The sequence below is a fragment of the Triticum dicoccoides genome, chromosome 7A, assembly GCF_002162155.2.
Source record: "Triticum dicoccoides isolate Atlit2015 ecotype Zavitan chromosome 7A, WEW_v2.0, whole genome shotgun sequence".
NCBI classification, from domain to species: domain Eukaryota; kingdom Viridiplantae; phylum Streptophyta; class Magnoliopsida; order Poales; family Poaceae; genus Triticum; species Triticum dicoccoides.
The window spans coordinates 238,222,798-238,294,886 of record NC_041392.1 but is presented as its reverse complement, the minus strand read 5'-3'; positions in this window follow the sequence as shown (position 1 = coordinate 238,294,886).

The following is a 72,089-nucleotide window of genomic DNA, read 5'->3' as shown; positions in this document are numbered from 1 at the left end:
TTTTGCATGTGCATTCCTATCCTATTCCTGTCTATTTCCCATCCCTGCATTGTTGGAATCCTCCAATTCAAAGGAGCCCTTACAGAATTACTTCTCTTATAGATAGTTGTCAAAGAAAACCTTGTGTGGTTTGTCCCGCTCCTGCTGCGCCATCGTCCACCCCAGCTCAGCTGCTCCAATGACAGAAGGGTCTAGCATAGCAGGGATCCGGCCTCTAGACTGTCTTTCACCACCTCAGATCTTTTTCCCTGCCACTGGCAGCCATGGAAACTGCATTACCATCATGAACCGAGCAGATGACCTCGAGGACTACATGGGTCCGCAAGAGAGGTCGCACTCTTTCGTCTCTGCTTACGTTATGCATCGCTTAATATTACATGCTAGTTTATCGTCCTATTCACCGATTAGACTCTGAGTCAGCTCCAAACCAATGGTCAAACTTGAGTTTTTAAATGGTTGTGGGGTACATATCGGGGTCGCTATCAATAGCATCTATCTACTATCTGGTTAATCTCTGGTGTCTACTATGAGTTTCATGTTGGGTGGGAAACAAACAGTAAAGAAGCCATTATCTGTATTTTTAACTGAAGCCATTATATGCCTGCTATTATTGGTTTTGGGTCTATCCACAGGTTGCTACCATCACTCTGGATTTCTGCATGCACTCCTTACATAATCTCACTATGTTTTATTCCTATGCATGACAGTTATTGTAAACAATGGAACTGAACATGTAGAGCAAAAGAGACGAGCCTTGCGTGGCAATAAAATTTCATGCAGACGTCGCTCCATGGTAGGCGCAAAGGCAGCCCCCTCCACGCATTTCGGATTGTAATCGAGAGGAAGATATCTGTTCCGAGGGGGATTCAGAAGGAGAAGACAACTCCTATTTACCCCTTGAGGTCTTCGCTCTAACTTGGCATGTTGATGTTGGTTATATCATGCATATGGTGTCTTGCATTGCTTACTTTATACATCAAATATGTCATCTGCTTAGTTTAGACATCCTTTGTGCGAATTCCATCTGTTTAGTTTATTCATCGTTTATGTGAATTATGCAACGCCATCTTGTTTAGCCAGGCATCATATATGTGAATTTTGCAATGCCATCCTGCTTAGCCAATCATCTTATATGCAAATTATATCAGGCCATCCTTTTTTTTGTTACATATTACATTTGTCAACAATGAGTGCATTCAACTGCTCTTCGTGTGCATCAGCCATTTGACATGGTGATGGCAAATTCTGGAGTGAAAACAAGGTCTTCGGAGCAGACTATGCTATCTGACGAAGTGTATATCTCGCTGGTTATGGATAGCTCCCCAGAGGAGGATTCAGAGACAGATGACCAGTCCTATTCCCCCCCCCCCCCGAGGTGTATGCTCTAACTTGGCAGGGTTATGTTGCTCATATTGTGCGTATGGTGTCTCGCATTGCTATGTCATTTGATTAGTTTAGACATGCTTTGTGTGAATGCCACCTGTTCAGTGTCTAATTACCATATATGTGAATTATGCATTGCCATCTTGTTGCAAGACATTATATATGTGAATTATACAGTGCTATCTTGTTGCAAAGGCATTATATATGTGAATTATGCAATGCCATGCTGTTTAGCCAATCATCATGTATGTGAATTATATCATGCTATCATTTTTTTGTATTACATGTTCCATTTATCGACAATGTTTGTATATTCAACTACTCTTCCTATGCATCAGCCTTTTGAAGTGGTGATGGAAGTATCTGGAGTGAAAACAAGGTATTCAGAGCAGACAATGCTACCTGCTGAAGCAGACATCTTGCTGGTTACAAAGAGCTCCTCAGAGGAGGATTCAGAGACTGATGACCAGTCCTATTTCCCCCTGAGGTCTATGCTCAAACTTGGCAGGGTTATATTACCCATGTCATGCATGTTGTCTTGCATTGCTTAGTTTTTACATCATATATGGATTGCCATCTGCTTACTTACTTACTATATAAATCATATATTTGAATTATATCATGTCATCATGTTTACATAGTACATACACATCATCTATCTGAATTATGGCATGGAAACCCATTTAATAAAGACATCATATAGTTATATCATCTCATCCTGTTTAGTGTTTACAGTCATCATATTTTGAATTATGGCATTCTATCCGTGAATGTATGTGAATTATGGCATGCCAACCTATTTAATAAACACATTATATAGTTATGTCATGTCATCCTATTTACATAGTCTTACTATGTCTTTCCATCTTTTTTAGTTAGCCATCATAATGTGAAATTGTGTCATGCTATCCTGTTTAGTTAGCCATCATATATGTGAAATTGTGTCATGCTATCCTATTTGGTTAGACAACATAAATATGAATTATTTCATGCCCTCTTTTATTCCCCACTATCCATTGCACCTGTCTATCATACAATGCCTATACTTTCAATTACTTTTCTTGTTTATCAGCCATTTGAATTGGAGAGCGTGATGGCAGTATCTAAGGGAGTAACAACACGGTCTTTGGAAAAGATAGTGCTACCAGTTGATGCAGATAGAACCACGGTTGTACTTACCCAAGGACCAGATCCACCACACATAACCCAAACTCTCGCAGATTGTACCCCTACCCAGTTGGACAGAGAACCAGCCACACCCCTTCTAACCCCAACCCCGGCAGATAGTAACCCAGTTCCAGTTGACACAGCACCGTCTCCACCACAGAGCACCCAAACACGAGCAGTTAGTAAGGGAACTGCAGTGCCCAAAGCACGAGGACCACCACTCCAAATCCCAACTCAACGCTTAAAGGAGAAGAAGATTTGTTCTCAGGTCAGGTTCTATAGCTATGGTTCATACTCCTTTGCTCTTGCATTACTGTATTTACTCATACCAACTATTTTCAAATTTGAAGGATGGAATTGAAACTCCAATGGTGCAACAGGTATGTTTTAAACCTGTTTCTTTAAATGGTTTGCTGTTGTAACCTACTCTATGTTGATTTCAGTTTCAATTGAATAAACAGTTATGTTCTCATGTCATGCACATGACAAGTGTTGTTATTCCTCTATAGTTACCCACACTTATATTCTGTCTATTCTGCTTTGTCTTGAACAAATATTATTTGAACTGTGTCTCTATCTTGATTTGGAAACAAAAACTAGAATGGTATAGACCATAAAGTGACCATGGTACATAGATATATGTTTGTTTCATGCTGTTATGCTGTCCACTTTACTACTGAACTCATTTACCAAAATGTGTTTCATATACAACATGGTAAACATGTGATGTGTCTGCTTGTTTCTCTTTTAGAATGCGGACAAAATATTGGAGAACAGTACCGCGTTATCCAATGGTAAAGGAAGTAATGCAGATAAGGTTCAAGATAGTGAGACATCCCTGTTGGTCTCCAAGAAAGCTGATAAAAACTATCTTGACGACAGTGAGGGAACCCAAAAGTCCTGTCTTGATGTAGTGTTCGAGTTACTGGCCACTACTGCTGGCATAAGCTCTTCGAACTCGCTGCCCGAATCAGTTCGTCTTCTTGAGTCTCAACTTCAAGTTGAAAGACATCGATCAGATGTGCTGCGATAGGAAGCTGAAGGACTGAGGAAGTCCCTGCAGAATTCAGATGCATATTTTCTGGTGCAACAGAAAGCGCTCGAGGATTTAAGCGGCAAACAAGAGAAAGTTAATAAGCTTGCTAAGCATCTTGCCAGCATTATGGGTACCCAGGATATTGTTTCCTGAGATCTTCTGAAGTGGTTTCAGTTCTGGATTTGTTTTGCTGCGGCATTTATTTGCGCTGGTTGCCAACTTTGACAACCAGTGTATATGATATGTTGCTTTGTTCCCTATATTTGCACTGATGGCGAACTTTGACGCCCAGTGGATGTAATATGTGTAATAGCCATGATAGCCTAGCGTTAGTTGCTTGCTTATTTATTTCCTTGTTGTCTTGTTTATTTGTTTGCTTGTAGTCATTGTAGTTCTTTTTCCGCAGTTAGCTAGTGGCTGCAATAACCTATTTTTAAAAACTAGGCCACAATAACCATGGGCTAATATTTACTGTAGTGACACTGGGCCTCCTACTGGCCGTAGAAAAAGTGGGCCTTCTACGGGCCGTAGAAACAATGGGCCTTCTACGGGCCGTAGAAACAATGGGCCTTCTGCGGGTCGTATCATCAATGGGCCTTATATGGGCCGTATGATCGATTGGCCAAACATGGGCCAAACAGACCACATTATGGCCGTAAACGGGCTAGAGTTGGAATTGTCCATTCATGGGCTGACCATAACGGGCCATCGTTAATAGGCCATATTTGATGACGCTATGAAAATGGCCCAACGTATTAACGAACCACAAATGGGCCGACTGTAACCACGGGCTGAATTTGGCCCACAACCAGAAAATGACAGTAACGGGCTGTAGTAAATGAATGCTGGAAATGGGCCCAAGAATAAATGGGCTCTGAGAAGGCCGAAAGATAACATGGGCTGGAAACAGTCCAACGGAATAACGGGCCGTTAATGGGTATAAAGTGATACACTGTTCATTACGGGCCAGTTTCACCACGGGCCGTTAATGGGTGTAAAGTGATACACTGTTCATTACGGGCCAGTTTCACCACGGGCCGTTAATAGGCCAAGAGTTACATAAGGCCTCATATGGGCCGAAAGACGTCATGGGCCATACATGGGCCAGAAGTGAAAATGGGCTGGAATCATATTGGGTGGCCCAGATGACGCTACTGGGCCTAATTCGGATAGGGTGTGACGGGCCTTGGGTTAGCGGGCTGTAAATGGGCTATATGCGAACAGGCCGTTAACAGGCTTTACATGGGCCGGCCCGCCACCTTTTGACCAAGTCAAACGGGCCGGCCTTATCACAGGAATGGGCCTCTGTTGGGCCGTGGCACGTGTCGACGTATCATAGGCGCCTTCTGTCCATTGATTGGATGACATCTGTCCCAACGATGAGCCGACACGTGTTTTCTCCAGCCAATGATGATTTTACACGTGGAAAATCCCCATTGGTCGGGGCTGTTAACGGGTTATCGGATCCAAAACCCGACCCGATAGCTTAATGGCGTTCTGTTACAGTGGATGCCACGTGTCGGTCACCCTTGACGAAAGCACTTCTGTGAGGCGCGATTTATCGTCATGGAAATGGACACTTCCGTGATGATAATTTTGGTAATGTCATGGAACACTTCTACGACAGCACAGGTATGACTATCTTGATTCTGTCATAAATTTGTCATGGATGTACATGCATGACAAAAAACGCGACCTACTGTGACAAACATGTATCATCACGGAAGTGTATTTTTTTTCTAGTGTACCTGCACAAATAATCAAACAACTTTCACCCAACGCAATAAAGGGGTTGTCAATCCCTTCACCATTACATGCAAAAGTGAGATCTGATGGAGATAAATAAACGGTAAAGTAAATATTTTTGGTATTTTTTATTTATAGATCAAAAAGTAAAAGATTGCAAAAATAGTAGAACGGAAACTTGTATGATGGAAAATAGACTCGAGGGCCATATGTTTCACTAGAGGCTTCTCTCATGATAGCAAATAATACGGTGGGTGAACAAATTACGGCCGAGCAATTGATAGAAAAGAGCAATTGATACGGCCTAGCAATAATAGTAGGCACCGTCCATTTTGTATCATGTTTTACTACTATTATTTATAATGCTTTTGGTCATCATTTCACTTTATAATACAATTCTAATGCTTTCTCTCTCTTAATTTGCAAGATCTACATGGAGAGAAAATTTACCGGCAGTTGGAAAAAAAATTGGACCTAAAAGAGCTATAGCAGAGATAGCTATTATATAGAGCTCCAAATGACCTGAAACTTCATGGAGATTTTTATTGAATATATAAAAAATACTAGAGCAGAGAAATACCAGAGGGTGGCTAACTACTACCCACAAGGAAACGGGGTGCGCCATACCCCGCTAGGCGCACCCTGATGCCTTGTGGGGCCCACATCTGGCCTCTGGACCCCTACTTCTGCTATATGAAGCCATTTTCCCTAAAAAATTAGGAGGAAGACATTCGGGACGAAGTGACTCTGTCTTGAGGCAGAACCTCGGCAGGAGCACTTTTGCTCTCCGGCTGAGCTATTCCGCCAAGGATACTTCCCTTAGGAGGGGGAAATCGAAGTCATCGACATCACCAACGTTGCTCTCATCATGGGAGGACTAATATTCATCAACATCTTCACCAACACCATATCATCTCAAACCCTAGTTCATCTCTTGTATTCAACCTTTGTCCCAAAACCTCATATTGGTACGTGTGGGTTGCTAGTAGTGTTGATTACATCTTGTAGTTAATGCTAGTTAGTTTATTTGGTGGAAGATTATATGTTCAGATCCTTAAGCATATTCAATAAAACTCTGATCTTGAACATGAATATGATTTGTGCATAGTTACTTTTGTTCTTGAGGACATGGGAGAAGCCTTGTGATAAGTAATCATGTGAAGTTGGTATTCGTTTGATATTTTGATGATATGTATGTTGTTCTTCCTTTAGTGGTGTCATGTGAATGTCGACTACATGACACTTCACCATACTTGGGCCTAAGGGAAGGCATTGGGGAGTAATAAGTAGATGATGCATTTTGAGAGTAGAAGAATCATAAACCCTAATTTATGTGTTATTCGTAAAGGGCTAATTTGGATCCATATGTTTCATGCTATGGTTAGATTAATCTCAATTCTTTCGTAGTTGCGGATGCTTGTGAGAGGGGGTAATCATAAGAGGGTTGCATGTTCAAGTAAGAACAGCACCCTAGCACCTATCCACCCACATATCAAATTATCAAAGTAGCAAACACGAATCAACTAAATATGATGGTCGTGACTAGACCAGAATTCCCATGTGTCATCGAGAATGCTTTGCTTGCTATAATGGAACTTTCTGGCTTGTGCTTTGCTATAAAAGGGATTGGGCCACCTTGTTGCACCTTTGTTACTATTGCTACTTGTTACTTCTTATGAATTATCTTGTTACAAAACTAATTGTTACCGCTACTTTCAGCACCTGCAGAGAATACCTTGCTAAAAGCCGCTTATCATTTTCTTCTGCTCCTCGTTGGGTTCGACACTCTTACTTATCAAAAGGACTATGATTGATCCCCTATACTTTGGGTCATCAAGACTCTTTTTGGCGCCCTTGTTAGGAGTGAAGTGCCTTTGGTAAGGAAACATTTTTATTACGTACTGAAATTTACTGTCACTTGTTACTATGGAAAATAACACTTTGAGGGGCTTGTTTGGGGTAATTTCACCTCGATTGGAAATAATAAGAGTTTCCCCTCAACCTAATTAACCTACTGAAATTATTTACTATGAAATTCCCTCGGGTATGTTAGAGAAACTGCTAGCTAATCCTTATGCAGGAGATGAAACAATACATCCTGATATGCACTTGATCTATATAGATGAAATTTGTGGATTGTTTAAGATTGCAGGTTTATTCGAGGATGGAGTTAAGAAGAAAGTATTACCTTTATCTTTCGGGGGAATTCATTGACATGGTATGGGCTATTGGACGGTACAGGTACATGGGACTAGAACTAGTTAAAGCTGGAATTTCACTAGAAGTTTTATCCTATGCATTTGGTTCATCGTGATCAAAATTATATACATAATTTCTAGCCTCATGAAGAAGAAAGTATCAATCAAGCTTGGGGAAGGCTTGAATATATTATGCATGCATGCCCCAATCATGAGCTCTCAAGAGAGATAATTATACAGAACTTTTATGCTTGGCTTTCTCATAATGATGCTCAACACTTCTTCTACTGGTTCTTTTATGAAGAAAACTATTGAATTCAAATTAGATCTTCTAGAAATAATTAAACACAACTCTGAAGATTGGAAAGTCAAGAAAGGTAATGAGTCGGGTATAAATCTTGAGTTTGATTGTGTTAAATCTTTTATGGAAACATATACTTTTCATACGTTTAGAGCAAAATATGGACTTGACTATGAGATAGTAGCCACTTTTCGTGAATCATTTGTTGCTCATGTTGAACTCCCTAAGGAGAAATGGTTTAAGTTTCATCCACCTATTGGATAAAATTGTGAGGAACCTGCTATAGCTAAAGAAGAAACACTCATTTATTATGTTGATCTAGTTGTGCCTCCTGCTTATATTGAGAAACCTACTTTCCCTGTTATGATTAAGGAACAAGCTAAAGCTACAATTGTGGTCCATCAGAGTCATATTAGAACACCTAAACCCTCTGAACAAATTAAGATGGAACCTAATATTGCAATGGTCAAAGATCTCCTAGTCGATAATATTGACGGGCATGTTATTTATTTCTCTTGTGAGGCTGCTAGAATTGCTAAACCTGGTAGAAATGAACAAGATATGTTAGACAAGAATAAACTTGTAGAAGGCATGCATGTTGTTTTTGTTAAAATTGGAGATCATTCTAACCATGGTTTATGTGATATGGGTGCTAGTGTGAGTGCTATTTTGTTTTCTCTTTATCAAGAAGTTATGAATGACATTGCACCTATTTGAGATTGAGGATATTGATGTTACTATTAATCTTGCAAATAGAGATACCATTTCACCACTTGTGATTGTTAGAGATGTTGAAGTGTTGTGTGGTAAGATCGAATACCCTACTGATTTCTTAGTACTTGGTTCACAACCAGATAATTTTTGTCCCATTATATCCGCTAGACCTTTCTTGAATACTATTAATGTTGACATTGATTGTGTTAAAGCAAATGTTAGAGTCAAGTTTGGTGATGTATCTCATGAGTTTAATTTCTCCAAGTTTAGTAAACAACCACATGATAAATAATTATCTATTAAATATGAAATTATTGGTCTTGCTTCTATTGTTGCACCTCCTACTGATCCATTAGAACAGTGTTTGCTAGACCATGAAAATGATATTTATATGAATGAATGAAATGAAATAGATGAGATATTCTTTAAACAAACACCTATCCTTAAGAATAATTTGCCCGTTGAAACTCTTGGAGATCCTCTCCCACCTAAGAGTGACCCTATGTTTGAATTAAAGAAATTGCATGATACACTGAAATATACTTATCTTGATGAAAAGAAGACATATCATGTTATTATAAATGCTAAACTTTTAGAGCATGAAGAAAAGAGATTACTTTAAACTCCGAGGAAGCACCGTTCTGCAATTGGATATACTCTTGATGATCTTAAGGGCATTAGTCCCACTTTATGTCAACATAAGATTAATATGGAGCATGATGCTTGATACGTCTCCGTCGTATCTACTTTTCCTAATGCTTTTGCTCTTGTTTTGGACTCTAAGTTGCATGATTTGAATGAAACTAACTCGGACTGATGTTGTTTTTAGCAGAACTACCATGGCGTTCTTTTTGTGCAAAAATAAAAGTTCTCGGAATGGAACGAAACTTTTTGGAGAATTATTTTATAATAAAAGAAAAATACAGGAGCCAAGAACCACCGGAGGGGGGGCCCTGGTTGGGCACAAGACACCAGGGCGCCCCCCTGGCACGCCCTGGTGGGTTGTGACCACATAGTGGCCCCCGCAGACCCTAATTCTGACGCTACAAAATCATATTTTTGGAGAAAAACCAGGGAGGAAGTTTCATCGTGTTTCACGATATGGAGCCGCCATCACCTCATGTTCTTAATCGGGAGGCCAGATCTGAAGTCCATTTGGGCTCGGAGAGGAGGATCTTCGATCTTCGTCAGCATCAACCCTCCTTCATCACCAATTCCATCATGCTCCCCACCGGGAGTGAGTAATTTCTTCGTAGGCTTGCTGGTCGGTGACGAGTTGGATGAGATTCATCATGTAATCGAGTTAGTTTTGTTAAGGCTTGATCCCTAGTATCCACTATGTTCTGAGACTGATGTTGTTATGACCTTGCCATGCTTAATGCTTGTCACTTTGGGCCCGGGTGCCATGATTCCAAATATGAATTGTTTGTGTTTTCACCATTATATCTATGTTCTAGATTCAATCTTGCAAGTCATATTCACCTATTACTTGTTATGATCCATAAACCCCTAGTGTGATAGTAATTGGGATACTTTCTGGTGATGACCGTCGTTTGAGGAGTTCATGTATTCACTATGTGTTAATGCTTTGGTCCGCTTCTCTATTAAAAGGAGGCCTTAATATCCCTCCTTATGGACCCCGCTGCTACGGAAGGGTAGGACAAATGATGTCATACAAGTTCTTTCCATAAGCACGTATGACTATTTACAGAATACATGATTACATTATATTTATGAACTAGAGCTAGTTTTGTATCGCCCTAGGTTATGACTGTTATATGATGAATATCATCAAACGAATCTACCGATCCAATTCCTATGAATTTTCCACATATTGTTCTTGCTAAGTTACTACTACTACTGTTATTGTTACACTTGCTACAAAACTATTGCTATCATTGTTACCATTAGTACTGTTGTTACCACTGCTACCAAAACTATCATATTACTGTGCTACTGATCACTTTGCTACAGATATTTAAATCTCCAGGTGTGGTTGAACTGAAAACTCAGCTGCTAATACTTACAAATATTCTTTGGCCCCCCTTGTGTCGAATCTATAAATTTGGGTTGAATACTCTACCCTTGAAAGTTGTTGCGATCCCCTATACTTGTGGGTTATCACGACCTTTTTCTGGCACCGTTGATGGGGACCATAGCTATATTTGTTGAGTCACTTGGGATTTATCTTTATCACTATGAAGAATCTGAAGGATACCAAGACTAAGATTTTTCCCTCTAAGACGAGAGGAGGTATGGAACTGCCATCTAGCTCTACACTTGATTCATCTTCTATTTTGAGTAAACTTGCAACACCACCACATCTTATATTTACTAATCGGAGGCACCATACGAGTCTTTACGTTAATCCACATCAGCAAGATTAATATAGCCTTTGGATTAAAAATTTAATGCTCAAGATATTTTAGAAGACCCTGTAAAAAATTTAATAGAAAAAGTAGAACGTACATCAGAAGGATGAAACCATCACGTACATATTAGAGTCCTAAATAATCACGTTAAGCTTCCCACATGCCTTCCTTTGTGATGGAAAAAAACCTACATCAATGAGTCCTGAACGCCTATGTTTCCAACAAAAAAACAGTTTCAACCTATACATATTCCATGTACTCACGATTCAGTTTCAACCTGTCACTACTAGGGAAAAGCTTATACATAGATGCTTACTAGTGCTATTAATCCTGATATGTCGCAATTTATTGATGATGCTACTTCTGATATGGATAATGCTTATGATGATGCTAGTACCTTGCTTGACGATAATGTGCCACTAGGTGAATTCTTGATGAACAACTTGCTAGAGCTAAAGATATTGAGAATGTTGAAACTGATGAAATTATTGAAACTGATGAAGTACTTGTGTCACGGGATATCCGCAGCCACCTATGGGACCGGGAGGCCCCTTGCTGGTTCGGCAGGGGGACATCGCATTGCACAAAGAGCAGACCAGCGTATGGCAGCACGACAGAGAGCACACAAGCAATATTCCCAGGTTCGGGCCGCCGCGAGGCATAAAACTCTACTCCTGCTTTGGTGGATTGATGGTGGAACGGAGGTGGCAGCATAGTACACTTGCCCGGCAGGGGTTGCCTTAAGGCAGTAGAGACTATGCACGTATGGGGGTGTGGGTTCATCAACTTTCCAACCCTTTCTACGGTTGCCATTGTCGGCGTTCTGGGAACGGGGGTCCCCAGACTTGCCTGCCTGCGGCCTGCGGCGTGGCTCAAAGGGGGGCCCAACACGGCCCATCTTTATCGACACAGACCCAAGACCCTCGCGAGGGGCCAAGCCTCGCGGGGCGGACGACATGGAGCTTCCTCAGGCACGGCCTCACCAGGCTGGCTCGCGAGGAGGCGGAGAGATCAAGGCGGGGCACCTCATGAGGTGCCCGTGACGCAAGCCATGACGACCAAGGGCGCTAGGCGGGCGCCAGCCCGCTCAGTGTCCTCCTTTCCCCTTTGGTGCAAAGGGGGCAAGCGCAGCCGCGGAGTACCAAGGCATCAGGCAAAGGTTGCCGTTTCGGTGCAACAAGACCAAGACTAGGAGGACCGCAAGACAGAGGTCATCATGGCGCCCAAGACGGCATCACCACCAGAGCTTTGTGTAGGCGAGGACCAACTTTAGTCAGGATAAGTGTACTAGATGTTCCCCTTCAAAATGGCCAATTGTTGGCGCCCTTCCCGCTCAATATTTGGGAAGAGGCCCAAGGCCATTGCCTATAAATAGGACCAGCCACCCACAAGGATCGGGGTTCGGGTTCGAGGTAAAAGGAAGGTTAGAGACAGAGATCGAGGATGAAGGATCGGATCGAAATTAGAGAGAGAGAAGGGTGACTGAACTCCTCCTAGTGGTTCGTCCCCCCCCCCAGAAAAGAGCAGACCCTCGCGAGGCTGTTCTTCCTTGTATTGTTCATCATCATCAGCCCAAGAGGCAATCCACCACACCACCCACTGGAGTAGGGTATTACACCACAACGGTGGCCCGAACCAGTATAAACCCTGTGTCTCTTGTGTTGCTCTTTCCTTAGCTTAGATCTTAGCGAGGCGGAGGAGTGCAGGTAGGTAGGACGCGAAATCTCCGCGCGCACCCTAGTGTTCGAACCTCAAGGGTTTGTCAGAACCCGAAATCTGACATTCGGCACGCCAGGTAGGGGTGCGCCAGAATTCGTCTTCCACCACCCCGTTCTCCTCCGACCATCGCGCCCATGTCTGACGCTCGTCGGGCCTGTGCCGACCGCCGGGCCGCTCTCGCTTCCCGCGTCGCCTAGACGGCTCCTGTCGGCGGGTGTCCTCGCCGTTCCCCTTCACCTGCCATCAACGCCGCCACCGGCCCGGCGGGGGACGAGCAGCAAGCATCGTCTTAGCATCCGTCAGTGCGGCAAGACGGCCGCACCGCTACTCCCTCGCTCACCCCAGCTGGTTCTTCGCCCCACGCGCTCCGCGCACCCATGGAGGCTCGAGCTGCACTCATCGCGGCAAACGAGCTCCTGCGCTATCGTCCCATCGACGTCTACGAAGAATGGCTTGACCGCGTCGCCGAGCTCGTCCACGCCGCAGGGGGCTCTCCTGCGCCGTCTGTTCCGCTGCACCGCACCCCGCCCCGCGCGGGCGACGAGGCTTCGGTGGCGCCCCGGCCGCCTCCTCCTCAAGAAGGCACCATGGCTCCAAGGCGCGTGGCCCCTGGGCGGAACCCGCTCCACCAGGTGCCAGCGCGGCAAGAGCAGAACTGCCAAGAAGTCCCTCGCCCGCAAGAAGCTGCCCGGGCGCTCCCTGCTCCAGCACGTTGCGACCATGCTCCTGCTCCCGCACGCCAAGACCCCGCGGTGCTCCCAGCTGCAGCGCGTGGGGACATGCAAGACCAAGCTCTCCGTCACCCAAGGCCTCCCATGGCCACGGCAGGCTGCCGTGCCTTCACCATCGAGCTATGCAGCGTCGCGTGGCCCGGCAAGTTCAAGCCATACCTGCCTCTTCGTTACGACGGCACGGCTGACGCCGCGGAGTTCCTCCAGCTCTATGAGCTGGGCATCGAAGCTGCCAACGGAGACAAGAAGGTCATGGCGAACTGGTTCCCCATGGCGCTCAAGGACGGGGCCCGCACCTGGCTCCTGAACCTGGACCCAGGCATGATCTCCTCCTGGGACGAGATGCGCACCCGCTTCATCGCCAACTTCCAAGGTACTCGCGACCGGCCACCCGCCGTGAGCGATATGCGCCGCATCAAGCAACAACCCGGGGAGACCCTGCAGAAGTACATCCAGCGCTTCAACAACGCACGCCTCAAGATTCCCAAGGTGACTGAGGAGGCCATCATCTCAGCCTTCTTCGACGGCGTGCACGATGTCAAGATGAAGGAGGAGCTGGCGATGCATGAAGACCTATGCACTTCCTTGGAGCTGTTCAACTTGGCAACCAAGTGCGCCAGGGCTGAGGAAGGGCGTCTCTCCCTCCTCGAGCTGCCTGCCGCAGACCCAGAAGAGAAGAAGCCCAAGGCCAAGGATGTGAAGCACAAGGGGGCTGCCGTGCTCGCGGCAGAACCAGACACCAAGCGGGGCAGAGATCTGCCCGAACCCCCACGGGCATTCGATACTGTGTGTACCACGACCTCCACACCCACAACACCAACGAATGTCAAGAGCTCCGAGCCATGCGAGAAGGAAGGATCGGCCGTCGCCCCGACCGCGGTGACCGGGGCTACGGCCGAGGAGGAGGAAGAAACGCAAGACGCTGGGAAGACTGTGGCCCGCGCCAAGGGTGGCGCGATCAACCTCGCGAGGATCACTGGCAAGATCCGCCTCGCGAGGGAGACTGGAGGGATCAGCCTCGCGAGGATCACCCACAAGGCAACGCAGGCCTCCCTCCGCTGCCGCCGCAGCCAAGGAGGAACGAGGACCGCCACCAGGACGAGGGGGCTGGGGGCTTCCAGGAGCCGCACGCGATCGCCTGCATCCTGGGCGGGGCTCAAGCCCCAGCCTCTCAACGCATCTTCAAGCAGTTCACCCGTGAAGTGAATGCAGTCCTCCCCAAGCTTGAAGCCACGCGCCCTCTCAGGTGGTCGGCGTGCGCCATCACATTCAGCTCAGCGGATCAGCTCAAGTGTGCGGCTACAGCCGGAGTCCTCCCGATGCTTTGTTCCCCAATCATCAGCAACGTGGTGGTCACCAGGACCCTCATCGATGGCGGGGCAGGGCTCAACGTCCTGTCCGTGGAAACATTCAACAATCTCCAAGTGCCCTACAGGCAGCTTCAGCCAACCAAGCCTTTCTCCGGAGTCACCGACGGCTCCACGGTCCCGATTGGGCAGGTCCGCCTCCCTGTCACCTTCGGGGCACGCAACAACTACCGCACTGAGCTCATCGACTTCAACGTCGCTCACATTCGCCTGCCGTACAACGCCATCCTTGGGTACCCAGCGCTGGCCAAGTTCATGGCCGTAACTCACCACGGCTACAACGTCCTCAAGATGCCAGGAAGTGGCGGAGTCATCACGGTGCCCTGTGAAGAGAAGGACGCGGTGTGTTCCCTGGAGCGAGCCTTTCAGGCCGCGTCACTGGAAGACCCGGATCGCGGAAGCAGGAGGCTTCCCGAGACCGCCTCCAAGAAGAAGAAGACATCGTCCGGCCCGGCCCCTCAGGAGGCAGGCCCCTCTAGGCCCGCGCCTGCCCAGGGGGAACCTCCTTCCATCGCATAGGAAAGCGCGCCTGGTGCCCTCCTCAGGCAGGACTCGGGGGCTCTCTTCTGGAGGGCCACCGACCTGGCTAGGGTCACAAGGGAGGCGCTTGGGCACCACATGGAGGCGTGTTTCGAAGCACGTTTCCCTCAAGAAGGAGTAAGGCAAGGAGAACCAGACCCTCAGGAGTTCGTCAGCAAGGCCATTCAGGAGCTACAGGAGTCAAGAGTCATGAAAGGCGGCCGCTGCCTACCAGCAGTGGCTCCCCATTCAGGCGAGGATGGTGGGATGTGCGTCTGCATCGACATACCAGGGCTCAACTGAGTCACCTCTCTGGAGCGCCTCTGGCCCTCGTGAGTGGGCCGCTGTGGAGGTCCACCCCACAGCTACGTTTGCATGCCTTATGTACCAGCGCCTCATGAGGGGCATCATGGAGGCACAAGAGGCCAGGTGTTCCGCAGCCCTGGCGGAGATGGAGATGGTCCGCGAGGAGCCACCAGCGCCTCCGGAGCCTCCCGAGGCCCCTAGGCCTGGGGGCTCGTGAGGATCAGCTTCCGCAGCCCATCGAGTTTGCTACACCAACAGTCCTTCATCCTCAACATCATCAGGTGACATCTTACAAGTTTCATTTCCAGCTGGGAGCGCCCCCCCAGGGCTGCATTATTCACAGGCCGCGTGGTTCGTCCCTGCGTCATGTATCCCTTTTATTTCATGTTGTTAGCTTACCTTGTTGGGGGCGCCCCTCGGGCTGCATCATCCCCAAGTCGCTTGGGCCTGACCCAGTGATGTCCGCCTTCCCAGCATCTATTTGAATGAATCCACTCCTTCGCGGCTAATGTGTTTGACCTAGTTGCCCGCTCAACTGACGCCAACTGATGGAACTTCTCCCAAACGGCACAACGCTTGTGCATGGGTCCGTCCCTGCAACGCCGACAAACCTGAATGGCTGAGCTCTGGCCGTGGTAACCCCGCATGGCGCCACCTCGTCAAGCCTTCAGTGCCTCATCGCCCCTCGGAAGCAACCAATGGCTGACTGTTAATTGTCATGGCAACCCCTCGTTCTTTCTATGATGGGTTTACAGGATCTCCTAAAGGAGCCGCGTTAGGCGAGGCCCTTGCGGTGTCTCCTTCACTCTCATCCGCGCGAACCGCTTGCATGTTAAAGGGGGGGTGCCTGAGCATCGCGACTCAGGTCTCCTACTGGCTCTCCAGCCCTCACCCTCTGGCCTTGTCCACGGCATCGCGACCTGGCATACCAGCAATGGATGAGACTCGCTCGAGGGCCGGGACCCGAGGACGTAGAGCAGAAAGGGGAGCAAATGCGAGAGGGGAGGGACACGCGAGGACCTCGCCGAGCAGCCTCACGCCTGCCGATGCACGGACCCGGCGACACACCAGAGAGCGACCCCTGATTCTCGAGATAAGTCACCACACGGCAGCGCCAGCTACCCTGGCACCATCCCCGCACCTAATGCAATCCCGTGTTAGCGACCCTGCTCTCCTTTCTCACCGAACGACGGCTGCTTGAGCGCCAAAGGGGACCTCCTGAGCATCGCGACTCAGGGGCTCTTACCGGACTCCGGGTCACTCACCTCCTGGCCTTGACCACGGCATCGCGACCTGGCATACCAGCGATGGCTGAAGCCGCCTTGGGACTGGGACCTGTCGGCGCAGAGCACCAAGCCCTCGTGAGGTTCAAAAGGGAGAACTGAGCTAAGACGGAATGAGCAACTCGCACAATTCTATGACAAGGGTTATATTAACAAAACAGGATCACAGGCACCTTACAAGCCCCCACGGGACGCGTCTTTGATTCCTCGCAGGGAACAGATCCTAAAAGGATGCTAACTACGTGTGCCCCTGCAAAAGACGCCATCATCAATAGTGGGCCGTCAAGCACCGGCGCCAACCCCATCCAGATCAGAGGCGGCGACGGCCTGACGAGCCCGCCCTGCTCTAGGAGCGGCGCTGGCTCGGGGGCTCGTAGCTGTCGTCGCTCATCTCCGGAGTCGCGAAGAGCTCGCCGGAGTCGCTGGATCCTCCGCCGCCTCTGCCGCCCGAGGAGCCGCCAAGGGAGTGGTCGGCGGGCCCAGTCCTCACCGCAGCAGGGTCCTGGCCACCTCTCCCGGGGCTGCACTCCAGCCGACGCCCGTTCGCGTCGAAGACCTTGAAGAACATCACCGAAGCACCGTCGTACTCCAAGCGGATCGTGAAGGTGCCGCTTGTCCTGCAAACCCGGGAGACTTCGATCCAGCCTCGAGTCATGAAGACCTTGCCCGGGGCGACGACCGCGACCTCTGCCTCGGTCGCGAGGGTGCTGCAACCGACGTGCTCCAGCCAAAGCTCCAGGAGTTCTCCCTGTGGGATGATAGAGGCGAAGAAGGGAGGAAGGCGAATCCAAGGCTGAGGAGGCATGGCGGTGTGGAGCACGAACTCTCAAGAGGAGCCCTCGGTGTGGACCTCAGGGGGGACGACCCACACCTTCGTGACCTGTCGGCGCCGACGGCGGCGCCGCCCATGGCGATAAGCATCAACTCCTTCAGGGCCCTCGATGTGGGCGTACAAGGGAAGCGGGAACCCCGGCGGTGCCCGCTCGCACCAGGGCCTCGACACCACCTGATGGGCCCTCTCGTCCGGGCCGCGGAGGGCGAGCCATTTCTTCGGCGGGAGCTGGTCTGGTTCCTCTCGGGGAGCCTTTCCCTTCTCTGCCGTCGAGAACCGGCGGATCGGAGACATCGCAGCAAGACGGAGCAAGGACTGGGAAGAAGGAGAAGCAAGAAGGGATGGACTGGAAGGGCACGCGCCGTTCTGTACTTATGGCCGGCGAAGGCCAACCGCCGACTTCCACAATCGCAGGTAATCATGACCCGCTTTGCATGCAAGGGCTTGTCCAATCCGTGCAGTCACCAAGGCGCCATGGGGAAGTGGAGACGCCCACGTCCAATCAACCGCCACGTGGCGCGCAAGACCGCAGGCTGTTAGGGCCCGCGGCGCTTCGCTCTTGCCCTTTCGCCTCCCTGCACGGCCAAGTCTGGGCGCGCCTTGGGCCCGGGGGCTACTGTCGGCGTTCTGGGAATGGGGGTCCCCAGACTTGCCTGCCTGCGGCCTGCGGCGTGGCTCAAAGGGGGGCCCAACACGGCCCATCTTCGTCGACACAGACCCAAGACCCTCGCGAGGGGCCAAGCCTCGCGGGGCAGACGACATGGAGCTTCCTCAGGCACGGCCTCACCAGGCTGGCTCGCGAGGAGGCGGAGAGATCAAGGCAGGGCACCTCACGAGGTGCTCGTGACACAAGCCATGATGACCAAGGGCACCAGGCGGGCGCCAGCCCACGCAGTGTCCTCCTTTCCCCTTTGGTGCAAAGGGGGCAAGCGCAGCCGCGGAGTACCGAGGCATCAGGCAAAGGTTGCCGTTTCGGTGCAACAAGACCAAGACCAGGAGGACCGCAAGACGGAGGTCATCGTGGAGCCCAAGACGGCATCACCACCAGAGCTTTATGCAGGCGAGGACCAACTTTAGTCAGGATAAGTGTACTAGATGTTCCCCTTCAAAATGGCCAATTGTTGGCGCCCTTCCCGCTCAATATTTGGGAAGAGGCCCAGGGCCATTTCCTATAAATAGGACCAGCCACCCACAAGGATCGGGGTTCGGGTTCGAGGTAAAAGGAAGGTTAGAGATAGAGATCGAGGATGAAGGATCGGATCGAAATTAGAGAGAGAGAAGGGTGACTGAACTCCTCCTAGCGGTTCGTCCCCCCCAGAAAAGAGCAGACCCTCGCGAGGCTATTCTTCCTTGTATTGTTCATCATCATCAGCCCAAGAGGCAATCCACCACACGACACACTGGAGTAGGGTATTACACCAGAACGGTGGCCCGAACCAGTATAAACCCTGTGTCTCTTGTGTTGCTCTTTCCTTAGCTTAGATCTTAGCGAGGCGGAGGAGTGCAGGTAGGTAGGAGGCGAAATCTCCGCGCGCACCCCAGTGTTCGAACCTCAAGGGTCTGCCGGAACCCAAAATCCGACAGCCATGGGCCTCCTTTTATAGATCAAGGGGTCACCACAATGGCAAAGTAGTCATTATGCACTGATATGATAGCAAACAATTCTATCATACATACTTCTGCGGGCTGACAGGGCGCATTAAATGCGCTGCTTAGTGTCACACCACTGGTTGCCCGGCAAGGCTTGTCGTGCTATCTTGCCAGCTCTGCACCTGTTCTCTTGACACGTCGCAGGACGGGTGTCATCTGTGGGTTTTTCTGTAGGAAATGGCTGCCATGTGGTGAATGGATGCCACTTAATCATCTTGCGGCTTGACACCGCATTGATCGACGACGTGGGTCATGCTGGAGTGGTTGGTGAGGTGGTTTTGCCTCCGTGAGCCCCGGCAGTCCCTGCCGGGGCGCCTGCTTCTAGAGGTGGCCTTGCCCCTTGCCAGGCTCGCCTGTCCGGCAAGGGAGGCCCTTCTATTGGCTATATCTTGCTTCTCTGGCTTGGCCTTTGTCACTCTGAGCTGCATGCTGGTTCTTTGAATATCTTGGTTTTTTGTACTCTGGCCTGGTCTTGGCTTGCCCGTGCACGAGTCAGGGGAAAATGCGTACCCCTGTATATTTTCCCCTACATAAGCCCCAGGGCCTGAGCCATACATGTCGTGTGGCACGTTGGGTTAGGCCCCAAATAGTGTGCGGACACGTGGCAAGAGAGGGCTATGTGCGCCGTTTTGCCATGGCGACCAGTCAATCCAACGTCCACTTTGCGCAATTACTACGCGTCATGGGGTCGTGGCACTATTGCAGTTATGGTAAAACGGTAACTTTCCGAAGCTTCGTGCCTCTGCCCCGCTTTCCCCCCTTAAGAGTAGGGAAAAACAAAGCACCATGATTCACGTATCTCTCGCTCCGCTCCTCCATCTCCTTCTCTGCAAGCCAAGCGACAGTTCCTCATCTCGCTCTTCCCTCCGCCGCCACCCTCCCCAACGAACCCCCCCCTCCCCGCATTGCCGCAAGAATGGGGAAGAAACCCACGGAGAAGAGAAAGCCGACGGCCGCGGCGAAGGAGGCCACCGCCGAGGGGAGCAAGAGGTCGGCGGAACTAAACAAGAAGCGGAGCAAGGACGTTGTCTTCGTCCCGTCCACCTTGAGTGGCCCCATTCTTCAGGCGAAGTATGGGTATCTATGGAGGCGGCCCGTTGAGAAAGGGCATCGGGCGCTCATAGTTTACAAGGCGGGTGAGGTGGATCCCCTGATTCTTATCGGTTCTTTACCGCTTACTTCTCTGCGGCCTCTGTCCCCCCTTTTCCGAGTTCTTTGAGGCGATTATGAACCTCTATGGGTTCCATCTCCTCGATTTCACGCTCAATGTAACGGTGACTATAGCCATCTTCGTGCATTTGTGCATGAATTTCGTCAGAGCGATGCCCAATGTGGATCTGTTCCGGCATTACTTCGTCCCGAGGGCCGAGAGCAAAGTCAACTGCTCCGAAATCATCAGCTGGATGCTGCAATCACCAAGGAAGACATGGGATTACCTCCCTGGGCACCAGCACGAGAGGTGGATGAATGGAGAGGAGATTGGTGCTGGATCCAGGACAAGGAAGCCCCCGAGTTTTGTGAAGCACAGTAGGAGTGCGTCGAGCGCGGCAAGGATTAGAGCTTGAGAGGGCTTACTGTGTTGGGGAACGTAGCAGAAATTCAAAATTTTCCTACGTGTCACCAAGATCTATCTATGGAGAAACCAGCAACGAGGGGAAGGAGAGTGCATCTACATACCCTTGTAGATTGCTATGCGGAAGCGTTCAAGAGAACGGGGTTGAAGGAGCCGTACTCGTCGTGATCCAAATCACCGGAGATCCTAGTGCCGAACGGATGGCACCTCCGCGTTCAACACACGTACAGCCCGGTGACGTCTCCCATGCCTTGATCCAGCAAGGAGAGAGGGAGAGGTTGAGGAAGACTCCATCCAGCAGTAGCACAATGGCATGGTGGTGAAGGAGGAGCATGGCAATCCTGCAGGGCTTTGCCAAGCACCACGGGAGAAGAGGAGGACTTGGGAGAGGGGAAGGGCTGCGCTAGGGAGAGATCAAATCGTCTTGTCTTGGGCAGCCCCAAACCTCAACTATTTATAGGAGGAGGGGAGGAGGGTGCGCCCCCTCTAGGGTTCCCACCCCTAGAGGGGCGGCAGCCCTAGATGGGTTGGAGGGGGGCGGCCAAGAGGGGGAGAGAGGGAGGCGCACCACTAGGTGGGCCTTAGGCCCATCTGAGCCTAGGGTTTGCCCCCTTCCACTCTCCCTTGCGCCTTGGGCCTTGGTGGGGGGCGCACCAGCCCACCTGGGGCTGGTCCCCTCCCACTCTTGGCCCATGCAAGCCTCCGGGGCTGGTGTTCCCACTTGGTGGACCCCCGGGACCCTCCCGGTGGTCCCGGTACGTTACCGATAAAACCCGAAACTTTTTCAGTGACCAAAATAGGACTTCCCATATATAAATCTTTACCTCCGAACCATTCCGGAACTCCTCGTGACGTCCGGGATCTCATACGGGACTCCGAACAACATTCGGTAACCACGTATATCTATTCCTTATAACCCTAGCATCATCGAACCTTAAGTGTGTAGACCCTACGGGTTCGGGAACCATGCAGACATGACCGAGATGTTCTCCGGTCAATAACCAACAGAGGGATCTGGATACCCATGTTGGTTCCCACATGTTCCACGATGATCTCATCGGATGAACCACGATGTCGAGGATTCGATCAATCCCGTATACAATTCCCTTTGTCTAGCGGTATTGTACTTGCCCGAGATTCGATCATCGGTATCCCGATACCTTGTTCAATCTCGTTACCGGCAAGTCTCTTTTACTCGTTCCGTAACACATCATCCCGTGATCAACTCCTTGGTCACATTGTGCACATTATGATGATGTCCTACCGAGTGGGCCCAGAGATACCTCTCCATTTACACGGAGTGACAAATCCTAGTCTCGATTCGTGCCAACCCAACAGACACTTTCGGAGATACCTGTATTGTACCTTTATAGTCACCCAGTTATGTTGTGACGTTTGGCACACCCAAAGTATTCCTACGGTATCCGGGAGTTGCACAATCTCATGGTTTAAGGAAATGATACTTGACATTTAGAAAAGCTTTAGCATACGAACTACACGATCTTTGTGCTAGGCTTAGGATTGGGTCTTGTCCACATCATTCTCCCAATGATGTGACCCCGTTATCAACGACATCCAATGTCCATGGTCAGGAAACCGTAACCATCTATTGATCAACGAGCTAGTCAACTAGAGGCTTACTAGGGACATGGTGTTGTCTATGTATCCACACATGTATCCGAGTTTCCTATCAATACAATTCTAGCATGGATAATAAATGATTATCATGAACAAGGAAATATAATAATAACTAATTTATTATTGCCTCTAGGGCATATTTCCAACATACTGAGGATAGCCTGCACCCGACAATCAACAGGATCACCCGTCTCGCGGCTATCGGGTTAACCATTGAGCATGTGGGGGCAAATTTTCTTCTCCGACGTATCTCACCGCTGCAGGAAAGGGGCAGACCTGTGTGGTTGTATGGAGACGCGACAGATAGGATGAGGTTGTTGCGGCCAACAACTTGTCTGTTTATGGCTACGGCTGGTTGTGCGACCAACTGTTTGGCCGCTTTGAGTTGTTCAAGCTTCCGGCAACCGTTATCCCCCTGAACATCAATGATACGTGTCAATGTATCTATAATTTATGAAGTATTCATGCCCTTATATTATCATTCATGGATGTTTTACAATCATTTTATAGCAAATTTATATCATTTTTTGGGACTAACCTATTGACCTAGTGCCCAGTGCCAGTTGCTATTATTTGCTTGTTATTTACATCATAGAAAATCAATATCAAATGGAGTCCAAACACCGTGAAACTTTTTGGAGAATTTTTATGGACCAGAACACCCAGGATAGGCCAGAGCAGCACCTGGGGGTACCCCAAAGGGGGCACAACCCACTAGGGCGCGCTTGGGGGGTTGTGCCCACCCCCCTTTACCCTATAAATTCACAAATATTCCAAAACCCTTCGGGGTTAACCTAGATCAGAAGTTCCGCCGCCGCAAGGCTCTATAGCCACCGAAAACCAATCTAGACCCTTTTCGGCACCCTGCCGGAGGGGGGGAATCATCTCCGATGGCCATCTTCATCTTCCCGGCGGCCACCATGATGAGGAGGGAGTAGTCCACCCTCGGGGCTGAGGGTTTGTACCAGTAGTTGTGTGTTTAATCTCTCTCTCTCTCTATCGTGTTCTTGAGATGTCACGATCTTGATGTATCGCGGGCTTTATTAATATAGTCAGACCATATGGTGTTTTCCCTCTCTATCTTGTTGTGATGAATTGAGTTTTTCCCTTTGAGATTTCGTTGTTATCGGGTTGAATACTTTTATGGATTTGAGAACACTTGATATATGTCTTGCAATTGAATACTCGTGGTGACAATGGGGTATCGTATTGATTCACTTGATATATGTTTTGGCGCTCAACTCGCGGATTCCCGAGGTGAGATTGGGGTAATCTATGCATAGGGGTTGATGCACGTTCTTTTCTTTGTTTCTCCGGTAGAAATCTTGGGGCACTCTTTGAAGTTCTTTGTGTTGGACTGAATATTATGAATCTAAATTTCCTTTGGTGTTATTTTAGTACGAACTCTTTGTTAGATCAATCGAAAAGAATAGCTTCGTGTTATTTTAGTACGAACTCTAGGATAGATTGATCGGAAAGAATAGCTTTGAGGAGGTTTTGTACCCTACAAACAATTCCGTCTTATGTTCTCGCTAGATAGGAACTTTGGAGTGATTCTTCGTTGCACGTTGAGGGACAGTTATATGATCCAATTATATTAGCATTGTTAAGAGGTTGCACTAGTAAAAGTACAGACCCCAGGCCTTGTTTTTAAGCATTGCAATACCGTTTTTGTACCCCTTTACTATTTTCTACCTTGCTGTTTTTATTTATTCATATTATAGAAATATACTTCTACCATCAATATTACACTTTTATCACCATGTCTTCGCCGAACTAGTGCACCTATACAATTTTCCATTGTATTGGTTGTGTTGGGGACACAAGAGATTTCTTGTATTTGGTTGTAGGGTCGTTTGATAGAGACCATCTTCATCCTACACCTCTCACAGATTGATAAACCTTAGGTCATCCACTTGAGGGAAAATTGCTACTGTCCTACGAAACTCTGCGCTTGGAGGCCCAATGCGTGTCTACAAGAATAAAGTTGTGTAGTAGACATCAGGCTCTTTTCTAGCGTCGTTGCCGGGGAGGTGAGTGCTTGAAGGTATATCTTTAGATCTTGCAATTGAATCTTTTAGTTTCTTGTTTTATCACTAGTTTGGTTTATAAAAACAAAACTAAAAAATGGAATTGAGGTTGCATCATATTGTTCATCTTTATAATGTCTTTCGTGAAAATGATGGGAAGGAAAATTGCGCTCAATTGATAGAGGAAGAATTCTATAAAATGTTTGAGAAAAAAATCTTTCAATGATGAGCATGATGGCAATGTTATTAGTATGAATTATTTGAATATCCATGATGCTAATGATATGCAAAGCCATAAGCTTGGGGATGCTATGTTTGATGAAGATGGTATTTTTAGTCCCCCAGGATTTGATGTGCAAATTTGTTATAATGATTGCATGCCTCATATTTATGATGATTATAATGATGAAAGTGGATTTGGAGAGGTCATGACTTTATTTAATGATGAATCCACCATTTTGGATGAGGCTTCAATTGACTATGATAACAAAGTTGCTATCTATGATGATTATGGTGATGACATGTATGATATAAAGAATAATGATAACCATGGAACTTGTCATCATGATTTTAATTTTCACTCCCATGATAGTTATTTTGTTGAGTTTGCTCCCACTACTATTGATGAGAATAAATTTGCTTATGTGGGGAGTAATAATTTTTTATGCATGTGGATCATGAAAATAATGTTTATGTGATAGTTATATTGTTGAGTTCATTCATTACGCTACTGAAAATTATTATGAGGGAGGAACATATGCTTGTTGGTATTGCGACAATATCAAGTTTCTTCTCTATGTGTTGAAAGTTTTGAAGTTATGCTTGTTTTGCCTTCCTATGCTAGTTGATTCTTGTTCCCATAAGTTGTATGCTCACAAAATCCCTATGCATAGGAAGTGGGTTAGGCTTAAATTTTCTAGTCATGTGATTCATGATGCTCTCTTTGTGTTTCAATTCTTATCTTTTATGTGAGCATCATTGAAATCATCATGCCTAGCTTAAAAGGCATTAAAGAAAAACGCTTGTTGGGAGACAACCCAACAATTTTACCTACTGTTTTTATGTGTTAACATGATCAAGCTACTGTAGTAATCATGTTTTATTGCTTTCATTTCAATAAAGTGCCAAGTAAGACCTTTGGGATGGCTTACGGTGATAGTTGATTTGATCTTGTTGTAAAACAACAACTTTTGCGCTGAGGAAAACAATTCTTATTTTTAACAGAAGCCTGATAAAATTTTGATTCCGTTTGCAGAAGATTAATACACAAATTGCCCAGGTTTTCCTATTTTTTCAGAATTTTTGGAGTAGCATAAGTATGGTTGGAGTACAGATTACTACACTATTTTGTTTTTGACAGATTTCTGTTTTCAATGCATAGTTTGCTTGTTTTCTACTTTCTATGGCTTATATTGCTCAATATAAATTGTGGAAATGATATGATACAGTATGCATTGTGTGAGAACAATTATGCATCTTGTCTTTGACATTACCAAAAGTGAAATGGTTTGCTCTTTATCATACTAACCTATCTCACAAAGTTCCGTTAAGTTTTGTGTGATTGAAGTTTTCAAATTTTGGGTGAGATGTCAATATGAGGAGAATAAAGAGTGACAAGACCCTAAGCTTGGGGATGACCATGGCACCCCAAGGTAATATTCAAGCAATATCCAAGCAACTAAGCTTGGGGATGCCCCGGAAGGCATCCCCTCTTTCGTCTTCAACATTATTGGTAACCTCACTCGGAGCTATGTCTTCACTCATCACATGACATGAGTTTTACTTGGAGCATCAGTTTTTTTGTTAAGATTTGATTGATGTTATTTAGAATAATGTTTTTCTTCTTTTATTTCAATACAAGTGGCAATGATAGCCTTTGCCATGCTTATTTTAAAAGTATACATGTTGCTATTTGAAAACAGAAAGTTTACCGTTGTTGCAAAAAAACCATAGAAAAGTCAGAATGTGATAAAATGTTGAAACTTTTTGCAAAATGAGCTCTGATAAATTTTCTACAGTGTGGTAAATTTTCATAATGTTTGGAGTTAAATATGTATTGATACTCTTGCATTCTTTATAGACTGTACTATTTTGGCAGATTGCTGTTATGTTTGCATATGTTTGCTTGTTTAATGATTCTATTTGAGGATAGGAGTATTAAATATGCAGAGTCATTTAGTATGCAATGTTGAATAATAATTTTAGTGATTTTCTACAGTAGAGAATGATAAGGTTTTGCATTGGTTTATACTAACTTATCTCATGAGTTCTTGTTGAGTTTTGTGTGGATGACGTTTTTAAGATTTAGGAAAACCGTGATATAAAAGGAATTAAGGAGACACAAAAGCCCAAGCTTGGGCATCCCAAGATAATATTTCAACAAATCTCAAGCATCTAAGCTTGGGGATGCCCCGATAGGCATCCCACCTTTCCTCTTCAACAATTATCGGTTTGTATCGGTTGAGCCTAAGTTTTTGCTTCTTCACATGAGTTGTGCTATTCTTAGAATGTCATTTTATTTTTATTTTGCTTGCTGTTTTAATAATATACTTAGATCTGAAAGTTTTTAAATAAAATAGAGTCCTCAAATAGTTACTAGGGAGGCTAGGTAAGCGGCATTCACATCCCGTCAGCGAAGCTCTTTTCTCTGCAATTGCTCTAGTGCTTCACTTATATCTTTTTGAGCACGGTGTGCTTTAGTATTTTTGAAGAAGTTCTCTCTTGATTCACTTAAATTAATTTGAGAGAAAGAAATATTATGCTCATGATCTTCATTTATATCTTTTTGGAGTATCTTGTCATTTACTCTTGTGCTTCACTTATATCCTATGAGTAAATTGTTGAATGAATTGAAAATCATGAAGTTGAAATTATATCATGCCTAGTGGTAGCTTCACATTGGGTTTAGAAAGTGAAATCTTTTGAAGCTTGACAATTACAATATTGATCATACAAGCAATTCATGAATGATTAGTATAAGGAAGAGAACTTTCACATGCAAATATACTATCTTGGAAATCTTTTGTGATTGTGAGCCCCCATCAAAATATTATATGCCAAAATTGTTGACGTTGGACAAGGAAGACAACATAATGATTTTTGTTTGTTCATATTCACATAGAAGTTATATTGTCATAGACCCTTCAGCATGTGGTGCTTGCACTAAGGGGTTGAGCATATCAACAAATAAGCGCATGGCAACCTCTGCTTCCCTCTGTGAAGGGCCTATCTTTTACTTTTATGTATTTACTTTTATGCAAGAGTCAAAGTTTTCTCCCTATTCCTTTTTTCTCTTTTGGCAAGCATCATGTGGTGAGGAAAGATCTAGCCACATATACCCAGTTGGATATGGGTAGCATGAGTTATTATTGTTGACACCACCCTTGTGGTGAATACGTTGGGAGGCAAAAAAAGAAGCCCCTATCTTTATATGTGTCCGGTTGAAATGTTTTGCTCATGTGTATGCAGTGAGTGTTAGCAATCATAGAAGACTATAAGATGGCTGAGTATGTGGAGTTCTTACTTAAACTCCATTGAATAAGTTGAATTGCAATTGCTTGGTGACTAAGAACAAAGGTTGTTGAGTTTCAAGAGAATTCATTGTTTGAACCTTAACATGTGATTGGTTGCTACTTTAACATGAGAAATTCTATGAGAAAGAAATGTTGTTATGATGCTAGGAAAAGTGATTGAAATTGTCATTGATGAAAATTGTGCACTTTGCTAGCATTCACACTTCATAAATTATTTCTTTTATCATTTACCTACTCGAGGACGAGTAGGAATAAAGCTTGGGGATGCTGATATGTCTCCAATATATCTATAATTTATGAAGTATTCATGCCGTTATATTATCATTCTTGGATGTTTTACAATCATTTTATAGCAACTTTATATCATTTTTTGGGACTAACCTATTGACCCAGTGCCCAGTGCCAGTTGTTGTTTTTTGCTTGTTTTTTACATCACAGAAAATCAATATCAAACGAAGTCCAAACCTCGCGAATTTTTTTGGAGAATTTTTATGGACCAAAAAACCTGGGATGGGCCAGGGCGGCACCTAGGGGGTGCCCTGAGGGGGGCACAACCCACCAGGGTGTGCCTGGGGGCCTAGGCGTGCCCAGGTGGGTTGTGCCCACCTCGGTGGCCTCCCGCACCCCCTCTTTACCCTATAAATTCACAAATATTCCAAAAACCTTCGGGTTTAACCTAGATCAGAAGTTCCGCCGTCACAAGGCTCTATAGCCACTAAAAACCAATCGAGACCCTTTCCGACACCCTGCCGGAGGGGGAATCATCTCCGGTGGCCATCTTCATCATCCCGGCGGCGACCACGATGAGGAGGGAGTAGTCCACCCTCGGGGCTGAGGGTTTGTACCAGTAGCTATGTGTTTAATCTCTCTCTCTCTCTCGTGTTCTTGAGATGTCACGATCTTGATGTATCACGGGCTTTGTTAATATAGTCGGATCATATGGTGTTTTTCCCTCTCTATCTTGTTGTGTTGAATTGAGTTTCTCCCTCTGAGATTTTGTTATTATCAGATTGAATACTTTTATGGATTTGAGAACACTTGATATATGTCTTGCAATTGAATACTCGTGGTGACAATGGGGTATCTTATTGATTCACTTGATATATGTTTTGGCACTCAACTCGCGGATTCCCGAGGTGACATTAGGGTAATCTATGCATAGGGGTTGACGCATGTTCTTATCTTTGTTTCTATGGTAGAAATTTTAGGGCACTCTTTGAAGTTCTTTTTGTTGGATTGAATATTATGAATCTGAATTTGCTTTGGTGTTATTTTAGTACGAACTCTTGGTTAGATCGATCGGAAATAATAGCTTTATGTTATTTTAGTACGAACTCTAGGATAGATTGATCGGAAAGAATAGATTTGAGGAGGTTTCGTACCCTACAAATAATTCCGTCTTATGTTCTCTGCTAGATAGGAACTTTGGATTGATTCTTCGTTGCACGTTGAGGGACTGTTATATGATCCAATTATATTAGCATTGTTGAGAGGTTGCACTAGTGAAAGTACGGGCCCTAGGCCTTGTTTTTAAGCATTGCAATACCGTTTTTGTACCCGTTTACTAATTGCTACCTTGCTATTTTTATTTATTCAGATTATATAAATATACTTCTACCATCAATATTACAATTTTATCACCATCTCTTCGCCAAACTAGTGCACCTGTACAATTTGCCATTGTATTGGGTGTGTTGGGGACACAAGAGATTTCATGTATTTGGTTGCAGGGTCGTTTGAGAGAGACCATCGTCATCCTACACCTCTCACGGGTTGATAAACCTTAGGTAATACACTTGAGGGAAAATTGCTACTGTCCTACAAAACTCTATGTTTGGAGGCCCAACACATGTCTACGAGAATAAAGTTGCGAAGTAGACATCAATCAACTCTGCCCGGGATCAAATACTGAAGTGGATGCCGGATTGCAATGCTGAAGGGGTATCAGGCTCTTGGAAGCTCCCCACTCTCGATGAAGAGCTCTAGTGGTCGAGCGCCCTGGTGGAGCGGGCCACCAGGACTAAGGGTGTAATGTAGGCGCACCTCTACTACGAAGGTGGCGTATATTCTGAAGAGGGTTGAGGAGGACAAGGCTGCCCACCTCGCGGAAATGGCAAAGTCTGTGAAAGCCCGGAAGGGCAAAGGGAAAGCTGGGAACGGAAGCTCGTCCCAGGGCGGCAGCGAAGCGCAAGCCACGGAAGGATCTGCCGGGGAAGAGCTTGCCGAGGTTGACTTTGCCGGGCTGGACGCCCTAGCCACGGCAGCAAGGGATCTCTAGGAGGGAGAGGAGGAGGAGAGGGAGGAGGACGCGACAGCGGCCTCTGAAGATGAGTGGCTTGCCGCTGGACCGCATGCAAGCCCCTGCATCGGACCCTGACCAGTGCACCCGCGGGTGTGCCGTGGCCTGAGGAGCGACGACCTCCAACCCAGCGCCAGCCACCAAGAGTGTGAAGAATACCTCTACCAAGTCTACCAAGGCCGAGATGGTGTGTCACCAATCCCCCCTCCTTGCTCAGACCAAGGCTCCTTCTGCCAAACGGCATGCGGCCTCGGAGGCTGAGTCCAGCCCCCGCTCTGACTCGAGCTCCTCGTAGAGCTCGTCTTCCCCGAAGCTCCTGACGCCACGGCAGGCGTCGAAGCTTCCGGGAAGTTCTACCCTTCCGCCTCTAAAGAGAGGACGGGAGTCTCCCCCTCCCACAGAGTTCAACCTGAACTCCATGCTCATCGCAGAAGAGTAAGGAAGATTTCCTTTTGTAGTAGATATCCTTTAGGCATACTTGAGTGCTTTTGTTGACTAACCTTCTGCTCTTGTTGTTGGCAGGGAAGTGGAGGAGGACATAGAGACCCTCATCCATCATTCCCGGAAGAGGCTCCGGTGCCTTGGGTCATTGAAGGGCGTGGAGGGCTCGGCTTTGGCGGGAGAGGACGCATAAATCCCAGCATGAAGCCCCCAGTCCAGCCCTCGTCCTGGGAGCAGAGACTTGGCCCCGCCCGCCAGAGATGATGGAGACAGCCTCTCCATCCCCCCCCCACCCCCCAAGCAGAGGAGGAGGCGAGACGACGCAGGGAGAGCCCCTCCATGAAGGGCATGCTTCCTCTGCCGCTCAAGCCGAAGAGACCGCAGTGGAACCTTTTCGTGGCTGAGATTGTGCGGAAGGCTGCTGAGTCTATCTTGGCAGAGGACGAGGCTCATGACCCGGCAACAGTTGTTGCCGGGGAAACAGAGGCCCCTGCCCGGCAGGCCTCCCCAGGTATCTTGCTTAACATTTTTTTCTTTCATCCTCTGATCGCTTCCACTGGTTTCTCCATTCACTTTGAGACTTCCATTCCTTCATTATTCACTGGCCCTTTCATATGCAGGCCCTCAAACCGAAGAACCAGATTTGCTAGAGGTGGTGGCTGACATAGGGAGGGCTGCCGCGGAGCTCAGAGCTGCTGAGGGGCAGGATCTCGCTGCTGGGGATGTTCAGGGCTCCTTGGCAGTGATGAAGCATTCTTCGGAGGACGCCCTGATGTCTACTACACAACCTTCTTCTTGTAGACGTTGTTGGGCCTCCAAGTGCAGAGGTTTGTAGGACAGTAGCAAATTTCCCTCAAGTGGATGACCTAAGGTTTATCAATCCGTAGGAGGCGTAGGATGAAAATGGTCTCTTTTCGTGTTCGTTTCTTGAAGGATAGATCTTTCAAGTTCTCGGTAGCTTCAAAAGCAGTGGGTTTTGAGATCTACAATGCTGGTAATATTGTTGAGAAGGATTTTGACATGGGTTTCAATCTTTGGAACTTTGGGGGCCCGAATTGGCAACGGGAAGAAGCTCTATACTATGTCAGGCTTGATAAAGAATGGACCCTAGTGGGTAGGTCCGGCAAGGCCATTGTTCCTCACTCCGGTGATCGCCGGAGTTATTCTGCGGTGGTCCGGCATGGTAGATCGGTTTTCGAAAGATTATCGGGACCCATTCAAGAGGGCTCTAATCAAGGTCTTAATGACACTTCATTGCACATTAATCCTGGTCAAGACAGGCCCCAGCTGGGGCGCCAGGTCACGCAACATTCTATTGCACGTAATCACGTGGTTTGCCATGCATGCGGGGCCAACAGTCACATGGCCCGTTTTTGCACCACTCCGAACCTTCCTGGGCTTTGGTCATTTATCCCTTTTGATTCTTTCCCGAGCCCACCAGTAGAGGCTTGGGTCGAAGGTGCAGTGGAATCTTGGTTTCGTTGTATTGGGCCGGCGCTACAGACTCGGCAGGTGCCTTCATTTAAGGAGTTGGTCAAGGATTTTTTCCCAAACTTCCAGCCGAGACCGTCGCTTGCCTCCTCGCCTTCCACTTCACTTTCCTTCTCTGCCACCAACTCTGCTCCTGCCTCGACAAGCTCGCCACCGCTGCCATTGCTGTTAGACAGGGCTCTGGTCACTACCTCGCCGGAGCCGTTGCCGATGGCCAACATTCCCATAGACCCTCAACCTTTCGTTCCTCATGGCTTTCAGATTCAGATGATTGAAGGCCGCAATGGGGTTTCTCGTGCGATTGTTCCTCATCGCCCGAGACGGCACGAAGACTGGGCGATTTCCACTATCCACCCGCATCCAGATGAGGTATTTTTCCCAAATGTGCGTGAGGTTCTTGAAGAGTTTCTTGAGGGAGTTAAGCAAGTAGGCTTTAGAGAAATCCAACCCTGTCCTTTTGGAGAGGCTTATGTCAGGTTCACGCATGTCAGAGACAGAGATAGGCTCATTCAGAAGGGTCCGCATGCTTTTGGTGATGTTTTTATTTCATTTACTAAGCACAATCAAGGAAGGAATTGGCGTAGGGTTCATTTCAACAGAACTTGTTGGTTGCTGTTTGTGGGGGTTCCATTTGATTTATGTAATACTGAAGATATTGCTTCTGCGATTTCAAAGTGGGGCAAGATCATTAGTTGGGAGAAAGAAGATGCTTTGAAGGGTAAGATTTTGGTCAAGGCTAGAGTAACTGACCTCGGTGATATCCCTAAGAGTATAAGATGGTCTGAAGGAGAACTATTTGAGGAGGAGTCCTGGACCTTCTCTGTTGAGGTACTTCTTGAGGAAATGTTGGGGGTGGGCCTGCAGATGAGGACCCTTTTCCACCTGAGGGTGTGGACCCACACCATGTACCACAACATGCAAATGATTTTCCAGGCTATTTTCCAGGCTTTCCACCACTGCCTAATCCTAACAATCAAGCTCCTAATGAAGAATGGGATGGTTGGGAAGAGCAGGCAGAGCAAGAGGATCACTGGGCTTTCCCACAGCCAGCACCTGTCCTTCCTCAGCAGCCTCAAGTTGAAATTCCTGCCTTGGCAGAAGAAGGAGCTCCAAACAGCAACATTACTACTACAGTTTCACTGTCTGATGGTTTGCTTTCCTTGACCCACTCTGCTAGTGAGGAGGTCAACCAAGGTGCTCAGGCCCCTCATATTGGACAAGGGCTCCTGAACATTGCATTGGCTTATGATGCAGTTGAAGAAGAGGAGGATTTACAGGATGTACAGCCCAATGTTGAAGAGCCACAGAATGTGAACATGGTGCATGCTGAACAGACTCTGAATGTGGTTGCTGTAAAACAACAAAACCTGCAGACAGAGGGTGCTGTAACTCAACAATATATGCAGCCAGTGCCCACTCAAGGCATGTCCTCTTATGTCAGAGATATTGAAGCTTCTGGCTCCTCTTTGCCCATTGTTCAACAAGACAAACAGCCTGAGAATTTGAAGGAAGTCACTGCTACTGAAAATTGGGTTGTGCCCCTGGAAGTTGCTACTAATGCAACTGCGGGAGATTCTATTCCTTCACATCAAGTCCATATCCCAGATATCAAGGGCAAGGCTGATGTTCCAGTACCCCACATTGTATCCTCACCTGCAGCAAACCCTAAAGGTAACTATGGGTCCTTCTCTTTGGCAGGTTCTCCTTCCTTGCTTACATTATATACATTGGCCCAAGATCATGCTTTGCAAATCATTGATGGTTCACATTTAATATCTGAAGAAGGACTGGATTTATGGATACATCACTTTGCACCAGCAACACAAGGAGCTACACCAACTTTCAAAATAGAAATACCAGTAAGTTGGTTTAACTTCATAATTCACTTACTGTTGACACCTGACAAGTTTGGATGGACCATGCATTTGCTAAAGTCTGATGTCTGGAAATTTTTGACTGCTAATTGTGAGCATGAGGACACTTTGCTTTTTCACATACCTGATGGATGTGCAACTTCCCAGGCACCTGCATGTAAGGATTTCATCCTGGGGCTAGGCAAAGAAAATGAGGGTATTAGCCCTGTTGCTCACTCTTCCACTGGGGCTAGCAGTCCTCTTCAGCAGGTGTCCCCAAATAAAGTCCTACCCCTTGGAGAGGCCATATCAAGGAAAAGGAGGGAGAAAGAACCTATGGTAGAAACTGAGGTAAGAAGAAGTGATAGGATTAAAAAGGGTAACAATGGCTATAGAAGGAAGTCTTGTGCTACTCAGTCTTGTTTACCATGTAATACCATACCTCCAATTATTCACAATTCAGTGGTTAAAAACCTGTCTAAATCTTTCTGCAAGGTTGCTGAGGAAGAGATACAGGAGAAGTTGACCAAGAAGCCCAAGAAGAAGGGGCAGGAAGATGTGGCTAAGGTGTCCAAGGCCACAGCAGAAGCAGCAAAGTCCAGGCCTGTGTGATGATGTGTCTACAACATCAGTCTATGATAGGTAGCAGGATGGCCTGCTATCCTCTTTTGGGAATTACTTGTCTTATGTATGCAGTCAAATGTAATGCTTGCAACTGCTGCACAATGCTTGTTTGCCCTGGTAGGCACCTTTTGTATGTTATATGCACTTTGCTGCTGTGTCAGCTCTGGTATCTCCTTGTGGTAGAGACTACTATTCTATCTGATGCTATGGAAGCTTCTGGCCATCATATGTGGTTGCTTTGGTTCACCTGCTCATCTGCTTATGTCTCCTGCTGGAATGTTTCCACATGCTTTTAGTGTTTTGTCCTTTTTGTGGATCCCAATAATTTTATGGCCTGGGATTGTCATTAGGGGGTGGACCCTGCTGACTACAGTAACATCAAATTGATTGTTAATGAATAACAATACAACATGGAATATCTTAAACTGGAATGTGAGGGGCATTAATTCCTCAGATAAGTGGTTGGCTATTAGGCAAAAAGTGGAAGAAAGTGTTGCTGGAATTGTTTGTATACAGGAAACTAAGAGAGAAAACTTTGATCTGGCCTACATTCATAAAGTATGTCCTCAAAGGTTTAATAAATTTGAGTACTTACCTTCCATTGGGGCATCAGGTGGCATACTCACTGCTTGGAATGGAGCTCTTTTCTCTGGGGAGCTAATGTTTCAAAACAAATTCTCATTATCTATTTAGTTCACATGCAGGACATCCTCCAAAAGTTGGGTCCTCACAAACATCTATGGACCTTGCAATCATGACGATAAAACTGAGTTCATTGACTGGTTCGGTAATATTCAGATGCCTAATGATATAGATTGGATTATTATGGGGGATTTTAATTTTATCAGAAGTCCCGAAGATAGAAACAGACCTGGAGGGGATGTAAATGAAATGCTCATGTTTAATGAGGCAATAAGTGAACTTGGCTTGATTGAATTACCCCTAAAAGGCAGGCAGTTTAGTTGGAGCAACATGCAAGACAACCCACTACTAGAGAAATTAGATTGGTTTTTTACCTCTGCAGGTTGGATGACCAGCTATCCTGATACCTTGGCTCTTCCCATGGCTAAACAAATTTCTGATCACCTCCCTTGCATGATTAAAATTGGCACAAATATCCCAAAGTCTAGAGTGTTCAGATTTGAAAACTATTGGCTTAACCACAGTTCTTTTAAACAGGTGGTTCAGACTACTTGGACTATTCTAGTAGGTCATTCAGATTGTGCTAAGAAGATTTCTGCAAAAATTCAAGAATGTCAGAAGAGCTCTAAAGCTGTGGGCCAGAAACCTTGCCTGTCATAAGAAGCAAATTGCAGATCTAAATGACTGTATATTTCTCTGGGATATGATTGAGGAATACAGGGACCTTACTCTATTTGAAAATAATTGCAGGACCTTGCTCAAGGAGTATCTATTAACTGTGCTCAATGATCAGAAGATTTATTGGAAACAGAGAGGAAAAATTAAAGGAGTAAAGTTTGGAGATGAAAACACAAAATTCTTCCACACTAAAGCCTCTATTAATCATAGGCACAATAAGATTGCTATGCTGCTGAACAAAGATCAAGTTGAAGTAACAGATCATGATGGAAAGGCTGCAATCCTCTGGGAGGCTTTTAAAAATAGATTGGGACAATCTAATGGACACTCAATGCACTTTGACCTTAATGATCTTTATGAAAACACAGTGGACCCCCAAATCTTCATTGATCTAGAAAAGCCTTTTACCCAAGAGGAAGTTGAGGAAGTGGTCAAAAACCTTCCTACTGATAAATCACCAGGGCCAGATGGATTCAATAATGAGTTTATTAAAAGTTGTTGGGATATTATTAAGACTGATGTCTTTGAGCTTATATTGGCATTTCATGCTGGGAATGTAAATCTTGAAAGCATTATCTCCTCTTTCATCACTCTAGTGCCAAAGAAAGAGGTGCCACTTTCTCCAAATGACTTCAGGCCAATTTCTTTACTAAATGGTGTTCTGAAAATCATTACAAAACTGTTGGCCAATAGACTGCAAAGAGTTATTCTACAGTTGGTGCATATTAATCAATATGGCTTTCTCAAAGATAGAGTGATCCAGGACTGCCTTGGTTGGGCATATGAATACATTCACCAGTGTCATAAATCTAAGGAGGAAATCTTAGTAATAAAACTGGATTTTGAGAAGGCTTTTGATACAATTGAGCATGATGCAATCATTGATATTTTTAGAGCTAAAGGATTTGGAGAGAAGTGGATTTCCTGGATGGAAGCTTTGTTCACAACAGCATCCTCTTCTGTATTACTCAATGGAGTTCCTGGGAAAAGAAGTTACATAAGGAGGGGAGTAAGACAAGGAGACCCTTACTCTCCTTTAATTTTTGTGCTGGCTGCTGATTTGCTACAATCCATTCTTAATAAAGCCATGAGATTAAACCTGATCACTGCTCCACTGCAAGTAAACTCATGCCCTCACTTCCCAATTGTGCAATATGCAGATGACACCTTAGTGGTTATGCAAGCTGATTCTAGGTAGTTGTTCTGCTTAAAAGCACTTCTGAATACTTTTGCCACATCAACTGGGCTAAAAGTTAATTATGGGAAGTCCATCATGGTACCCTTGAATATTGCTGAAGACAGGGTAGAAATTTATACAAACACCTTGCAGTGTGCTAGAGGACAATTCCCATTTACCTACCTTGGTATGCCCTTGGAAATATACAAACCAAGTATTGAGCAATGTCCCCCCCTAGTTAACAGGATTGCAAAAAGATTGGCTGGTATCTCTATCTTCATGACCCAAGCTGGAAAATTACTGTTGGTCAAGTCAGTGATGACATCTTTATCAGTCTTCTTCATGTGCTGTTTGGACATACCTGTTACAATAAAAAAGCAGATCATTAAATACTTGAGACATTGTCTTTGGAGAGGACCTAATATGGAGGACAAAAGGCCTGCCTTGGTGGCATGGACCACAGTGTGTAGACCAAAAGACCAGGGAGGCTTAGGAGTTCTAGATATCTTTACACATAATAAAACCTGCTCATGAAAAATCTTCACAAATTCTTCAACAGACATGATATTCCCTGGGTCAACTTGATCTGGGAAACATACTATAATGATGGAAAATTACCAGGGGACAACATGATTGGATCTTTCTGGTGGAAGTCCAACTTAGCTCTCATTGATTAGTACAAAGCTATTGCTAGATGTAATGTGGGAGATGGTGTCAGTGCTTTCTTTTGGGATGATCTATGGAGCCAAGCAATACTTAAACACCAATTTCCTCACTTGTTCTCTTTTGTCAGAAACTCCCAGTTGAATATTCAACAAGTATTGCAGGCTGAGTACCTGCAGGATTTATTCTTCCTCCCCTTGACAACTGAGGCCTATGAGGAATTCTTACAAATGGAAGACATTTGTATAGCCATGAGACAATCTGAGCATTTAGACTCTTTAGACACATGGAGTTACATTTGGGGGACTGAGCACTATTCCTCCATCAAAGCATATAAAGTCTTAATTGGTCACAAACAGACACCCCCACACTTCAACTGGATCTGGCAGAGTTCATGCCAACCAAAGCATAAAGTTTTCTTCTGACAACTTCTTCATGATCGAGTCAATATCAGAAACTTACTTAGAAGGAAGAATTTTGTGTTGGATTACAACCGTGCTGTTGGAGGCTGTCAACAAGAAGAAACACTGCACCATCTCTTTTGGGGCTGTCCATTTGTTCAACAATGCTGGGACTTCATTTGTCCAACAAGAGCTCCAAACCTGTCTATGTTAGAAGCATTCCAATACCTCAAAGAAAAGCTAAGGTATCCATTTTACATGGAGATAATCATTCTTGGAGCATGGGCCATTTGGATCACCAGAGATAATAAGATTTTTGAAAATATTGCACCTTCATTCCAAGGGTGGAAGTTCATATTTCTGGAGGAACTGAAGCTTCTCAAATATAGAATGAGGAAGAAGCATGAGAGACAATTTTCAGTCTGGCTTGATAGCATGTTGTGATTACTTTGTTCTTGGGCTAGTTGGTTGTTTAGTTTTTTCTTTCTTTTTTTTCTTTCTTCCTTTGTTTCCTAGGTTTTAGGTTTTTTAGTCTTTTTGTTTCTTGGGCTTACCTCAAGCCTTTTAGACATCTTTGTTTCTCTGAGTTATTTATTATTAAAAATTGCACTGGGGTTTTACCCTACTGTTTATAGTAAAAAAAACAAATAACAAAGAGTCTCTTGTGTCCCCAACACACCCAATACAATGGTAAATTGTATAGATGCACTAGTTCGGCGAAGAGATGGTGATACAAGTGGTATATGGATGGTAGATAGAGGTTTTTGTAATCTGAAAATATAAAAACAGCAAGGTAACTAATGATAAAACTAAGCGTAAACGGTATTGCAATGTGTTGAAACAAGGCCTAGGGTTCATACTTTCACTAGTGCAAGTCCTCTCAACAATAATAACATAATTGGATCACATAACTATCCCTCAACATGCAACAAAGAGTCACTCCAAATTCATTAATAGCGGAGAACAAATGAAGAGATTATGGTAGGGTACAAAACCACCTCAAAGTTATTCTTTCCAATCAATCCGTTGGGCTATTCCTATAAGTGTCACAAACAGCCCTAGAGTTCGTACTACAATAACACCTTAAGACACAAATAAACCAAAACCCTAATGTCACCTAGATACTCCAATGTCACCTCAAGTATCCATGGGTATGATTATACGATATGCATCACACAATCTCAGATTCATCTATTCAACCAACACATAGAACCTCAAAGAGTGCCCCAAAGTTTCTACCGAAGAGTCAAGACGAAAACGTGTGCCAACCCCTATGCATAGGTTCATGGGCGGAACCCGCAAGTTGATCACCAAAACATACATCAAGTGAATCACGTGATATCCCATTGTCACCACAGATACGCACGGCAAGACATACATCAAGTGTTCTCAAATCTTTAAAGACTCAATCCGATAAGATAACTTCGAAGGGGAGACTTAATCCATTACAAGAGAGTAGAGGGGGAGAAGAAACATAAGATCCAACTATAATAGCAAAGCTCGCGATACATCAAGATCGTGCTAAATCAAGAACACGAGAGAGAGAGAGAGATCAAACACATAGCTACTGGTACATACCCTCAGCCCCGAGGGAGAACTACTCCCTCCTCGTCATGGAGAGCACCGGGATGATGAAGATGACCACCGGAGAGGGATTCCCCCCTCCGGCATGGTGCCAGAACGGGTCTAGATTGGTTTTCGGTGGCTAGGGAGGCTTCTGGCGGTGGAACTCCCAATCTATTGTGCTCTCCGATAGTTTTAGGGTATATGGATATATATATATATATAGGCAGAAGAAATACATCAAGGGTGCCACGAGGGCCCACGAGGGTGAAGGGCGCGCCCAGCGGTGTGGGCGTGCCCCCCTGCCTCGTGCTCTACTCGTTGATCCCCTGACATGCACTCCAAGTCTCCTATACTGCTTTCTTTCCAAAAATAACTTTTCCAAAGGTTTCATTCCGTTTGGGCTTCGTTTGATTTTCCTTTTCTACGATACTCTAAAACAAGGAAAAACAGAAACTGGCACTGGGCTCTAGGTTAATAGGTTAGTCCCAAAAATAATATAAAAGTGTATAATAAAGCCCATAAACATCCAAAACTGATAATATAATATCATGGAACAATCAAAAATTATAGATATGTTGGAGACGTATCAACATCCCCAAGCTTAATTCCTGCTCGTCCTCGAGTAGGTAAATGATAGAAACAGAATTTTTGATGTGGAATGCTACCTAACATATTTCTCTAAGTAATTCTCTTCATTTTGCATGAATGTTTAGATCCATAAGATTCAAGACAAAAGTTTAATATTGACATAAAAATAATAATACTTCAAGTATACTAACTAAGCAATCATGTCTTCTCAAAATAACATGGCCAAAGAAAGTTCATCCCTACAAAATCATATAGTTTGGTCATGCTCCATTTTCGTCACACAAGAATGCTCTCATCATGCACAACCCCGATGACAAGCCAAGCAATTGTTTCATACTTTAGTAATCTCAAACTTTTTTCAACTTTCATGCAATACATGAGCGTGAGCCATGGATATAGCACTATGGGTGGAATAGAATATAATGAGGGGGTTATGTGGAGAACACAAAAAGAAGAAAGTCTCACATCGACGCGGCTAATCAATGGGCTAGGGAGATGCCCATAAATTGATGTCAATGCAAGGAGTAGGGATTTCCATGCAACGGATGCACTAGAGCTATAAATGTATGAAAGCTCAACAAAAGAAACTAAGTGGGTGTGCATCCAACTTGCTTGCTCACAAAGACCTAGGGCATTTGAGGAAGCCCATTGTTGGAATATACAAGCCAAGTTCTATAATGAAAATTCCCACTAGTATATGAAAGTGACAAAACAAAAGACTCTTTATCATGAAGATTATGGTGCTACTTTGAAGCACAAGTGTGGTAAAGGATAGTAGCATTGTCTCTTTTTTTGGCCTTTCTTTTTTATTAGGACAATGCTCTATGAATGATGGTCGTCACACTTCTATTTATTTACAACTCAAGAATTACAACTCGATACTTAGAACAAGATATGACTCTATATGAATGCCTCCGGCGGTGTACCGGGATTGCGATGAATCAAGAGCGACATGTATGAAAAATTATGAATGGTGGCTTTGCCACAAATACGATGTCAACTACATGATCATGCAAAGCAATATGACAATGATGATGTGTGTCATAATAAACGGAACGGTGGAAAGTTGCATGGCAATATATCTCGGAATGGCTATGGAAATGCCATAATAGGTAGGTATGGTGGCTGTTTTGAGGAAGATATAAGGAGGTTTATGTGTGAAAGAGCGTATCATATCACGGGGTTTGGATGCACCGGCGAAGTTTGCACCAACTCTCAATGTGAGAAAGGGCAATGCACGGTACCGAAGAGTCTAGCAATGATGGAAGGGTGAGAGTGCGTATAATCCATGGACTCAACATTAGTCATAAAGAACTCACATACTTATTGCAAAAATCTACAAGTCATCAAAAACCAAGCACTACGTGCATGCTCTTAGGGGGATAGATTGGTAGGAAAAGACCATCACTCGTCCCCGACCGCCACTCATAAGGAGGACAATCAAATAACACCTCATGTTTCAAATTTGTTACATAACGTTTACCATACGTGCATGCTACGGGACTTGCAAACTTCAACACAAGCATTTCTCAAATTCACAACTACTCAACTAGCACGACTTTGATATTATTACCTCCATATCTCAAAACAATCATCAAGTATCAAACTTCTCTTGGTATTCAATGCACTTATATGAAAGTTTTTATTATATCCCTCTTGGATGCCCATCATATTAGGACTAATTTCATAACCAAAGCAAACTACCATGCTGTTCTGAAGACTCTCAAAATAATATAAGTGAAGCACTAGAGCAAACAACAAACTACTCCAAAAGATATAAGTGAAGATCAATGAGTAGTCGAATAATTATGCAACTATGTGAAGACTCTCTAACATTAATAATTTCAGATCTTGTTATTTTATTCAAACAGCAAGCAAAACAAAATAAAATAAGATGACGCTCGATGCCTTCCGGGGCATCCCCAAGCTCAGGCTTTTGGTTGTCCTTGATTATCTTGGGGTGCCATGGGCATCCCCAGGCTTAGGCTCTTGCCACTCCTTATTCCATAGTCCATAGAATCTTTACCCAAAACCTGAAAACTTCACAACACAAAACTTAACAGAAAACTCGTAAGCTCCGTTAGTATAAGAAAATAAATCACCACTTAGGTACTGTTGTGAACTCATTATTTACTTATATTGGTGTTAAACCTACTGTATTCCAACTTTTCTATGGTTTATAAACTCTTTTACTAGCCATAGATTCATCAAAATAAGCAAACAACACACGAAAAACAGAATCTGTCAAAAAACAGAAGAGTCTGTAGTAATCTGGATCAAACGTATACTTCTGGAACTAATAAAATTCGAAAATTAATTTATGGACATAAGGAATTTATCTATTAATCATCTGCAAAAAGAATTAACTAAATACCACTCTCCAATAAAAACTGGCAGCAATTCTCGTGAGCGCTAAAGTTTCTGTTTTTTACAGCATGATCGCAAAGACTTTCCCCAAGTCTTCCCAAAGGTTCTACTTGGCACAAACACTAATTGAAACATAAAAAATCAATAATAACAGAGGGTAGATAAATTATTTATTACTAAACAGGAACAAAAATCAAGGAATAAAAATCAAATTGGGTTGCCTCCCAACAAGCGCTATCGTTTAACGCCCCTAGCTAGGCATGATTATTTCAATGATGCTCACATAAAGGATAAGAATTGAAACATAAAGAGAGCATCATGAAGAATATGACTAGCACATTTAAGTCTAACCTACTTCCTATGCATAGGTATTTTGTGATCAAACAACTTGTGGGAACAATAATCAACTAGCATAGGAAGGCAAAACAAGCATAACTTCAAGATTTTCAACACATAGAGAGGAAACTTGATATTATTGCAATTCCTACAAGAATATATTCCTCCCTCATAAAAATTTTCAGTATAACCAGCACCTAAAGCATTCTTTTCATGATCTACAAGCATAGAATTTTATTACTCTCCACATAAGCAAAATTCTTCTCATTCGGAATAGTGGGAGTATCATAAGAGACTCGAATACTATAAATTGTTTCCACATTAAAAGAGTAATATTCAGAAAAGGGGTAATCATAATCATGACAAGTTCTATAAATATAATCACTACTTTTTATAGCATAAGTATCATCACGATAATCATCATAGGTAGGAGGCATGCTATCATCATTATAAATTTGCATATCAAAACTTGAGAGACTAAAAATATCAACTTCATTAAACGTAGCATCCCTAAGCTTGGGACTAACATTAATTGCAGCAAATATATTCTCAAAAACATCATCTTCATCAAACATAGCATCCCCAAGCTTGGGCCTTTTCATATCATAAGCATAATCACTCTCATCATTAACAGTATGGATAGCACCAATAGTATAGCAATTATCATATTCTTCCAAGCAAGTGCCAAAAAGATTTTCAAGATCATAAGAAGTATCATTATCTTCCACAATTATATTTTCATGAGGCACAATAGTAATATGAGCAGCATTATTTGGGGGAGAGATATCTTTTTACCTCTCTTCCTTTTTCTTTTCTTCTTCTTCACCACATCATGTGTGGGTTCAATCCTCTTTTTGGAGCTCCTTATTAATGAGATTGGTTGAATAGGAGGCTCTTCCTCGTTACCTGATTCATCATAAGAATAATAGGAGGGTATTGGGAAGTCTCTTCCCTTTCATTAGTATTCTCTTCATCTTCTATTTGTTTTCTTCTCTTTATGTAGTTGGCAATATAAGGATTTTCAATACAATTCACCGTGCAATACATATAAATTTCCTCTAGATCAAAGCCAAGAAGTTTATCACGGGCAAATACTAGAAGATAGTTAGTTATAAGTTTCATTTCTTCGTAACCCATAAGCAAACTAAGTTCATTATAATGTGCAAGGGAAATCAAGTCATCACAATCTTTGGACACGATTAGATCATGAAACAATTTGCATCGGTTAGTTAAATGACCCCGTTCATTGCAAAGTTCTAAAGTATGGCCAAGAAAATTTAAATTTTCAGCACAATCATCTAGCCTTTCTAGCAACAATTTAGTTTCTAAGTACTTATGCCTCTTGCAATATCTATCTTCCCTATTTGGTGTGTACTTACAAACCCAATGCACTCCACAAAAATTGACATGTTTATAGGAGACATTTTCATCATAACTGGTGCAATCATCATTAGTACTATGGATATTCAAGGAGTTCAAACTAACAACATTGCAATCATGCTCATCATTCAAAGATTTAGTGCCAAACATTTTAATGCATTCTTCTTCTAACACTTTGGCACAATTTTCCTTTCCATCATACTCACGAAAGATATTAAAAAGATGAAGCGTATGAGGCAAAACTTAATCCCATTTTTTATAGTTTTCTTTTATAGACTAAACTAGTGATAAAACAAGAAACAAAAAGATTCGATTGCAAGATCTAAAGATATACCTTCAAGCACTCACCTCCCCGGCAACGGCGCCAGAAAAGAGCTTGATGTCTACTACACAACCTTCTTCTTGTAGACGTTGTTGGGCCTCCAACTGCAGAGGTTTGTAGGACAGTAGCAAATTTCCCTCAAGTGGATAACCTAAGGTTCATCAATCCGTAGGAGGTGTAGGATAAACATGGTCTCTCTCAAGCAACCCTGCAACCAAATAACAAAGAGTCTCTTGTGTCCCCAACACACCCAATACAATGGTAAATTGTATAGATGCACTAGTTCGGCGAAGAGATGGTGATACAAGTGGTATATGGATGGTAGATAAAGGTTTTTGTAATCTGAAAATATAAAAACAGCAAGGTAACTAATGATAAAAGGGAGCGTAAACGGTATTGCAATGCGTTGAAACAAGGCCTAGGGTTCATACTTTCACTAGTGCAAGTCCTCTCAACAATAATAACATAATTGGATCACATAACTATCCCTCAACATGCAACAAAGAGTCACTCCAAGGTCATTAATAGCGGAGAACAAACGAAGAGATTATGGTAGGGTACGAAACCACCTCAAAGTTATTATTTCCAATCAATCCGTTGGGCTATTCCTATAAATGTCACAAACAGCCCTAGAGTTCGTACTAGAATAACACCTTAAGACACAAATCAACCAAAACCCTAATGTCACCTAGATACTCCAATGTCACCTCAAGTATCTGTGGGTATGATTATATGATATGCATCACACAATCTCAGATTCATCTATTCAACCAACACATAGAACCTCAAAGAGTGCCCCAAAGTTTCTACTGGAGAGTCAATACGAAAACGTGTGCCAACCCCTATGCATAGGTTCATGGGCGGAACCCGCAAGTTGATCACCAAAACATACATCAAGTGAATCACGTGATATCCCATTGTCACCATAGATACGCACGGCAAGACATACATCAAGTGTTCTCAAATCTTTAAAGACTCAATCCAATAAGATAACTTCAAAGGGGAAACTCAATCCATTACAAGAGAGTAGAGGGGGAGAAGAAACATAAGATCCAACTATAATAGCAAAGCTCGCGATACATTAAGATCGTGCCAAATCAAGAACACGAGAGAGAGAGAGAGAGAGAGAGAGAGAGAGATCAAACACATAACTACTGGTACATACCCTCAGCCCCGAGGGAGAACTACTCCCTCCTCGTCATGGAGAGCACCGGGATGATGAAGATGGCCACCGGAGAGGGATTCCCCCCTCCGGTAGGGTGCCGAAACGGGTCTAGATTGGTTTTCGTTGGCTACGGAGGCTTCTGGCGGCGGAACTCCCGATCTATTGTGCTCTCCAATAGTTTTAGGGTATATGGATATATATAGGCGGAAGAAATACATCAGGGGAGCCACGAGGGGCCCACGAGGGTGGAGGGCGCGCCCAGGGGGGTGGGTGCGCCCCCTGCCTCGTGCTCTCCTCGTTCATCCCCCGACGTGCACTCCAAGTCTCCTGTATTGCTTTCTTTCCAAAAATAAGTTTTCCGAAGGTTTCATTCCGTTTGGACTCCGTTTGAATTTCCTTTTCTGCGATACTCTAAAACGAGGAAAAAACAGAAACTGGCACTGTGCTCTAAGTTAATAGGTTAGTCCCAAAAATAATATAAAAGTGTATAATAAAGCCCATAAACATCCAAAACAGATAATATAATAGCATGGAACAATCAAAAATTATAGATACGTTGGAGACGTATCACGCCCTGATAAGGGAAGTGGCTGTCGAGATGAAGATCCCACTCCAGACCATGTGTAACACTCACGATGCGGCTATATCTCCCACGTGTCGGAGCACGACTTAGAGGCATAACCGCATAGTAGGCATGTCACAAGAGGGGTAATCTTTACACATCCCATGTACTGAAATAGAATGGGATAAAGAGTTGGCTTACAATTGCCACTTCACACAATACATAAATATGACATACATCAACCAGAATACAATCAAGGTCCGACTACAGAACCAAAATAAAGAAAGACCACCCCTAATGCAAAAGATCCCCGATCGTCCCGACTGGGCTCCACTACTGATCAACTGGAAACGAAACAACAAAATGAACACGATCTTCATTGAGCTCCCAACTGAGCTGGGTTGCATCACCTGCACTGGTATCATCGGCACCTAAAACTGTTTGGAAGTATCTGTGAGCCACGAGGACTTTGCAATCTCACACCCGCGAGATCAAGACTATTTAAGCTTATGGGTAGGAAAGGGTAGTGAGGTGGAGCTGCAACAAGCACTAAACATATATGGTGGCTAACTTACGTAAATGAGAGCGAGAAGAGAAGCAAAGCTCGGTCGAGAAGCTATAATGATCAAGAAGTGAACCTGAAACTACTTACGTTCAAACATAACTCCAAAACCATGTTCACTTCCCGGACTCCGCCGAAAAGAGACCTTCACGGCTACACATGCGGTTGATTCATTTTAATTAAGTTAAGTCTCAAGTTCTCTACAACCGGATATTAACAAATTCCCATCTGCCCATAACCGCGGGCACGGCTTTCGAAAGTTCAAAACCCTGCAGGGGTGTCCCAACTTAGCCCATCACAAGCTCTCACGGTCAACGAAGGATATTCCTTCTCCCAGGAAGACCCGATCAGACTCAGAATCTCGGTTACAAGACTTTTCGACAATGGTAAAACAAGACCAGCAAGACCACCCGTTGTGCCGACAAATCCCGATAGGAGCTGCACATATCTCGTTCTCAGGGCACACCAGATAAGCTAAGCGTACAGGAGTCAATGTAACCCAAGTTGCCAAGGGATGGCCCTGCACGGTGCTCTAGTTTGGACCAACACTCAGAGGAGCACTGGCCCGGGTGAGGGAATCCTGGATTAGGGGGTCTCTGGACAGCCGGACTGTTGGACTATGAAGATACAAGATTGAAGACTTCGTCCCGTGTCTGGATGGGACTCTACTTGGCATGGAAGGCAAGCTAGGCAATACGGATATGTATATCTCCTCCTTTGTAACCGACCTTGTGTAACCCTAGCCCCCTCCGGTGTCTATATAAACCGGAGGGTTTTAGTCCGTAGGACAACATACAATCATACAACAGGCTAGCTTCTAGGGTTTATCCTCTCCGATCTCGTGGTAGATCAACTCTTGTACTACTCATATTATCAAGAATAATCAAGCAGGACGTAGGGTTTTACCTCCATCAAGAGGGCCCGAACCTGGGTAAAACATCGTGTCCCCTGCCTCCTGTTACCATCCGCCTTAGACGCACAGTTCGGGACCCCCTACCCGAGATCCGCCGGTTTTGACACCAACATTGGTGCTTTCATTGAGAGTTCCTCTGTGTCGTCGCCGTTAGGCTTGATGGCTCCTTCGATCATTGATAGCGATGCAGTCCAGGGTGAGACTTTTCTCCCCGAACTGATCTTTGTGTTCGGCGGCTTCGCACTGTGGGCCAACTCGCTTGGCCATCTGGAGCAGATCGAGAGTTACGCCCCTGGCCACCAGGTCAGGTTTGGAAGCTTAAACTACACGGCCGATATCCGTGGAGACTTGATCTTCGACGGATTCGAGCCCCTGCTTAGTGCGCCACACGGTCATGATGAGCATGATTTAGCTCTGCCATCGGACAGTGTCCAGGAGATCTCGCCGGCAACCGCTCCGACCCTCAATTCGGAGCCAGTTGCGCCATCCACGGACAGGTGGATAGACCCCGCCACGGAGGCCGCACTCTCATCGGTGATCGTGCCGAGTATCGACCTTACCCTTCATGGGAGTCGTGACGCCGAACTACCAGATTCCTCCTCGGCCACGGACTCCCAACTGCCTGCGCCCGTGCCTATCGAATCCGATTGGGCGCCGATCATGGAGTTTACCTTTGCGGATATCTTTCAGCACTTGCCCTTCGGCGACATACTGAACTCATTAAGGTCTCTCTCCTTGTCAGGAGAGTCCTGGCTGAACTATGTTCGGCAGGATTGGGATGCGGATGACGAAGAAATTTGCCGCCCACCCACCACCCACTTAGTAGCCACTGTCGACGACTTAACCGACATGCTCGACTTCGAATCCGAAGACATCGACGTTATGGACGACGATGCGGGAGGCAAAGAGGAACCACTGCCCATAGGGCACTGGACAGCCACCTCATCATATGATATATACATGGTGCACACACCCAAAGAAGGCAATGGCGACGAGACAGCGGAGGATGACCCCTCCAAGAAGCAACCCAAGCGCCAGCGTCAGCGGCGCCGCTCTAAGTCTCGCCAAAGGAAAAGCGGTGACCCCGAAACAGGAGACAATAGCACTCCGGACAATGCCGAAGACGACAGCAATCCCCTCCAGCAAGATTTAGAGTAGGAGGATGGAGAAGCCAGCCCTCCAGAGAGAGCGGTAGATGGAGAGGCGGAGGATGATAATTACTCGCCTTCCTCCGAAGATGAGGCAAGCCTCGATGATGACAAATTCGTCGTGCCTGAGGATCCCGTCGAACAAAAGCGCTTCAAGCCACGGCAAATAGCCTTAAGAAAAAGCAACAACAACTTCAAGCTAATCAAGATTTGCTAGCTGACAGATGGACTGAAGTCCTTGCGGCCGAGGAATATAAACTCGAACGCCCCTCCAAGAGTTACCCAAAGCGTAGGTTGCTACCCCGACTGGAGGAGGAAGCACTCAAACCTACATCTCCGGCATATGATGCGGCTGACCGGCCACCTCGTGGCCGCGACAGAGAGGCATTTCAGCCAAAAGCTCAGCCCGCACTCCGACATCACACAAATAAAAATGTCAAGGCATGGGGAAATAGGCCAGACCTGCGAGACGTATTGGAGGACAAAGCAAAACATGCAAGATCGATCTACGGATCACGAGGGCGCGCCACTATGCGGGATGAAAATCGTCACACCGGATACTGTAAAAGTAAGTTTGGCAGGGCCAAACACAGCGGGCAAGACTCATTTGAGCTGCGTCGCGATATAGCCCAGTACAGAGGCGCCGCACACCCCCCATGCTTCACATACGAAGTAGTGGATCATCAAATCCCAGAGGGTTTCAAAACCGTAAATATAGAATCATACGACGACACGACAGATCCTGCGGTATGGATCGAGGATTTCCTCCTGCACATCCACATGGCCCGTGGTGATGATTTACACGCCATCAAATACCTCCCACTCAAGCTCAAAGGACCAGCTCGGCATTGGCTCAACAGCTTGCCAGCAGATTCCATTGGCTGTTGGGAAGATCTGGAAGCCGCATTCCTCGACAACTTCCAGGGCACTTATGTGCGACCACCAGACGCCGATGACTTGAGCCACATAATTCAGCAGCCAGAGGAATCAGCCAGGCAATTCTGGACACGGTTCCTAACAAAGAAAAATCAAATCGTCGATTGTCCGGATGCAGAAGCCCTAGCAGCTTTTAAGCACAACATCCGTGACAAGTGGCTCGCCCGGCACCTTGGCCAGGAAAAGCCGAAATCTATGGCAGCCCTCACGACACTCATGACCCGCTTTTGTGCGGGAGAAGACAGCTGGCTGGCTCACAGCAATAACATATCAAAGAACCATGGTACTTTGAATACCAAGGATGGCAATGGCAGGTCACGTCATAACAAACACAAGCGTCGCATTAACAACGACAATGCCGAGGATACGGCAGTCAATGCCGGATTCAAAGGCTCTAAACCCGGTCAGCAGAAAAAGCCATTCAAAAGAAGCACTCCGGGCCCGTCCAGTTTGGACCGTATACTCGACCGCTCGTGTCAAATACACGGCACCCCCGACAAGCTAGCCAACCACACCAACAGGGATTGTTGGGTGTTCAAGCAGGCCAGCAAGTTAAATGCCGAAAACAAAGATAAGGGGTCACATAGCAATGACGAGGAGGAGCCCCGGCAGCCAAACACCGGAGGACAGAAGAGGTTCCCCCCACAAGTGCGGACGGTGAACATGATATACGCAACCCACATCCCCAAGAGGGAGCGAAAGCGTGCGCTAAGGGACGTATATGCGTTGGAGCCAGTCGCCTCAAAGTTCAACCCATGGTCCTCTTGCCCGATCACCTTTGATCGCAGGGACCACCCCACTAGTATCCGTCATGGCGGATTCGCCGCACTGGTCCTAGACCCAATCATTGACGGATTTCACCTCACTCGAGTCCTTAGGGATGGCGGCAGCAGCTTGAACTTGCTTTATCAGGACACAATGCGCAAAATGGGTATAGACCCCTCAAGGATCAAACCCACAAAAACGACCTTCAAAGGCGTTATACCAGGTGTAGAGGCCCATTGCACAGGCTCAATGACACTGGAAGTGGTCTTCGGATCCCCGGATAACTTCCGAAGCGAGGAGTTAATCTTCGATATAGTCCCATTCCGCAGTGGCTATCATGCACTGCTCGGGCGAACCGCATTTGCGAGATTCAGTGCGGTACCGCATTATGCATACCTCAAGCTCAAGATGCCAGGACCTCGGGGGGTCATCACAGTTAATGGAAACACAGAGCGCTCTCTCCGCACAGAGGAGCACATTGCGGCCCTCGCAGCAGAAGCGCAAAGCAGCCTCTTAAGGCAATCCACTAGTTCGGCGGTTAAGGACCCGGACACCTTCAAGCGCGCCCGGAGTAATCGGTAGCAAGAACGCCTGGCACGTTCCGAGCTCGCATAGCAATGCGGCCCCCACCCCAGTACCAGCCAAACGGCGAAATCCGTGCCACGCGTACATAATTACGCATTGAAAATACCATGGGCACAGGTGGGGAGGGGGCACGACTACGGCACGCCACAAGACGCGGCTCAACCACACTAGGGGCTTCCCGCTTTGTTATTTTTCTCTCTTTCAGGACCTTAATCTCTGGAAACCCTGTCCCGCAGTATGATGGCCGAGCACATGATGCAGCAACTAAGGTCGCACCACGGAACTCCTAGGTGGTCTCTGACAACGAGTCAAATACTCGCTCTAAATACCATTCCTCAGCTTGCCCTTGGAGGGGACATGTCAAATAGTCCTACTTTTTGCTTACCGCACCACTTGTATCCTTCTGCTTTAACGCACCTTTTTGAATAAACAATGCATAGAACAAGACTATTATCACATTCTTTATTCTTCTTTTATATATATATACATATGTTCATTCATGACATCCAGCACCTGTACACTCTGGTATGGCCAATACTCTAGGGGCTTAAGCATACCCCATAATACGGCGTGAGAAGTCCGAACACTTTAGACAGTGTGGCACCCCGAACTTATAGCATTATATGCATCAGCTCCGAATCATGTCTTGGGTCAATAGTTGGGTTTGCCCGGCTCCCATGTTTTGGTACCTTACGTTCCGCTATATCGGCTAAGGTAGCACTGGGAGAACTACTGAGATTGTGCCCTAGTTCAACTGGGCTAAGCACCTCAGTAGAGAAAGCTAAAACTGACTATCATGATAAGGCGAGAGACTGGTCGCTGTTCGAGAGGTTTCGAGTCCCTAAAGACTTATGCCGCTTAGAGCGAGGAGTCAGCTTTGTCCGGCTTAAGGCGTGTATAGCGCCCTGAATTCGGCCTTCCGAATACTAGGGGCTTCGCCAAAATTTAAAATTATAGAATTCTATGGCTAAGTGAGAGTGATAAAGCATTATAGTTCGATTGCCTTGTTCGTTGTGCTGAGCACCTCCGTCGAAGGACCCAAAAATGAGAACAAGAATGCTCAAGTTTATCCCGAACACCCCAGCACTCGTGGCATGGGGGCAGAAGCCGACGACTAGCCATCTCTCAGATTTGATAAACAGCCGAACAAAAGGTAATATTTTAAATTCAAACAAGCGTTGCATAGCGCATATGAACAAGTTTTCATAATACAGGATCACACGAGCAAGTTCATTCAAATACTACATCTTTCGCACACTCGTCAGCTACAAGACGGGCACCCTTCAGGACACCCTCATAATACATCTCAGGGTGGCGATGCTCCTTGCCCTGCGGCGGCCCCTCCTTCACCAGCTTCTTGGAGTCCATCTTGGCCCAGTGTACCTTCGCACAGGCAAAAGCTCGGCGTGCACCTTCGATGCAGACGGACCGCTTGATGACTTCCAGCTGTGGGCAGGCATCCACAAGCCGCCTCACCAGGCCGAAGTAGCTATTGGGAAGGGCGTCGCCAGGCCACATCCGGACTATAAGGCCCATCATGGCCTGTTCGGCCGCCTTGTGCAGCTCGACCAGTTGCTTCAGGTGGTCGCTCATAGGCATCGGGTGTTCGGTCCCAGTATACTGAGACCAGAACAGCTTCTCCATCGAGCTTCCCTCCTCGGCGTGGTAAAACTTTGCGGCATCCAACACGCTGCAGGGCAAATCTGCGAATGCTCCTGGAGAGCTCCGGACTCGGGTAAGTAACAAGTAATTTACTTTCACATGCTTGCTTTGCATATTGAATGCCTTACCCGCCGCTATCTTCCTCATCGCCTCAATCTCCTAGAGGGCCTTGTGGGCTTCAGCCTTGGCATTCTTTGCGCTCTGAAGGGCCGCAGCAAGCTCAGACTCTCGCGTCTTCGAGTCAAGCTCCAACGCCTCGTGCTTTGTCACGAGAGCTTGGAGCTCTTGCTGCACCTCGCCCACCCGTGCCTCTTGCTTTTCCCGCTCGGTGCGCTCCTGGGCCGCTTTGTTTTCGGCCTCGGACAACGCTTGCTTTAGGGTCGCCACTTCGGTCGTGGCCCTTGGTAAATTCATGATGATCCTATCATTTTGCAATCGCATCTTTTATATATATATATATATATATATATATATATATATATATAAGATATTACTTACCTTTGTTCTCGTCGAGTTGCCTCTTAGCAAGGCCGAGCTCTTTCTCGGACCCCTCGAGGTCCTGCTTCAGTGCGGCGACCTCCGCAGTCAGTGCGGCAGAGGTCAGCAGCGAAGCCTGCATACGCATACAGACATACTTATATTAGACTTCTGCAGATATTATTTGATCGTCTATTCGGCTTTTCTTTGTGAACACCAAACAGAGCATCAGGGGCTACTGTTTATGCGGTAATATTTTTCCTCTATTTTAAATACTTACCTCAAAGCCTGTTAGAAGGCTGGCACATGCTTCAGTCAGTCCGCTCTTGTGGACTGAACCTTCTTGATCACCGCAGTCATAATAGTGTGGTGCTCTTCGTCAATGGAAGCGCTCCCAGCAGGTTGTCCAGTGCCTCTGGATGGACAGAGGTCACCGACACGGGCGTCTTACCCCTTTTGGAAGGGGGACGCCTGCCCGAGTCCGGAGCCACTGGAGGTTCCGGCGCGGTGTTCGGCTGAGAGCCGAACTTGGAGCCCCCGGGAGCTTGCTCCCTTTGCTCCTGGAGTCCGGAAGGTCGCCTTGAGGCGCCTCCGGGACTGTCTCCCCCCGGCTCGGTGCCCCTTGAGACAATACCTCGGCATTGTCCATAGGGCATGGGGAGGAGGCGGTCAAAAGTGGATCTCTATCCATATTCGATGAAGCCAAGGAGTCGTCCGACGAGGATACGTCGATACGGGCTTGGGGCAGTCTGCATAATCATATTCGGCATTAGGAGAAGTAGTGTGACAAAGGTATGCTATGAGTTACTCTGGTATCCGAATACTTACGACTTCGCCAGGGGCTTGGCCCTGAGCAGCCACTTGTCTTCGCCTTCGGCGGCGGTGGTGGAGCAGTTTGGAAGAAGAGTCCTTCCCTTCTTGGACCCTTCGGCCTCCCCGGTCGGGGCGGCCTTCCTTTTCTTGTCTCCCCCGGCTAGAGGGGGAGCATCTTCATCTTCCTCCTCATCTTCATGGGAGGAGTGCATCGCGGAGTTATCGAACAATGAGTCCGATACCACCTGGCGCCAGGAACTCTTTCGGGTTCCCTTAGCCTTCTTCTTGGTCTTCTCCGGCACCTTATAAGGAGCCGGAGTCAGCATCTCCGTCAGGAGAGCGTCTGCGGTGTCTTCGGGCAGGGGGGCTGGACAGTCGATCTGCTCCGATGCCTCCACCTAGTCCTGTTAAAGGCATGAGAGCTCAGACCCCGCACATGGTTAAGCTATGGGAAATAAATATCCTACCAAATGTACAGAACTTACCGGATTCGCAGGGCTCTTCGCGCTTAGCCCGTGGTCCTCGGTGAGAGAGGGAGGGACCTCGGCGCCCTTGAACAGCACCCTCCGGACGTCTTTGTGCGTCGTGTCGAAGAGCTCGCTTAGAGTCTGGTGCCGGGCCGGGTCGAACTCCCATAAGTTGAAATCTCGTTGCTGACACGGGAGGATCCGGCGGAAGAGCATGACTTGGACTATGTTAACAAGCTTAAGTTTCTTGCTTGTCATGACATTTCTGGAGTCCGTCCAGCTCCACCGATGAACCCCAGGACAGGCCCTTCTCCTTCCAGGAAGTGAGCCGCGTGGGGATTCCGGATCGAAACTCGGGGGCCACCACCCAGTTGGTGTCGCGCGGCTCGATGATGTAGAACCACCCCGACTGCCACCCCTTTACGGTCTCCACGAAGGAGCCCTCGAGCCATGCAACGTTGGGCATTTTCCCACCATGGCTCCGCCGCATTCGCTTGTTAGCCGCCTACAACCTTCGGCTTGATATTGAAGGTCTTCAGCCATAGGCCGAAGTGGGGCCGGATGCGGAGGAAAGCCTCGCACACGATGATGAACGCCGAGATGTTGAGGATGAAGTTCGGGGCCAAATCGTGAAAGTCCAGCGCATAATAGACCATGAGGCCGCGGACAAATGGATGGAGGGGAAACCCTAGTCCGCGGACAAAGTGGGGGAGGAAGACCACCCTCTCGTGAGGTTCTGGGGTAGGGATGACGTGCCCCGCGGCTGGCAGCCGGTGCGCGATGTCCGCGGCTAAGTATCCGGCTCCGCGCAACTTTTTGATGTGCCCCTTGTTGGAAATATGCCCTAGAGGCAATAATAAAAAAAGTATTATTATATTTCAATGTTCATGATAATTGTCTTTTATTCATGCTATAACTGTATTATCCGGAAATCGTAATACACGTGTGAATACAAAGACCACAATATGTCCCTAGTGAGCCTCTAGTTGACTAGCTCGTTGTGATCAACAGATAGTCATGGTTTCCTGGCTATGGACATTGGATGTCGTTGATAACGGGATCACATCATTAGGAGAATGATGTGATGGACAAGACCCAATCCTAAGCATAGCACAAAGATCGTGTAGTTCGTTTGCTAGAGCTTTGCTAATGTCAAGTATCTCTTCCTTTGACCATGAGAGCGTGTAACTCCTGGATACCGTAGGAGTGCTTTGGGTGTATCAAACGTCACAACGTAACTGGGTGACTATAAAGGTGCACTACAGGTATCTCCGAAAGTATCTATTGTTTTATGCGGATCGAGACTGGGATTTGTCACTCCGTATGACGGAGAGGTATCTTTGGGCCCACTCGGTAATGCATCATCATAATGAGCTCAAGGTGACCAAGGTGTTGTCCACGGGATCATGCATTACGGTACGAGTAAAGTGACTTGCCGGTAACGAGACTGAACAAGGTATTGGGATACCGACGATCGAGTCTCGGGCAAGTAACGTACCGATTGACAAAGGGAATTGTATACAGGGTTTGATCGAATCCTCGACATCGTGGTTCAACCGATGAAATCATCGAGGAGCATGTGGGAGCCAACATGGGTATCCAGACCCCGCTGTTGGTTATTGCCCGAGAGTGGTCTCGGTCATGTCTGCATGTCTCCCGAACCCGTAGGGTCTACACACTTAAGGTTCGGTGACGCTAGGGTTGTTAGGAAGACTAGTATGTGACTACCGAATGTTGTTCGGAGTCCCGGATGAGATCCCGGATGTCACGAGGAGTTCCGGAATAGTCCGGAGGTGAAGTTTTATATAAGGGAAGTTGTTATACAGACACCGGAAAGTTTCGAGGGCTTATCGGTATTGTACCGGGGCCACCGGAAGGGTTCCGGGGGTCCACCGGGAGGGGCCACCCCTCCCGGGGGGCCACATGGGGCCGCATGGGATAGCAGCCAGCCCCTGGTGGGCTGGGCGCGCCCCCCACCTTGGGCCCATGCGCCTAGGGTTGGGGGGGAAACCCTAAAGGGGGCGCCCCCCTTGCTTGGGGGGCAAGTCCCCCCACCCTGGCCGCCGCCCCCCCTCTAGATCTCATCTAGAGAGGGGCCGGCCCCCTTGCCCCTTCCCCTATAAATAGAGGGGTGAGGGGAGGGCTGCAGAACCACAAGTTAAGGCGCAGCCCCTCCCCTCCCCAACACCTCTCCTCCTCCGTACGTGCTCGGCGAAGCCCTGTCGGAGTACTGCTGCACAAACTACACCACGCCGTCGTGCTGTCGTTGGAGCAATCTTCCTCAACCTCTCCTTCCCCCTTGCTGGATCAAGAAGGAGGAGACGTCCCCGTCCCGTACGTGTGTTGAACGCGGAGGTGCTGTCCGTTCAGCACTTGGACATCGGTGATCCGAATCACGTTTGAGTACGACTCCATCATCACCATCCCCTTGGCAAGCTTCCGCTCGTGATCTACAAGTGGTATGTAGATGCAAACTCTCTCCCTTGACTCGTTGCTTAGATGAACTCATAGATGGATCTTGGTGAAACCGTAGGAAAAATTTTAATTTTCTGCAACGTTCCCCAACAGTGGTATTAGAGCCAGGTCTATGCGTAATTCTCTTTGCACGAGTAGAACACAATTTTGTTGTGGGCGTGGATCTTGTCAACTTGCTTGCCCCTACTAGTATTTTTCTTGCTTCGGCGGTATTGTGGGATGAAGCGGCCCGGACCAACCTTACACGTACGCTTACATGAGACCGGTTCCACCGATTAACATGCACTAGTTGCATAAGGTGGCTGGCGGGTGTCTGTCTCTCCCACTTTAGTTGGAGCGGATTCGATGAAAAGGGCCCTTATGAAGGGTAAATAGAAGTTGACAAAATCACGTTGTGGTTATTCGTAGGTAAGAAAATATTCTTGCTAGAACCCAATTGCAGCCACGTAAAAGATGCAACAACAATTAGAAGACGTCTAACTTGTTTTTGCAGCGATTGATCATGTGATGTGATATGGCCAGAAGTTGTGATGAATGATGAATTGTGATGTATGAGATCATGTTCTTGTAATAGGATTCACGACTTGCATGTCGATGAGTATGACAACCGGCAGGAGCCATAGGAGTTGTCTTTATTTTTTTGTATGACCTGCGTGTCATTGAAGAACGCCATGTAACTTACTTTACTTTATTGCTAAACGCGTTAGCCATAGAAGTAGAAGTAGTCGTTGGCGTGACAACTTCATGAAGACACGATGATGGAGATCATGATGATGGAGATCATGGTGTCAAGCCGGTGACAAGATGATCATGGAGCCCCGAAGATGGAGATCAATGGAGTTATATGATATTGGCCATATCATGTCACAACTATATAATTGCATGTGATGTTGATTATGTTTATGCATCTTGTTTACTTAGGACGGCGGTAGTAAATAAGATGATCCCTTACAAAATTTCAAGAAGTGTTCTCCCCTAACTGTGCACCGTTGCTACAGTTCGTCGCTTCTAAGCACCACGTGATGATCGGGTGTGATGGATTCTTACGTTCACATACAACGGGTGTAAGACAGTTTTACACAGCGAAAACACTTAGGGTTAACTTGACGAGCCTAGCATGTGCAGACATGGCCTCGGAACACGGAGACCGAAAGGTCGAACACGAGTCGTATGGAAGATACGATCAACATGAAGATGTTCACCGACGATGACTAGTCCGTCTCACGTGATGATCGGACACGGGCTAGTCGACTCGGATCGTGTAACACTTAGATGACCAGAGGGATGTCTAATCTGAGTGGGAGTTCATAATTTGATTAGAACTTAATTATCATGAACTTAGTCTAAAACCTTTGCAAATATGTCTTGTAGAACAAATGGCCAACGCTCATGTCAACATGAACTTCAACGCGTTCCTAGAGAAAACCAAGCTGAAAGATGATGGCAGCAACTATACAGACTGGGTCCGGAACCTGAGGATCATCCTCATAGCTGCCAGGAAACAATATGTCCTAGAAGGACCGCTAGGTGACGCTCCCATCCCAGAGAACCAAGACATTATGAATGCTTGGCAAACTCGTGCTGATGATTACTCCCTCGTTCAGTGCGGCATGCTTTACAGCTTAGAACCGGGGCTCCAAAAGTGTTTTGAGCATCACGGAGCATATGAGATGTTCGAAGAGCTGAAACTAGTTTTCCAAGCTCACGCCCGGGTCGAGAGATATGATGTCTCCGACAAGTTCTACAGTTGTAAGATGGAGGAAAACAGTTCTGTCAGTGAGCACATCCTGAAGATGTCTGGGTTGCACAACCGTATGACCCAGCTGAACATTAACCTCCCAAATGAGGCGGTCATTGACAGAATCCTCCAGTCGCTCCCACCAAGCTACAAGAGCTTTGTGATGAACTACAACATGCAGGGGATGGAAAAGACCATTCCTGAAGTGTTCTCGATGCTGAAGTCAGCAGAGGCTGAAATCAAGAAAGAACATCAAGTGTTGATGGTCAATAAGAGCACTAAGTTCAAGAAGGGCAAGGGTAAGAAGAACTTCAAGAAGGACGGCAAGGAGGTTGCCGCGCCCGGTAAGCCAGTTGCCGGGAAGAAGTCAAAGAATGGACCCAAGCCTGAGACTGAGTGCTTTTATTGCAAGGGGAAGGGTCACTGGAAGCGGAACTGCCCCAGATACTTAGCGGATAAGAAGGCCGGCAACACCAAAGGTATATTTGATATACATGTAATTGATGTGTACCTTACCAGTACTCGTAGTAACTCCTGGGTATTTGATACCGGTGCCGTTGCTCATATTTGTAACTCACAGCAGGAGCTGCGGAATAAACGGAGACTGGCGAAGGACGAGGTGACGATGCGCGTTGGGAATGGTTCCAGAGTCGATGTGATCGCCGTCGGCACGCTGCCTCTACATTTACCTACGGGATTAGTTTTGAACCTTAATAATTGTTATTTAGTGCCAAGTTTGAGCATGAACATTGTATCTGGATCTCGTTTAATACGAGATGGCTACTCATTTAAGTCTGAGAATAATGGTTGTTCGATTTATATGAGAGATATGTTTTATGGTCATGCTCCGATGGTCAATGGTTTATTCTTAATGAATCTCGAGCGTAATATTACACATGTTCATAGTGTAGATGCCAAAAGATGTAAAGTTGATAACGATAATCCCACATACTTGTGGCACTGCCGCCTTGGTCACATTGGTGTCAAGCGCATGAAGAAGCTCCATGCTGATGGACTTTTGGAGTCTCTTGATTATGAATCGTTTGACACATGCGAACCATGCCTCATGGGCAAAATGACCAAGACTCCGTTCTCCGGAACGATGGAGCGAGCAACCAACTTCTTGGAAATCATACATACCGATGTGTGCGGTCCAATGAGCGTTGAGGCTCACGGAGGATATCATTATGTTCTCACTCTCACTGATGACTTAAGTAGATATGGGTATGTCTACTTAATGAAACACAAGTCTGAGACCTTTGAAAAGTTCAAGGAATTTCAGAATGAGGTGGAGAATCAACGTGACCGAAAGATAAAGTTCCTACGATCAGATCGTGGAGGAGAATATTTAAGTCACGAATTTGGCACACACTTAAGGAAATGTGGAATCGTTTCACAACTCACGCCGCCTGGAACACCTCAGCGAAATGGTGTGTCCGAACGTCGTAATCGCACTCTATTGGATATGGTGCGGTCTATGATGTCTCTTACCGATTTACCGCTATCATTTTGGGGATACGCTCTAGAGACAGCTACATTCACTTTAAATAGGGCACCGTCTAAATCCGTTGAGACGACACCATATGAATTATGGTTTGGGAAGAAACCTAAGCTGTCGTTTCTAAAAGTTTGGGGATGCGATGCTTATGTCAAGAAACTTCAACCTGAAAAGCTCAAACCCAAGTCGGAAAAATGCGTCTTCATAGGATACCCTAAGGAAACTGTAGGGTATACCTTCTACTTAAGATCCGAGGGCAAGATCTTTGTTGCCAAGAACGGATGCTTTTTGGAAAAAGAGTTTCTCTCGAAAGAAGTAAGTGGGAGGAAAGTAGAACTCGATGAAGTACTACCTCTCGAACGGGAAAGTGGTGCAGCTCAGGAAAATGTTCCTGTGATGCCCACACCAACCGAAGAGGAAAACAATGATGATGATCAAGGTACTTCGGATCAAGTTGCTGCTGAACTTCGTAGGTCCACAAGGACACGTTCCGCACTAGAGTGGTACGGCAACCCTGTCCTAGAAATCATGTTGTTAGACAACGGTGAACCTTCGAACTATGAAGAAGCGATGGCGGGCCCAGATTCCAACAAATGGCTTGAAGCCATGAAATCCGAGATAGAATCCATGTATGAAAACAAAGTATGGACTTTGACAGACTTGCCCGATGATCGGCGAGCGATAGAAAACAAATGGATCTTTAATAAGAAGACGGACGCGGATGGCAATGTTACCATCTATAAAGCTCGACTTGTCGCTAAGGGTTATCGACAAGTTCAAGGGATTGACTACGATGAGACTTTCTCTCCCGTAGCGAAGCTTAAGTCCGTCCGAATCATGTTAGCAATTGCCGCATACTATGATTATGAGATATGGCAGATGGACGGCAAAACGGCATTCCTTAACGGGCATCTTAAGGAAGAGCTGTATATGATGCAGCCGGAAGGTTTTGTCGATCCTAAGAACGCTAACAAAGTATGCAAGCTCCAGCGATCCATTTATGGGCTGGTGCAAGCATCTCGGAGTTGGAATATTCGCTTTGATGAGATGATCAAAGCGTTTGGATTTATGCAGACTTATGGAGAAGCCTGCGTTTACAAGAAAGTGAGTGGGAGCTCTGTAGCATTTCTCATATTATATGTAGATGACATACTCTTGATGGGAAATAATATAGAATTCCTGGACAGCATTAAGGCCTACTTGAACAAATGTTTTTCAATGAAGGACCTTGGAGAAGCTGCTTATATATTAGGCATCAAGATCTATAGAGATAGATCAAGACGCCTCATAGGTCTTTCACAAAGCACATACCTTGATAAGATTTTGAAAAGGTTCAAAATGGATGAGTCCAAGAAAGGGTTCTTGCCTATGTTACAAGGTGTGAGATTGAGCTCGACTCAGTCACCGACCACGGCAAAAGATAAAGAAGAGATGAGTGTCATCCCCTATGCTTCAGCCATAGGATCTATTATGTATGCCATGCTGTGTACCAGACCTGATGTAAACCTTGCCGTAAGTTTGGTAGCAAGATACCAAAGTAATCCCGGCAAGGAACACTGGACAGCGGTCAAGAATATCCTGAAGTACCTGAAAAGGACAAAGGACATGTTTCTCGTTTATGGAGGAGACGAAGAGCTCGTCGTAAAGGGTTACGTCGACGCTAGCTTCGACTCAGATCCGGATGACTCTAAGTCGCAAACCGGATACGTGTATATGTTGAATGGTGGAGCAGTAAGCTGGTGCAGCTGCAAGCAGAGCATGGTGGCGGGATCTACGTGTGAAGCGGAATACATGGCAGCCTCGGAGGCAGCGCATGAAGCGATTTGGGTGAAGGAGTTCATCACCGACCTAGGAGTCATACCCAATGCGTCGGGGCCAATCAAACTCTTCTGTGACAACACTGGAGCCATTGCCCTTGCCAAGGAGCCCAGGTTTCACAAGAAGACCAGGCACATCAAGCGTCGTTTCAACTCCATCCGTGAAAATGTTCAAGATGGAGACATAGAAATTTGCAAAGTACATACGGATCTGAATGTCGCAGATCCGTTGACTAAACCTCTCTCGCGAGCAAAACATGATCAACACCAGAACTCTATGGGTGTTCGATTCATCACAATGTAACTAGATTGGTGACTCTAGTGCAAGTGGGAGACTGTTGGAAATATTCCCTAGAGGCAATAATAAAAAAAGTATTATTATATTTCAATGTTCATGATAATTGTCTTTTATTCATGCTATAACTGTATTATCCGGAAATCATAATACATGTGTGAATACAAAGACCACAATATGTCCCTAGTGAGCCTCTAGTTGACTAGCTCGTTGTGATCAACAGATAGTCATGGTTTCCTGGCTATGGACATTGGATGTCGTTGATAACGGGATCACATCATTAGGAGAATGATGTGATGGACAAGACACAATCCTAAGCATAGCACAAAGATCGTGTAGTTCGTTTGCTAGAGCTTTGCCAATGTCAAGTATCTCTTCCTTTGACCATGAGAGCGTGTAACTCCTGGATACCGTAGGAGTGCTTTGGGTGTATCAAACGTCACAACGTAACTGGGTGACTATAAAGGTGCACTACAGGTATCTCTGGAAGTATCTATTGTTTTATGCGGATCGAGACTGGGATTTGTCACTCCGTATGACGGAGAGGTATCTCTGGGCCCACTCGGTAATGCATCATCATAATGAGCTCAAGGTGACCAAGGTGTTGGCCACGGGATCATGCATTACGGTACGAGTAAAGTGACTTGCCGGTAACAAGACTGAACAAGGTATTGGGATACCGACGATCGAGTCTCGGGCAAGTAACGTACCGATTGACAAAGGGAATTGTATACAGGGTTTGATCGAATCCTCGACATCGTGGTTCAATCGATGAAATCATCGAGGAGCATGTGGGAGCCAACATGGGTATCCAGACCCCGCTGTTGGTTATTGCCCGAGAGTGGTCTCGGTCATGTCTGCATGTCTCCCGAACCCGTAGGGTCTACACACTTAAGGTTCGGTGACGCTAGGGTTGTTAGGAAGACTAGTATGTGACTACCGAATATTGTTCGGAGTCCCGGATGAGATCCCGAACGTCACGAGGAGTTCCGGAATAGTCCGGAGGTGAAGTTTTATATAAGGGAAGTTGTTATACAGACACCGGAAAGTTTCGGGGGCTTATCGGTATTGTACCGGGGCCACCGGAAGGGTTCCGGGGGTCCACCAGGAGGGGCCACCCCTCCCGGGGGGCCACATGGGGCCGCATGGGATAGCAGCCAGCCCCTGGTGGGCTGGGCGCGCCCCCCACCTTGGGCCCATGCGCCTAGGGTTGGGGGGAAACCCTAAAGGGGGCGCCCCCCTTGCTTGGGGGGCAAGTCCCCCCACCCTGGCCGCGCCCCCCCCCCTCTAGATCTCATCTAGAGAGGGGCCGGCCCCCCTTGCCCCTTCCCCTATAAATAGAGGGGTGAGGGGAGGGCTGCAGAACCACAAGTTAAGGCGCAGCCCCTCCCCTCCCCAACACCTCTCCTCCTCCGTACGTGCTCGGCGAAGCCCTGTCGGAGTACTGCTGCACAAACTACACCACGCCGTCGTGCTGCCGTTGGAGCAATCTTCTCAACCTCTCCTTCCCCCTTGCTGGATCAAGAAGGAGGAGACGTCCCCGTCCCGTACGTGTGTTGAACGCGGAGGTGCTATCCGTTCAGCACTTGGACATCGGTGATCCGAATCACGTTCGAGTATGACTCCATCATCACCATCCCCTTGGCAAGCTTCCGCTCGTGATCTACAAGTGGTATGTAGATGCAAACTCTCTCCCTTGACTCGTTGCTTAGATGAACTCATAGATGGATCTTGGTGAAACCGTAGGAAAAATTTTAATTTTCTGCAACATTCCCCAACACCCCTCCGTGACGGAGGAGGCCATCCACTTGCCTCCCGCTCCGGATATGTTTTGGAGAGAGTTGAGGAGGAGGATGCAGACTTGGGCGCTGGAGCTCGAGTGCGCGAGAATGGATGAGCAAGGAGGAAGAAGGCGTGGTTAGAAAAAGGTGAGATCTTATCCCTTTATAAGGGCGGACTAAACTATGCGCCCCCACTTGCCTGGTAAAACTCGCTTATCCCCCAAGCGCCGTAATTGATGGCGCGGTTGGGTTACCCACGTCCGTATTGATGAGAATCCCGTAATAAGGGGAACATGATCTCTGCTTTGACAAGACGTGTCAAGAGACCGCCTCGCGTTATGTGCGGGGCTGGTTAAGGAAAAACGTTTTGAATAATTACCGGGCCATGGCATGATGTCACGCTGCCAAAACGTGTCAGCAGATTGGATTTGTGGAAATATTACTCTCTCTACGGTGGTATGTGGAAACTATTTTGCAGGGTCGGACACTATCCTTGTATTCAAACTCTTCTGTGGTGTATTCGGAGGAGGAACCCGCCTTGCAATGCCGAAGACAACACTGCGCGCCGGACTCGTCGTCATTGAAGCCTGGTTCAGGGGCTATTGAGGAAGTCCTGGATTAGGGGGTCTCCAGACAGCCGGACTATAGCCTTTGGCCAGACTGTTGGACTATGAAGATACAAGATTGAAGACTTTGTCCCGTGTCCGGATGGAGCTCTACTTGGCGTGGAAGGCAAGCTAGGCAATACGGATATGTATATCTCCTCCTTTGTAACCGACCTTGTGTAACCCTAGCCCCCTCTGGTGTCTATATAAACCGGAGGGTTTTAGTCCGTAGGACAACATACAATCATACCATAGGCTGGCTTCTAGGGTTTAGCCTCTCCGATCTCGTGGTAGATCAACTCTTGTACTACTCGTATTATCAAGAATAATCAAGCAGGACGTAGGGTTTTACCTCCATCAAGAGGGCCCGAACCTGGGTAAAACATCGTGTCCCTTGCCTCCTGTTACCATCCGCCTTAGACGCACAGTTCGGGACCCCCTACCCGAGATCCGCCAGTTTTGACACCGACACCGGGGGTTTAAATAAAGATGACCCTTGAGTCTGCAGAACCCAAGGGAAAAAGGCTTAGGTGGCAAATGGTAAAACCAAGGTTGGGCCTTGTTGGAGGAGTTTTATTCAAAGCGAACTATCAAGGGGTTCCCATTATAACCCAACCGCGTAAGGAACACAAAATCAAGGAACATAACACCGGTATGACAGAAACTAGGGCGGCAAGAGTGGAACAAAACACCAGGCACAAGACCGAGCCTTCCACCCTTTACCAAGTATATAGGTGCATTAAAGTAAACAAGATATAATAATGATATCCAAACAATAAACATGTTCCAACAAGGAACAAACTCCATCTTCACCTGCAACTAGCAACGCTATAAGAGGAACTGAACAAAGCTGTAACATAGCCAAACAACGGTTTGCTAGGACAAGGTGGGTTAGAGACTTGACATGGCAATATGGAGGCATGATATAGCAAGTGGTAGGTATCACAACATAGCAAAAGAGCGAGCAACTAACAAGCAAAGATAGAAGTGATTTCGAGGGTATGGTCATCTTGCCTGAAATCCCGCAAGGAAGAAGAACGAGTCCACGAAGAAGACAAACGGACGTAGTCGAATGAATCCTCACAACACCGGAACGAAACCGAAGCTGACGAGAGAAGCAACCCGGAAAGAAGCAAGTAACATAGTAAACAACTATCACATAAACATAGCATGATGCACAACCAAGTATGATGCATGTCCGGTTTCATGAGGCATGTCATGTCAAAGTGCACAAGCAAAACTACAAGTTATGTGGAGCTCAATATGCAACGAGTTGCATATTGACGAAACACCACAACAATTATCTAGTTCTCTCCCGTTTAAGTACTCAACAATATTAAATGTTGGTTAGCATGGTATGGGGTGAAGCATAAAAGAAACTATCTAACTAAGCAATTTAAATGGGGCCGGATATAACAAACAACAAATCCAGAAAATCCCCATAAGTATTTAGCAACTTAAAGCAAAACAACAATTTTAACCATTTAAATGTTATTAACATGATGCGGATGACATGTGCAAGTTTTATGTAATTTGAAAAAGTTGACAAGAGCATGATATGAAGCATTTGTCATCATGGCGGAAACGAAAGGGGTGCCACGACAATGACAACGGAAATGGTGCCACGGCAACATTCCGGTTCCGATAGCTCACGGAGATACCAATGCAAAAGGAAGTGGGTGTGAGTGTGTCATGCATGAAGATGTGGTGCTCCTGGATACCGGATACCTGGTGCTCTCTCTTTGGATACCGGGTGCTCCTTGATGAATCCAAGGTTTTCAGGGGCGACGGTAGTGGAACTTGGCGAATCCGAGTTCTTTGGAGGTCGTCATCGAACTTGGTCAAATACACGATGTGGGTAGATGTTCACTCGACGGCCTTTGGCGACGGTAGTTGTACATAGGTCTTCGGCCACGAAAGTAGTCGTACACGTTTTCGTAGAGGTTCGGGGTCAATGACACGGAACTTGACGTCCACGGGGTCTTTGCGGGTCGACGATAGTGGTTCACGTTTTGCAGCTGTTCGAGTCATCGGTGGAGGAACTTGGCGGTCCATGTAGTCGAACTTGGTGCATCCGAATGGTACTTGGCGAATCCCCGTAGTCGAACTTGGTGGCCTTGATGTCCAACACAAAACAGCACAAGGGGCCTCGGGATGCCAACAGCAAGGAGGCGATGGTGGTAGCTGCGAGCTCCTGTGTAGGGGAAGGAGAGGGCAGCCTCGTGGTCGTGCTGGTTGCTGACAGGGGCGACTCCAGCCGAGGCCAGGTGCAAAGGAGGGAGGCGACCATGGCGCGGCCGTGGCCTGGTTCTGCGGATGCGAGGCGACGGGGTGGAGCAGGGCCAGCGACGAGGCAAGGCGACGAGGTGGAGCAGGGCCAGGGGCACGTCGAGAGGGTGCAGCAGCTCCTGGCCGCAGCGACGCGGCGCCGGAGCAGGGTCCAGCGACGAGGCAAAGGCGACGAGGAGGAGCCTGTGAGGGACCCTGGCGGGGAGGCAGTGGAGGATGGTGCAAAGCCGAGGAAGGAGCGGAGCTCCGAGCTCGGCTCCATGGCGGTAGCTGCGAGCGGCGCCTGGAGGAAGCAGGGAAGCGACAACGGCGACCTTGGCGCGGAGGGAGGAGGTCCAGCGGTGGTCCAAGGGCGCAAGTCAACTGGGGGCGGAGAAGGGGATGGAGCGTTGGGGAGCTCCTCTCCCTGGCGAAGCGAGGCGGCGACAGGAAGATGGAGGGGATCGAGGGAGAGAAGAGCGAGGGTGATGGGGCGCTGGGTCTGGCCTCTGGCGGCGTGACGGGAGAGGATGAGGGAGAGAACGAGGGGATGGGGGTCTCCTGGCGCTAGGTTACAGGAGGAGGAGGGCCGGCCTGGCGGGCTGAGAGGAAAAGAATGGGCCGGCCTCGCTGGGCTTCCTCTTCTCCCACTTGAGTTTTTAGCAAAAAAAGAATTAGGGAGAATAAAAGAAAGAGAGGTGTTAGGGAAGGAATTTGGGCAGGAGGACAATTTTTCCGGACTCATAAAAAATATGAGGAATTTGACAAAAATGGCCTGACGATTTTTGGAGGAAGTAAAATCCACACGCGTTGGATTTAACTCGGCAAGTTCGAATTTCGAAACCCATTCAAATGAACTCCAAATGGATTGAAATTATAGGAGGTGACCCTACACAATATATGTGATTTGTGGGCAGATTTGGACCATTTATGGGTAAAGTAAAATTGCCACTCAATTTTACTAAAGGCCCCAAAGGAAGAAGGGGAAGTTGAGAAGGATAAAAGGAAATTTGAAGAACGGTGCATATGTGTTTGTGGGTGATTCCAAGCCAATGGAATGGTTTAATATAGCTCCGTAAATATCGGGAGGGTATGTTATAAAGAGAACTCACCATGTGAATTCCCTCGATTTAAATGGATCAAAGATCCATACGGTTTATTTGGTTGAGTTTTTTTAAAACGGGTTGCATGATGACATGATGCAATGCACATGATGCAAAGATGAATGCAACGAACCAAACAAATCACATGACAAAACCCGAAAATCATGGAAGGCACCTGAAGCTTCGGTCTTGGGGTGTCACACCATGCGCCCGCTTCCCACCGCCAAGACCATTGTTGAGATTCCGCCACCCTCCTCGAGCGCGCTGGCAATGGTGCTGTCGCCACCCGGAGCTCGAGCCCCGGCCTGTCCCCCACCACGGATGCAGAGCTCGATGAAGAACTCCAACGCCTCTTGGCTCCGCTCTACCAGGGAGCCGGAGAGGCCGACGACTCGACTGCTATCACAATGGATTTGTCCTTCATGGAGTCCATGGCGGCGGGCATGAAGGAATTGGAGGGCCGACACAGTCAGAAGTGGCAGGAGCTCAAGGAACGGCGCGAGTCTGCCGACAAGGTGGACCAGAAGCTGAAGGACAAGTGCTTGGAGCTACGCGAATGACACAGCAAGCAATTCAAGGTGCTCCTGAGGCATCAAGACACGCTCCTGATGACGAGGGAGGATGGCATGGCTTGGGAGGCATGCCTGGCGGACCACAAGGCATCTCTGGATGCCAGAGAGCGAGAGATCTCCCTCCGGGAGGAGAAACTCGAAGCTACCCTCCATGCCAAGGACGAAAGCTTGGAGGCTCTGGTGCGGCAATGCACCAAGGAATTGGAGGATAAGCATGGAACTGCCCTGGACACCCTTACTACTGACCATGCTGCCCAGCTGAATAAACTTATTGAAGATCTAGATGTCGCGTCTGCTGCCAAGACTGACCTCGACCGGCAGGTGGCTAAGCTGAACGAGGATCTCGCCAAAGGCACCGAGGAGGTGGAGGCACCCATTGAGGAAGCGCGGCAGACAGAGCTCCACTTGGCTGATATGCAGTCGCAGCTTTCTTTCAAGACCCAGAGTCTTGAGGCCACCAGTGGCAGCATTACGGACGTGAAGGCGAGGATCGGATCGCTAGAGAAGTCGGCGGAATCCCTTGAATACCGGTATCGGTTGCTATCCATAGATTTGGAAACCGCCAAGCGTCTTCGGCAAGATGTAGAGGATAGGTTGAATAACTGGGTCGACATGAGGAACCTCTGGGCCAAGAGCCTAATCGACATCACCAACCGCCTTGGCGCCCAAGGGGCGACGATGGGTATGGACGACCCAGTCTACTCAGCCAGCAAGCAGGAGGTCCTGAGTGTCAAGCTGGGGCTCTTCTTCAACGAGTTGATCGACAAGCTGAAGGTGCACGAAGAGGGGTGGGCCGAGCTCTTCGCGACCGAGTCCTGGAAGCTTCCTCGCAACGCCCACTTCATGGTCTTGAGCAATATCGCCTGCTGCCACCCAGAGCTCGATCTTGACGACGGATTCAAGAAGCCGCCAGCGGGTGCTGACGTCGCAGCCACCGAGAAGAAAGCTGCTCCCTGCTACCTCTTGAGCACTGCGTTGGTTTTCCCTTAAAGAGGAAAGGGTGATGCAACCAATTAGCGTAAGTATTTCCCTCAGTTTTTGAGAACCAAGGTATCAATCCAATAGGAGGCCACACGCAAGTCCCTCGTACCTACACAAACAAATAAGAACCTCGCAACCAACGCGATAAAGGTGTTGTCAATCCCTTCACGGTCAATTACGAGAGTGAGATCTAATAGAGATGATAAGATAATATTTTTGGTATTTTTATGATAAAGAGTAAAGTAAAGATTGCAAAATAAAAGGTAATAGAAATAGCTTTTTGACGGGAGATTAATATAATGGAGAATAGACCTGGGGGCCATAGGTTTCACTAGTGGCTTCTCTCAAGATAGCATAAGTATTACGGTGGGTGAACAAATTACCGTCGAGCAATTGTAAGAAAAGCGAATAATTATGAGAATATCTAGGCATGATCATGTATATAGGCATCACGTCCAAGACAAGTAGACCGACTCCTGCCTGCATCTACTACTATTACTCCACACATCCACCTCTATCCAGCATGCATCTAGAGTATTAAGTTCATAAGAACAGAGTAACGCATTAGGTAAGATGACATGATGTAGAGGGATAAACTCAAGCAATATGATATAAACCCCATCTTTTTATCCTCGATGGCAACAATACAATACGTGTCGTTTCCCTTTCTGTCACTGGGATCGAGCACCGCAAGATTGAACCCAAAGCTAAGCACTTCTCCCATTGCAAGAAAGATCAATCTAGTAGGCCAAACCAAACTGATAATTCTGAGAGACTTGCAAAGATAACCAATCATACATAAAAGATTTCAGAGATAATCAAATATTGTTCATAGATAGACTTGACCATAAACCCACAATTCATCGGATCTCTACAAACACACCGCAAAAAGAGTTACATCAAATAGATTCCAAGAAGATCGAGGAGAACTTTGTATTGAGATCCAAAGAGAGAGAAGAAGCCATCTAGCTAATAACTATGGACCCGAAGGTCTGAAGTAAACTACTCACACATCATCGGAGGGGCCATTGAGTTGATCTAGAGGCCCTCCGTGATCGATGCCCCCTCCGGTGGAGCTCCAGAAAAGGCCCCAAGATGGGATCTCTTGGGTATAGAAGGTTGCGGCAGTGGAAATAGGGTTTCATGGTGCTCCTAGATGTTTTCAGGGTATATGAGTATATATAGGAGGAAGAAGTAGGTCGGTTGAGCCACGAGGGGCCCACGAGGGGGGAGGGTGCTCCCCCTGCCTCGTGGACTCCTCGTTGATTTCTTGACGTCCACTCCAAGTCCTCTGGATCATGTTTGTTCCAAAAATAACTCTCCCGAAGGTTTCATTCCATTTGGATTCCGTTTGATATTCCTTTTCTGCGGAACATTGAAATGGGCAAAAAAACAGTAATTTGCACTGGGCCTTGGGTTAGTAGGTTAGTCCCAAAAATAATATAAAAGTGTAAAATAAAGCCCATTAACATCCAAAACAGATAATATAATAGCATGGAACAATAAAAAATTATAGATACGTTGGAGACGTATCACTCCCCGCGCCGACAGGGTTCTTCGCATTTAAGCTGCTCCTCCTGGCCACCGGACCAAGTACTGGGCAACTATCGTTTGCACTAGTCCTTGTAATGGAACATGATATATATTTCGCATTTAGTTATTCTATCTCTAGTGTTCGCACGGAACAAATATTCTTAGTTGGATCTTTAAATGTGCGTTTATCCCTTTGAACCCTATATGCTTGCGTTCGTATGATCAATTCATGTGTATGCTCTGGATGCCTGCTGATATCATATTGCCGTGATTGTCGTAAGGGTCCGGCGCTTAACAGTCATCTTTGCGTGGATGCATCTCGGCAGGTTTTTCCTAGGTAGCTCTCGACGCATCCTCTCGACCTGCGAGCATGGCTCTGGATAGGACAATGGTGCAATCAAAGAAACTAACCAAGGTTCCATTGCATGAGGCGTTTCACTAT